The 72089-nt window shown below is 43.3% G+C and overlaps 1 protein-coding gene and 1 long non-coding RNA gene across 2 annotated transcripts; both read left to right on the top strand.

Annotated features, from left to right (window-relative positions):
* Positions 1 to 19507: 19507 nt before the first annotated feature.
* On the top strand, positions 19508 to 60750 carry LOC141076462 (uncharacterized). Its single transcript, XR_012227492.1, has 6 exons — positions 19508 to 19568; positions 57884 to 57985; positions 58437 to 58530; positions 58962 to 59029; positions 59386 to 59471; positions 60463 to 60750. It is a non-coding gene; the product is annotated as an uncharacterized lncRNA (long non-coding RNA).
* Positions 60751 to 60984: 234 nt separating this feature from the next.
* LOC141076463 (microtubule-associated serine/threonine-protein kinase 1-like) lies at positions 60985 to 67949 on the top strand. Its single transcript, XM_073563930.1, has 16 exons — positions 60985 to 61590; positions 61683 to 61815; positions 61963 to 62128; positions 62288 to 62389; positions 62627 to 62746; positions 62895 to 62992; positions 63108 to 63199; positions 63552 to 63640; positions 64913 to 64990; positions 65090 to 65170; positions 65323 to 65409; positions 65556 to 65633; positions 66081 to 66161; positions 66506 to 66598; positions 66745 to 66825; positions 67056 to 67949. Exons 1-16 carry the CDS (start codon positions 61364 to 61366, stop codon positions 67148 to 67150), a joined length of 1701 nt encoding a protein of 566 aa, XP_073420031.1. The 5' UTR covers positions 60985 to 61363; the 3' UTR covers positions 67151 to 67949.
* The last annotated feature ends 4140 nt before the right edge of the window (positions 67950 to 72089 follow it).

Here is a 72089-nt window from a genome sequence, read left to right as displayed (position 1 = left end):
CAGAAGGATGATAACACCATAGAAATGATAAGAATAATAGGCCTCAGTTACCACAACTGTTTACAAAGAAAACTGTTGCTGATAGCAACCAATCACAGCTCATTTTTCATCTTTTAAACAGCTCTGGGACAGCGTGGCGAGTTTTGAGTGGCGACTTTTGTGTTTGGACTTTTAGGTGGCGAGGTTGGTGTATGTGTGGTGAAATGTGTGCTGATGGTGGTATATGTGTTGAAGCACGTAGTGTGTGGCGCATTTTGTGTGTGTGTTCATATCCCCGTGTGGAGGAACACACACGGACCCGTTCCTCCCACGTCACCACTGTGACGTAACTACACAGGCACAGCTCTCCGGCGCCCCCTTTGGGGGTGATAAAGGGGGGGTTTATTTACTTTTTTTATTTTGATCACTGTGAGAGTTTATCACAGTGATCAAAATAAATGAACGGAATCTGCCGGCCGGCGGGCGCACTGCGCATGCGCCCGCCATTTTGCAGGATGGCAGCGCCCATGAAGGATCTGGGAGGGACACCGGGACGGACACAGGGACATCGGAGATACTAGGACAGGTGAGGGGGATCAGAAGGCGGGGGAAGTGGAGGGAAGGGGGAGGGGAGCAGATGGTTACGGCAGCGGCAGATCGACGCCGTTAGTCAGTGGTGGGGGCTGATCGCCCCCATCATTTGGTGTGGGGGGGTCGGATCTCGGTTTCCAGCCATGACAGAAGCTATTGCAGCATCAGCCATGGCTGGATTGTAATATTTCACCAAATTTCATTGATGAAATATTACAAATCGCTCTGATTGGCTGTTTCACTTTTAACAGCCAATCAGAGCGATCGTAGCCACGGGGGGGCTAACGCACCCCCCGAGGTGAAGTACAAAGGGTCTTGTGCCTTCAGGTGAGGTGACCTTTCAGTGACCCCAGTCACCCGACCCGCAGGAACGCGATCCTTCCATGACACAGCATATGCGTCACAGGTCAGATTGGCACTGACTTTCAGGATGCATACGCTGTGTCAAAGGTCAGGAAGCGGTTAATCGCATATGGAATCCATGGGATGACTATGTAACTAAGCTAACCAATTGATGTTACGTGCTTCTTTTCTTTCTTTTTTTTTCCCCCCTCCCTGACTTTTTCCCTATGTCTTCCCTGTACCACACCTACTCTTAGATGATGTATTAGATGTTTGACCTAATGTTAGTAGGAGCAGAAGTTCTGAGTACTGTACCACTGGATGAAACTTCTAAAATGTTTTGCATTGTTTTGCATAATATTGCTACAAGTCTACTTGTGTTTATGATGTTATTTGTACAAGAAAATAGAAAATATTTAAAAAATAAACAGTTTAACCCCTTAACGACCACCAATACGCCTTTTAATTGCGGTAGTTAAGGGTACCTAAACCACATCGCCGTTAATTAACAGCGCTGTGGAGAAAGTGTATAGCAACCCCCAGAGTCGGATTTTCTCCGGGGTCTCAGCTGCCGGAGGTAGCCGAGACTCCAAAGAACATGATTCGGGTTGATTTTTACTGACCCCGCTTTTGCCATCGCCGTTATTAACCGTATAACGGCGACCGAAAAAAAAGTCCAATGTGCCATTCAATTTCTCTCTCCTATGATGTGATCGCACATGAGAGGAGAGAGAAATAGGATCCCCAACCCCCCCGGTAGCTCCCGGTGGTCCTCGGCCCTCGTGCTTACCCTCCATGGGTGCCGCCATCTTCTTCTGGGAAGAAAATGGTGGGCGCATGCGCAGTGCGCCCGCCGAGATCTGCCGGCCGGTACCCGGCAACAATAGGGAGATTTTTCCTATTGATTCATTTTGGTCACTGTGATAGACCCTATCACAGTGATCAAAATAAAAAAATAGTAAATAAACCCCCACTTTATCACCCCATAGGTGGGGAAAAATAATGAAATAAAGAAAATATTTTTATTTTCATTTTTCCATTAGGGTTAGTGTTAGCATTAGGGTGGGAATTAGGGTTAGGGTTGGGATTGGCATTAGGATAAGGGTTAGGTTTGGCATTAGGGTTAGGGTTGGGACTAGGGTTAAGAATTAGGGCTAGGGGTGTGTTGGTGTTAGGTTTGTGGTTAGGGTTGTGGTTAGGGTTAGGGTTGTGTTGGGGTTAGGGTTATGGTTAGGGTTGGGATTAGAGTTAGGGGTGTGTTGGGGTTAGGTTTGTGGTTAGAGTTATGATTAGGGTTGGGATTAAGGTTACGGGTGTGTTGGGGTTAGGGTTGTTGTTAGAATTGAGGGGTTTCCACTACTTAGGCACATCACAGGGTCTCTAAACGCGACATGGTGCCACCATTGATTCCAACCAATTTTGCGTTGAAAAAGTCAAATGATGCTCCCTCCCTTCCAAGCCCCGACGTGTGCCCAAACAGTGGTTTACCCCAACATATGGGGAATCAGCGTACTCAAGACAAATTGCACAATAACTTTGGGGGTCTAATTTCTACAGTTACCCTTGGGAAAATTAAAAAATTGGTGGCTAAAAAATCATTTTTGCGGAAAAAAAAATGATTTTTTATTTTCACGGCTGCGTTATAAACTTCTGTGAAGCACTAGGGGGTTCAAAGTGCTCACCACACACCTAGATAAACTCCTTGGGGGGTCTAGTTTCCAAAATGGTGTCACTTGTAGGGGGTTTCCACTGTTTAGGCACATCAAGGGGTCTCCAAACGTGACATGGCGTTTGACCTCAATTCCAGCCAATTCTGCATTGAAAAAGTCAAATGACGTTCCTTCACTTCTGAGCTCTACCGTGCCCCCTAACAGTCATTTACCCCCACATAAGGGGTATCGGCGCACTCAGGACAAATTGCACAACTTTGGGGGTCTAATTTCTCCTGTTACCCTTGTGAAAATAAAAATTCAGGGACAAAAAGATAATTTTTGTAAAAAAATATGATTTTTTATTTTCACGGCTCTGCGTTATAAACTTCTGTGAAGCACTTGGAGGTTCAAAGTGCTCACCACACATCTAGTTAAGTTCCTTAAGGGGTCTAGTTTCCAAAATGGTGTCAATTGTTGGGGGTTTCCACTGTTTAGGCACATCAGGGACTCTACAAACGCGGCATGGCATCCGATTTCAATTCCAGCCAATTCTGCATTGAAAAAGTCAAACGGCGCTCCTTCCATTCCAAGCCCTGCCGTGCGCCCAAACAGTGGTTTACCCCCACATATGGGGTATCACCATATTCAGGAAAAATTGCACAGCAAATTTTGTGTTTTATTTTCTCTTTTTACGCTTGTGAAAATAAAAAAATTGGTTCTGAAATAAAATGTTTGTAAAAAAAAGTTAAATGTTAAATTTTTTCTTCCACGTTGTTCAGTTCCTGTGAAGCACGTAAAGGGTTAATAATCTTCTTGAATGTGGTTTTGAGCACCTTGAGGGGTGCAGTTGTTAGAATGGTGTCACTTTTGTGTATTTTCTGTCATATTGACCTCTCAAAGTGACTTCAAATGTGAGGTGGTCCCTAAAAAAATGGTTTTGCAAATTTTGTTGTAAAAATGTGAAATCGTTGGTCAACTTTTAACCCTTGTAACTTCCTAACAACAAAAATTATGCTACTGTAAAGCAGGAATGTGGGAAATGTTATTTATTAAGTATTTTGTGTAACATATCTCTCTGATTTAAGGGCATAAAAATTCAAAATTTGAAAATTGCAAAATTTTAAAATTTTTTGCCATATTTCCGTTTTTTTCATAAATAAACACAAGTCATTTCGAAGAACATTTACCACTAACGTGAAGTAAAATATGTCATGAAAAACAGTCTCAGAATCGGCGGGATCTGTTAGTGTTCCAAAGTTATAACCTCAAAGTGACAGTCGTCAGAATTGTAAAAATTGGCCTGGTCAGTAAGCTGCAAATTGGCTCAGTCACTAAGGAGTTAAAAAAAGATTACTGTACTTGTCTTTTATTATGTACACTCCTCCTCACATGTAAAGCGCCATGGAATAAATGTCGCTATAATAATAATAATAATACATAATAATAAGACTTTTGGTTTGGCGTTCCAGTGATTTCTACTTATGCTCCTGCTCAGGGGCATTACTATCAGGAGGCAGACTGCAAAATCAGTATCATTACAGGGAGAGAACAGGAGACATATTATTATAAGCTATCACGGGGGTAAGAAGGTACGGCGTCAATATTATTACTATAAAGGGTGAAGGAGAATTATTATAAGGAGGCATGGGGGCATTATTTCTATATGCTGCTGTACTTAGATATAAAGAAATATATGAAAGACATTAGAATGTCTGGGGTAACAATGGACCAAAAGGAATATATGAATGGATAATATCCAAATGTATATATTATATATAAATCTCACAAAATCATATAAATATGACTGGCCATAGATCCCCAAACAATGCATAGGACTGGTAAGAACAGATTGCCAATAATCATACAAAGGAGGGAAGGAAACCAACAAAAATTGCAATCACAAGAGTCCATGTAATGCAAAAAATATATAATTTTTATTAGTCAAGATGAGCAGACAAAGATAGAAGGAGTTAAAAACATCAGTGGACATAACACCCTGCACTGCAGCCCTGATTCATATTGCACAGTGCCCAGCTATATCAGCCATAGAGATAAAGCAGTCACTGCATACATGTATACCCATCACTCTCACTTCTATACACAGAAGTATATGGGCTCAAACATCAGAATGTATACATGAACAAATGTCCAACATACTGTATGTATAATAAAGTGCATAAAGTCTTACAATAAATACCTGTTGGTGATAAGTGGTGATGGATGGCAGCAGCGTCTACAAGAGGCCAGCCCGCCCTCCCCTACGCACGTTTCGGATTACTCCTTTATCAGGGGGCGTGGTAAAGGTTGACCTAAGTGATGTTATAAAGGGAGGAGCCCGGAAATAATGTAATACCTAATAAGGGAAGAGGTGGTGCATCACCATGGTGTCCAAGATGCCAGCATCCGACACAGGAACTCCCAGCACTGGAAACACATTATCATGTGACCAGACGCCGGAGGCACCACGTGTCGGGGACCGACGTGATGAACCAAGAAGGCGTCGCATGTGCAGAGGAGGGGGAGCGGGAACAAGTGACGCGCTACCAGGGAGGTGAAATAGTGTATATGTACAAGGCATGGCAGCCCGCACCCAGACCACGGTGTCCCTGAGGTCTGGCGTGGGATGCACCGCCGACACAAGATATGCAGAAGGGCAACATAATACAATAGAAAGCAGAGTAATACAGAATAGTACAAATACATAAGAAGCAGCACCACCGCACATGCAGCAGTGCCAACAATCAAAAAACATCCTATATGTATCCCACAAGTTTTTATAATAGAAATAGAAACATACCCTTCACTGCATAATATTTAAAGGGGAATGCCATATATATTTTTTGATAGATAATATAAAAAAGATAAGAATTCATATTATATTCACAATTTTCAAGCAATATCAAAATTGATATACAATCATATCACAAAGAAAGATATAATAATATTATATTTAATTATTGCCCACAAAATATATAGAACAGCATTACCAAGATATGATTATATAAGAGACATTATCATACAGTCCTAATTATATATCATTGAAAAAAATAGAAAAATAAATAAAATAAAATAAACAAAATAAAGATATCCAAAAGACATCCCCCCGACTCATCTTCAACCTCGTCAAAGGATCTTCTTCAAACATAGGTATAGGATGGACATAGAAAACAGTAGAAATTAGTCCATCTGTACAAGGGACCGCCACTATCCTGGACTCCGTCCAATGATCTTCATAGATCCACAAAATATCATAAAAATACCTAATACATGAAAAACACAATTAAAAATATAATAAAAACAATAAAAAATAGCAAGGATTAGATCCACCCAATGTCCACCTGGAACAGTAAGGTGGTCACAGGAATGGATCGAAACTCAAATTCTCGTTTAGTCCTTGTGGATATACCGTATTAAGCGTCCAGATCCAGCGAGTCTCAAGTTTACCCAATCTTTGAAACAGATTGCCACCACGAATCCCAATATTTAAGGCATCGATACCCCTCACCTGTAGCACCGTACTGTCACAGTCATGAAAGTTTTTAAAGTGTCGGGGTAACATTTTAAGAGTGAATGCATCCATGTGGCCAGCCGCCACCTGAATCGGAAAAAGAATCACACTTTTCAATGTTGGGACAGGCAACTCAATGTCCACACGGAACACACCCACTCCTATGTGTGAAATTATCCAAAAATGTACCCTTTCTCTCACTTGTATAATGACTACGGGTGAGGTGATTGCACAGATTCTTAGCACGCCTAAATGTAATGACTGGTATATCCAGAATAAATTTGCCAATTATTGGGTCAATTTTCAATATAGGACATGCTTTAGACAAAGCCTGCCTGACCTGCCTAGAATGGGAATGATAATTTGCAATGAAGCATAGCTTCCAGGTCCCTCCATCTTCCTAGCTGATTCCCTATTGTACAGTAGGCCATTTTGGGAAGAATAAATAGCCCTGTTATAGGCTCTTTTGAGTAGATGCCGACTATAGCCACGTTCCAAGAATCTCATTTTTAGCTCCTCTGCTCTTCTCTCAAAATCCTCATTAATAGAGCAAATCCGACAAAGTTGGAGGAACTGACCAATGGGAACAGACCTGACCATGTGATCAGGATGACATAGCGAAGCGTGTAACAACATATTAGTAGAAGTCATCTTCCTAAAAATATCGGTCTGCCCCAGACCATCAGTATCCTGTTAAACAATGACAGAGAGGAACTCAATCTTATCAGCATCGCATGTGAATGTTTAACGTATATTTTGGTTGTTGCTATTCAGGCGACCAATAAACTCCTGTAGTTCCAGAGTAGTACAGAGTAGTACCCTACCAGACCAAAAATATAGGGCAAAATGGAGGAAATATACACTCCCTGATCGCCTCCCTCCACATGACCAGGGGGACGCGGCTTCTTAGATGGTACAGAAGATTTGGCGTTCGCTGGGCAGACCCTGAAAACATGACCAGTCTGCCCATAGCTAAAACATGCCCCCACACCACGACGAACTGGAGGAAACACCGCTGGAGAACCACCTCTTCCCACCTGCCTGGGCTCGTCTTCCTGCACCAGTGTGTCCTCCTCCCTAGCAAGGACTACATTGGGCATATTCGCCAAAGCCACAAAAAACTCGTCTACCGACCGTAGAGATGGTGAATCGGCCGGCAAGGAGAAGGCCCAGGATTGGGGATCACCCTCAAGGAGGGCTATAGTGAATCCCTCCTGCTGTTCCTCACTCCCTAATGAGCGATTGTGGAGCCTGAAGTGTAGCTTGTAGGCCTCCTTAAAAACAAAAAATTCTCTCCCTCCAGAAAACCTGTCTGGGAGAGATAACTTGGGCTGTGGTTGAGCCTGCATCTGAGCTGAAGCCCCGTACCCCACCAACTGCTGTAGCTGCTGCTCCACCACACCACGCAGCACCCCACGCTCCTCAGTGAGGGTCTGGAGCAATTGGAGACAGGTATGCATTATGGCCATGGCTCACCAGAAAAAATGGGATTGTTGGTAATAATGTCACAGGACAGTAGGGAAAAGGCAGGAGACATGGAACCTGGGCCCCTGAACTGTCCCTCAGGTTTAGGGGGTGCCCTGACTTTCCTTAACTTGGGGGTACACTTAATGGTAGTGAGGCCCAATTCTCTGACCTGTCCCTATCCCCTGTTTAGCCATGAGCTCAACCCCAACCCCCTCCCCAAGAGGTGAGACAGGGAATAAAGTAAACTGCACCAAATAACACAAGGGAAAATAAAACAGACACCACGGGGTTAAAGCAACTATAAACCCAAACTTAGCTTTATCTGCTGCCAATGCTCCAAGCAGCAGAGAAAGGCACCCAATCAGCATCCAGCAGCAACTCCACTGCTCCAGATAAGCTGAACCCCTTCTCCACCAGGTAGGTCCAGACTTCACCAAGGTTCATTAGCAAATGACCAGTATTACCAACAGGGAGCTGCATCAGCTGATGATCTTTTATAGGATGGAGGGGGGAGGTCACCACCTGCTGGCTAATTGAACATGTAGTAACACCAGCGGCCACCAGGAGAAAACCAGCAGCAGAGCAACTACAGTTGTAGTAACACCAGCAGCCACCGGGGAAAAACCCCATATTAACCCCCAGGGCCTGAAAGGAAAAAGGTTTATATAAGAGAGTCCAGACTCTGACACAGATCCAAAAATGGATTGTGACAAGTAAGCTCGGTTCTGCTCCCATACCGCTGTAGTAAGCTCGGTTCTGCTCCCATATCTCTGGAGTAAGCTCTTTTCTGAGCCAATATCTCTGTAGTAAGCTCCATTCTGCTCCCATATCCCTCTAGTATTCTCCGTTCTGATCCATATCCATATCTGTGTAGTAAGCTCAGTTCTTCTTCCATATGTCTGTAGTAAGCTTCTCCCTCCTGCCCAGCCTGGTTCCAGCACGCCTGCTGTTTCCGGGTAGTGTCAACGTCACTTTGCCACCGATACGTTGTCCTGTCGTGTTGCGGTCGGGTTAGCCGAGTCTATGGTGCCTGCAGTTTCGGTGCTTCCTATGTGGGCTGCGGGTTCTGGTAATAAAGGCTGGTTCCGTAGTGCCAATAGGGCAAGCACCCCCTGTAGAACTGTGGGTTTCGGCATCTGTGGCCGGCTCACTGCCTTGCAGCTTTGTTTTTTTCCTGGGTACCTTCTGCTACCCATCCGGGTTCCAGCACCGTCAGCTGGTTCTCGGCAGAGCCTTTGGCCTAGGTGCCTCCTTCTTGGTATCCGAGTTCCAGCAACGTCTGCTGGTCCTTGGTAGTGCTTTGGAGCACAGGTACCTCCTGCTTAGTAACCGTGTTCCAGCACCGTCAGCTGGTCCACGGTTGTGCCATTGGCTGTTGTTCCTTCTGCTACCCCTCCGGGTTCCAGCACCGTCAGCTGGTTCTCGGTAGTTCCATTGACTCTTGTAGCTAATGCTACCCATCCGGGTTCCAGCACCGTCAGCTGGTTCTCGGCAGTGCCTTTGGCCTAGGTGCCTCCTTCTTGGTATCCGAGTTCCAGCAACGTCTGCTGGTCCTTGGTAATGCTTTGTAGCACAGGTACCTCCTGCTTAGTAACCGTGTTCCAGCAACGTCAGCTGGTCCACGGTTGTGCCATTGGCTCTTGTTCATTCTGCTGCCCTCCGGGTTCCAGTACCATCAGCTGGTTCTCGGCAGTTCCTCAGCCTTCTTGTACCTTCTGCTACTTTTCCAAGTTCAAGCTTGTGGAAATGGTTTTTAGTTCTCACTCTGGATCTCCCTGACAATGACCCTGAAGACGACGACCCTGAAGACCACACAGAAGAATACTTAAAAGATGACCCTGAAGAAGATGACCAAGAGGACAAAGAACAGGAAGACAACCAGCAAGATGCAGAACAACAAGAGACAGAAGACCAAGAAGCATAAAAACCAAAAGCAGAAGAACATGAAGCATAAGACTAACAATCAGAGCAAATGATATTATTTAATTTATAAGCAGAAGAAGACTAAGTGTATGGGGGTGAGTCCGTTCCTCCTCGTGGTGCCCCTGGAAAAGGCCTGCTGCTGCAGGCCAAACTGAACGCGGACAAATCCTGTTGTTAATCTTTTGTGACAGGCTGAACGGAAGGTGTAATCTTCAAACTTTTAACAACTAACAACTTTTTAACAACTACAGGAATGCCTGACACAAATAAGAATATGATGAAGAAGAATAGGAAGAAGATGAAGAAGTAGAATATGAAGAAGAATAAAAGAAGAAGAATAAAAGAAGAATAAAAGAAGAAGATACTGCTGCTGCTGAAGATGATGAAGGAGAAAGTGTGGGAGAAGTAAAAAAGAAGGTGAAAGAGCATGGAAGTAGTGAAACATACATATCTGACAAAAAAATTAAAGACTTTAACATAGTCAATATCTTTGTAACTACGAACGTCTTTAAAAAAAAAAAAAATACTGCGATTCCATTTGATTGGGCTAAAGCTCTATGGCTTTAATGTCTCCTACACCTCCCACAATACATTCTACATTATTATTAGTTGTTTTTCTCCATGTAGAATTAACCAACAGGGAAAGAAAGGTTTTTTTTAATTCCGATATTTCTGTTCCATTGACTTGACTGGGACTTCCGGGATCGGAATCGGCGATACCCGATACTTTTTTTAGATCGGCCGATCCATTCCGATACGATATTTTTCAGTATCGGGTGGTATCGCTCAACACTAATCACCACACATAAAGGGAAACGGGAAAAACCAGCAGCAGCAATCACACGGTGATATATGCAGACCCAGTGGTATCTACAGCTGATAACCCCACAGACTATATAATTTTAATTGTTAGGACAGTCAAATCACTGAACACAGCACAACACACAAGAACACACTGACCATAAGTCCTGAATGTAAAAATATATATACTTTATTATTTTATAAATAAAGGTACTTGAGGCATTTTAAAAGTAGCAAAGCATCAGTGTTTTATAATATAAAAATATACATAAGAGGGCAGTACTATCCATTTCATAAGGGCATATTATTGCAGTAAATGGTGCTAACAAATATATATATCTCAACAGTGGAAAAAAAAAATTTTTTAAACCAAAATGATAATATATATTCATAAGTAAGGTGCATACAAATTAGTAAACATTTTATATCAATTCCTTATAGGTTTACATCATAGTTATACAAATAAGAAAACGTATATAAAGTGCAAAAAATATATAGGTATTAAAGTGCAATATTAGTGCAAAAATAGTGAACACCATATGTGTCACTGCATAGATATACCACATGAATAATGGGAATAATACCCAATAGGACCAGCAGGTATCAGTATAAGCATAGTTTATGTCATGGACCAGAAAAATTTCTGAAAACAGCATTAGACATCAAAGAGTATGGTAAGTATAAGGTATGACTTACAAGCTACACTGCACCTGGTCTCGACAGCCGCCCTCCCCAACACGTGTTTCGGCCCTTATCCTTTGTCAGGGGGTGGCGCCTATAGGAGACAGGTAAGTATATATACCCAAACTCAACCAATCGTACATCGGATATGGCAAAACTGGCCAATCAAAGTGGAAGGGTGTGTTTAACAATCACCATGATGAACTTCCCATCCTATTCTACCTCATACATCATTTAACCCCTTACCTACAATGGACGAAATATTCTGTCCATGTGACCCTGGACCTAATTTCCATGGACGGAATATTACGTCATAGCGATCAGCGGCGCCCACGTGGTGAGCGCCGCTGATCGCGGCCGGGTGTCAGCTGACTATCACAGCTGACACCCAGCACAATGTGTCAGGGGCGGTCACGGACCATCCCTGACACATTAACCCCTTGCACACCGCGATCAAACACGATCGCGGTGTACCGGGGCTAAAGGGAAGCGTCGGCAGGGAGGGGGCTCCCTCCGTGCTTCCCTGAGCCCCCCACAGCAGCGTAATGTGCAGTGCTGCTGTGGGGGGCTCTTTCCCTGCAGGCCCCCGAATCCAAGATGGCGACGGGGATCTTCGGGGGCCTGCAGGGAGCTGGCTTCCTCATTGCCTGCAAAGCGCAGGCATGAGGAAAGCCTGTGCAGTGCCTGTGACAGATCGCTGATCTGTCACAGTGATCTGTGATGTGACAGATCAGCGATCTGTCACAGGACAGTGATGTCCCACCTGGGACAATGTAATAAAGTTAAAAAAAAAGTGTAAAAATAATTTTTAAAAAATCGCTAAATAAATAATTAAAAAAAAATATTCCTAAATAAATACATTTTTTGGAAATAAAAAAAAAACAATAAAAGTGCACATATTTGGTATCGCCGCGTCCATAACGACCCGCCCTATAAAACTGTCCCATTACTTAACCCCTTTAGCGAACACCTTAAAAAATAATAAAAAACGAAGCAAAAAATAATGATTTATTATCATACTGCCGAACAAAAAGTGCAATAACGCGCGATCAAAAAGACGCATATAAATATCCATGGTACCGATGAAAACGTCATCTTGTCCCGCAAAAAACGAGCCACATACAGCATCATCAGCAAAAAAATAAAAAAGTTATAGCTCGCAGAATAAAGCGATGCAAAAATAATTATGTTTTATGTAAAATTGTTTTCATTGCATAAAACCGACAAAGCATAAAAAACGACCTAAATGAGGTATTGCTGTAACCGTACTGACCCGAAGAATAAAACCACCTTATCAATTTTACCGCAGGCGGAACGGTGTAAACGCACCCCCCCAAAAGAAATTCATGAAATGCTGATTTTTGTTCAATCTGTGTCCCAAAAATCGGAATAAAAAGCGATCAAAAGATGTCATGTGCCCGAAAATGGTACCAATAAAAACGTCAACTCGTCCCGCAAAAAATAAGACCTAACATGACTCGGTGGGTCAAAATATACAAAAATTATAGCTCTCAATATGTTGTGATGCAAAAACTATTTTTACAATAAAAAGCGTCTTTTAGTGTGCGAAAGCTGCCAAACATAAAAACCGCCATAAATAGTAAATGAACCCCCCGTTATCACCCCCTTAGTTAGGGAAAAATAATAAAATTAAAAGAAAATGTATTTATTTCCATTTTCCCATTAGGGTTAGGGTTAGGGCTAGTGTTAGGGCTAGGGTTAGGGCTAGGGCTAGAGTTAGGGCTGAGATTACGGTTAGAGGTGTGTTGGGGTTAGGGTTGGAGTTATAATTGGGTGGTTTCCACTGTTTGGGCACATCAGGTGCTCTCCAAATGCAGCATGGCGTCTGATCTCAATTCCAGCCAATTCTGCGTTGAAAAAGTCAAATGGTGCTCCTTCCGTTCCAAGCTCTGCCATGTGCCCAGTGTTTTACCCCCACATATGGGGTATCAGCCTACTCAGGACAAATTGCAAAACAACTTTTGGGGTCCAATTTCTCCTGTTACCCTTAGGAAAATAAAAAATTGGGGGCAAAAATATAATTTTTGTGGAAAAAAATGATTTTTTTATTTTCACGCCCGGGCGTTATAAACTTCTGTGAAGCACTTGGGGGTTCAAAGTGCTCACCACACATCTAGATAAGTCATCTAGATAAGTTCTCTGGGGGGTCTAGTTTCCAAAATGGGGTCACTTGTGGGGAGTTTCAATAGTTTAAGTACATCAGGGGTTCTCCAAATGCACATGACACCCGCAGACCATTCCATCAAAGTCTGCATTCCAAAACGTCACTACTTCCCTCCTGAGCCCCGACGTGTGCCCATATAGTCGTTTTCTCCCACATATGAGGTATCAGCGTACTCAGGACAACTTGGATAACAACTTTTGGCGTCCAATTTCTCCTGTTACCCTTGGGAAAATGAAAAAATTGGGGACTAAATGATCTTGTTTGTTGAAAAAATACGATTTTTTTATTTTCACACCCAGTCGTTATAAACTTCTGTGAAGCCCTTGGGGGTTCAAAGTGCCCACCAGACATCTAGATAAGTTCCTTAGGGGGTCTAGTTTCCAAAATGGGGTCACTTGTGGGGGGTTTCCACTGTTTAGGTACATCAGGGGTTTTCCAAATGCGACATGGTGTCCAATCTCAATTCCAGCCAAAAACGTCAAATGGCGCTGCTTCCCTTCCGAGCTCTGCCATGCGCCCAAATAGTGGTTTACCCCCACATGTGGGGTATCAGCGTACTCAGGACAAATTGCACAATAACTTTTAGGGTCCTGTTACCCTTGGAGAAATAAGAATTGAGGGTGAAAAGATCATTTTTGTGGAAAAAATATGATTTTTTAATTGTACGGCTGTACGTTATAAACTTCTGTGAAGCCCTTGGGGGTTCAAAGTTCCCACCACACATCTAGATAAGTTCCTTGGGGGGTCTAGATTCCAAAATGGTGTCATTTGTGGGGGGTTTCACTGTTTTGGTACATCAGGGGTTTTCCAATCGCGACATGGTGTCCCATCTCAATTCCAGCCAAAAAAGTCAAATGGCGCTGCTTCCCTTCTGAGCTCTGCCATGCGCCCAAATAGCCATTTACACCCACATACGGGGTATCAGCGTACTCAGGACAAATTGTAGAATAACTTTTAGGGTCCTGTTACCCTTGGGAAAATAAAAATTGGGGGTGAAAAGATCATTTTTGTGGAAAAATATGATTTTTTAATTGTACCGCTGTACGTTATAAACTTCTGTGAAGCCCTTGTGGGTTCAAAGTTCTCACCACACATCTAGATAAGTTCCTTGGGGGGTCTAGTTTCCAAAATGGGGTCACTTGTTGGGGGTTTCCACTGTTTAGGTACATAAGGGGCTCTCCAAACGTGACATGGCGTCCGATCTGAATTCCAGCCAAATTTGCATTGGAAAAGTCAAATGGCGCTCCTTCCCTTCTGAGCTTTGCCATGCGCCGAAAAAGTGGTTCCCCCCACATATCAGGTATCAGCGTACTCAGGACAAACTGCAGAATAACTTTTGCAGTCCAATTTCTCCTGTTACCCTTTGTAAAATAAAAAAAATTGAACCTGAAGTATTTTTTTTGTGAAAAAAAGTTAAATGTTCATTTTTTTTTTTAAATATTCAAAAAAATTCCTGTGACGCACCTGAAGGGTTAATAAACTTCTTGAATGTGGTTTTGAGCACCTTAAGGGGTGAAGTATTTAGAATGGTGTCACTTTTGGGTATTTTCTATCATATAGATCCCTCAAAGTGGCTTCAAATGTGATGTGGTCTGTAAAAATAAAATGGTGTTGTAAAAATGAGAAATCGCTGGTCAACTTTTAACCCTTATAACTTCCTAACAAAAATAAAATTTTGGTTCCAAAATTGTGCTGATGTAAAGTAAACATGTGGGAAATGTTATTTATTAAGTTTTTTGTGTGCCGTATCTCTGTGATTTAAGGGCATAAAAATTAAAAGGTGGAAAATTGCAAAATTTTAAACATTTTCGCCAAATTTCCATTTTTTTCACAAATAAACGCAAGTTATTTGAATGAAATTTTACCACTAACATGAAGTACAATATGTCACGAGAAGACAATGACAGAATCACCGGGATCCGTGGAAGCGTTTCAGAGTTATTACCTCATAAAGGGACAGTGGTCAGAATTGTAAAAATTGGCCCGGTCATGAACGTGCAAACCACCCTTGGGGGTGAAGGGGTTAATCAAAACCATATCATTATAAGCTGTGAATCGCTGCAATATGTGTGAAAACAGGAGACCGGGCCCTAATAGCGCGTGACAATCAAGAAGTAATCGTCACCGCTCATAAATACAAAGCGTCCCTGGTAACATAATGACACGCATACTGCGCATGACAGTTAAAACATGGCCGCCGCTACTCGTAGATATACAGCGCCCATAGTAACATAACGAATCACACTGTGCATGACCGGAAGAAAATGGCCACCGCTACTCATATATACACAGCGTTCCTAGTAACAACATGTCGTACTGCGCATGACAGGAAAAAGATGGCAGCCGCTACTCATGATTACAAAGCGTCCATGGTAACTTAGATACTTAAATTGCGCATGACAGGAAAAAATGACCGCCGCTAGTCCTAATTGCATAGCGTACGTTATTACTTGTAGATGATACAAAAGCGTCCATGTTGATATCAATATTCATACTGCCCCTAAGCAGGGGAAAAAAAAATGACCGCCGCTGTAAATTTATAGCATCCATTAGAAATCACTCTGCGCATAACATAAAAATGGTAACCATTATTCTTAAATATCTAGCGCAGTAATATATGAAACAAACCACTGTGCATAGGCAGAAAAAGAACAAGAACATGGACGCCAACATCTAAGGAGAAACAATATCCATAATGACCAAATGTCACATAGAATTAAGAGCCATCCTTGTATAATACCGGACGATCATGACAACCAAAATTAAGGCGCAAAAAGGATGGTACATGATAACATTAGGCATATATAATATAATAGGCGCATAATAGATGGGACATGATATCATTAGGCATATGTTAATATCAATAATAGCTATGGTAAGATGAAATAACATTGGCATAGACAAGAACACCACTCCTTACACTTTTAGGAGGAGAAAGGCGTACTACTGCAAGATACACTAGATCTAAAAGGATTACAGATAACCATTTAATATCTCACCACACATGTCAGACGGAATATCTTGTGTATCTTGTACTAGTACACCTTCCTCCTCGTAAAAGTGTAAGGAGTGGTGTTCTTGTCTATGCCAATGTTATTTCATCTTACCTTAGCTATTATTGATATTAACATATGCCTAATGATATCATGTCCCATCTATTATGCGCCTATTATGTTATATATGCCTAATGATATCATGTACCATCCTTTAGGCGCCTTAATTTTGGTTGTCATGATCATCCGGTATTATAAAAGGATGGCTCTTAATTATATGTGACATTTGGTCATTATGGATATTGTTACTCCTTGGATATTGGCGTCCATGTTCTTGTTCTTTTTCTGCCTATGCACAGTGGTTTGTTTCATATATTACTGTGCTAGATATTTAAGAATAATGGTTACCAATTTTATATTATGCGCAGTGATTTCTAATGGATGCTATATATTTACAGCGGCGGTCATTTTTTTTTTCTCTGCTTAGGGGCAGTATGAATATTGATATCAACATGGACACTTTTGTATCATCTACAAGTAATAACGTACGCTATGCAATTAGGACTAGCGGCGGTCATTTTTTCCTGTCATGCGCAATTTAAGTATCTAAGTTACCATGGACGCTTTGTAATCATGAGTAGCGGCGGCCATCTTTTTCCTGTCATGCGCAGTACGACTTGTTGTTACTAGGAACACTGTGTATCTATGAATAGCGGCGGCCATTTTCTTCCGGTCATGTGCAGTGTGATTCGTTATGTACTATTAGTGTTGAGCATTCCGATACTGCAAATATTGGGTATCGGCCGATATTCGCTGTATCGGAATTCCGATACCGAGTACCGATATTTTTTCAATATCGGATACCGGAATCGGAAGTCCCCATAATGTAATAAGCCACTGTTGTGGCTGTGATTGGCTGCTGAAATGATGTCATCATGATGTGCGGTCTGTGCCGACTGCGGGGGGTCTGTGCCGACTGTCGGGGGTCTGTGTCGGCTGCCGGTGGTCTGTACGGGCCTCTCGGGGGTCTGTACAGGCCTGTCAGGGGCCTGTGCCGGTGGTCTGTATGGGCCTCTTGGGGGCCTGCGCTGGCTGTCGGTGGTCTGTACGGGCCTCTCGGGGGCCTGTGCCAGCTGCCGGTGGTCTGTACGGGCTTCTCGGGGGTCTGTACAGGCCTGTCGGGGGCCAGTGCCGGCTGCCGGTGGTCTGTACGGGCCTCTCGGGGGCCTGTGCCGGCTGTCGGTGGTCTGTGCCGGCTGCCGGAGGCCTGTGCCAGCTGCCGGTGGTCTGTACGGGCCTCTCAGGGGCCTGTGCCGGCTGTCGGTGGTCTGTGCTGGCTGCCGGTGGTTTGTGCGGGCCTGCCGGGGGTCTTGTATGTGTGCAGGCATCGTCCGATGGGACTACAAGTCCCATCGGGCGATGCCTGCTACAATGACAGTGATTGACACATTAGCCAATGATGGGACAGTAGTAGTCCCATCATCCGGCTAATGTGTTGAATGTAAAAAAAAAAACAACATACTACATACATACTACATATATACTACATTCATACAACATACATACATACTACATACATACTTCATATATACTACATTCATACAACATACATATATACTACATACTACATACATGCTACATATATACTACATTCATACAACATACATACATACTACATACATGCTACATATATACTACATTCATACAACATACATACATACTACATACATGCTACATATATACTACATTCATACAATACATACATATAGACATACAGTACATATAACATAGAGTACATACTCACCACCACTTGTCACTTTGATCCCCGAAGCCAGTGTCATCTATGAAAAAATATGAAAATAACAAACAAGCCATATACTCCCTGATCCGCAGAAATCCACGAGGGTCACACGCAGATCTCCCGTGGAGAACAGCAGCATCAGCTGATGCGACCGCTCTCTAGGGGCTTCAATAATCCAATGACGGGTGGTAGGTATCCTTCCACACTGTATTCCTCCGCCACCGTAAAAAAATAGTCCCTAGTCTCACTTTTGGCATTGCTGTGTGAGAAAGTTCCCATGCACCTTTTGCCATAAAGTGAGACCAGGGACTATTTTTTTACAGTGGCGGAGGAATACAGTGCGGAAGGATACCTACCTCCCATCACTGGATTCCTGGAGCCCCGTAGAGAGCAGTCGCATCAGCTGATGCTGCTGTTCTCCACGGGAGATCGGCGTGGGACACGCGGGATTTCTGCGGATCAGGGAGTATATTGTTTGTTTGTTATTTTCAAATTTTCCACAGATGACACTGGCTTCGGGGATCAAAGTGACAAGTGATGGTGAGTATGTACTCTATGTTATATGTACTGTATGTCTATATGTATGTATTGTATGAATGTATTGCATGCAGTATGTATGTAATATGTATGCTGCATGTAGTATGTATATATGTAGTATGTATGTACTATGTATGTATGTTGTATGAATGTAGTATATATGAAGCATATATGTAGTATGTATGTATGTTGTATGAATGTAGTATATATGTAGCATGTATGTAGTATGTATGTATGTATGTTGCATGAATGTAGTATACATGTAGAATGTATGTAGTATGTATGTATGTTGTATGAATGTAGTATATATGTAGCATGTTTGTAGTATGTAGTATGTATGCTGTATGAATGTAGTATATATGTAGCATGTATGTAGTATGTATGTATGTTGTATGAATGTAGTATATATGTAGCATGTATGTAGTATGTATGTATGTTGTATGAATGTAGTATATATGTAGCATGTATGTAGTATGTATGCTGTATGAATGTAGTATGTATGTAGTATGTATGTATGCTGTATGAATGTAGTATATATGTAGCATGTATGTAGTATGTATGTATGTTGTATGAATGTAGTATATATGTAGCATGTATGTAGTATGTATGTATGTTGTATGAATGTAGTATATATGTAGCATGTATGTAGTATGTATGCTGTATGAATGTAGTATATACAGTGGGGAAAAAAAGTATTTAGTCAGTCAGCAATAGTGCAAGTTCCACCACTTAAAAAGATGAGAGGCGTCTGTAATTTACATCATAGGTAGACCTCAACTATGGGAGACAAACTGAGAAAAAAAAATCCAGAAAATCACATTGTCTGTTTTTTTTTCATTTTATTTGCATATTATGGTGGTTCACAGCTTATAATGATATGGCTTTGATTAAATGACGTATGAGGTAGAATAGGATGGGAGGTTCATCATGGTGATTGTTAAACACACCCTGCCGCTTTGATTGGCCAGTTTTGCTATATCCGATGTGCGATTGGTTGAGTTTGGGTATATACTTACCTGTCTCCTATAGGCGCCACCCCCTGAAGAAGGCTAAGGGTTGAAAAACGTGTTGGGGAGGACGGCTGTCCAGATCAGGTGCAGTGCAGCTTGTAAGTTATACCTTATACTTACCATACTCTTTGATGTCTCACGCTGTTTTCAGAAATTTTCCTGGTCCATGACATAAACTATGCATATACTGACACCTATTGGTGCTATTGGGTATTATTCCCATTATTCACATGGTATATCTATGCAGTGACACATATGGTGTTCACTATTTTTGCACTAATATTGCATTTTAATACCTATCTATTTTTTGCACTTTATATACGTTTTCTTATTTGTATAATTATGATGTACACCTATAGGGAATTGATATAAAATTTTTAACAATATGTTTGCACCTTACTTATGAATATATATTATCATTTTGGTTTTTAAAAAATGTTTTTTCACTGTTGAGATATACAGTATATATATATATATTTGTTAGCACCATTTACTGCAATAATATGTCCTTATGAAATGGATAGTACTGCCCTCTTATGTATATTTTTATATTATAAAACACTGATGCTTTGCTACTTTTAAAATACCTCAAGTACCTTTATTTATAAAATAATAAAGTATGTATATATTTACATTCAGGACTTATGGTCAGTGTGTTCTTGTGTGTTGTGCTGGCTCAAACCTTGAACCTGGTGGTGCAGTGCTTCCTAAACAATTATCCAGAGTTAATCCCTGCTCCATAAGATGCGAAGACTGTGCTCGCATATCCGTCGCTCGCCCGTAGACTCCAGTCGTATGCAGAGGCTGCAGCGATCGCTCCACCTCCCCAAGCACCGCCTAATCAGATGTTGCAACAAGGTGGAACTCCACCATGCACATGGTTGAGAGGCTGTGCGAACAGAGGCAGGCTGTAATGCATTTGTGGGAGGATACATGGGCAGGCAGTTTGAGGGCAGACATGGAGTTGTCGGGTTTGCAGTGGTCCAAGCTGAAAGACCTCTGTAAAGTCCTTCAGTGTTTTGTGGAATGCACACGGCTGGTAAGCGCGGACGACGCCATCATAAGCATGAGCATACCACTTATGCATCTGCTCATGCAAACTTTGACTCACATTAAGGATCAGGCGTCTGCAGAGGAGGAGGAACAGGAGGAGGAGGAGGGAAGCCTTGATGACAGATAGCCATTGTCTGCTCAGGGAACTGTCCTGGATGAGGTGGAGGAAGAAGAGGAAGAGGAGGAGGATGAGGGGCATGATTATTTTGGGGAGGAGGATGCTTCTCGGTGGGCAAGAGAAAATGTTGGCTTGCCCAGGTCATGTACAGGGTTTGTGCGTGACTGGAGGGATGTGGATTTGGCAGAAAGTGCTTCTCCACCCACCACTGACACCTGGAACATTGGCCCACATGTGTGATTATCTCTTGCGGATCCTAAAAAGGGACCCCCGCATTGTCAAAATTATGAAGGATGACGACAATTGGTTGGCCAGCATCCTCAATCCATGCTATAAAGGCAAATTACAGAACATCATGCCACAGGAGAACCTAGAGCTAATATTGGCGAACAAACAAGCAACTCTGGTAAACCATTTGTAAGAGGCATTCCCAGCACACAGCAGCGGTGCAGGTTCTACCACGAGCCGTACTGGGCCAAATGGAAGAGGTATTCGTGGTGCACACAGCCGAACTGGTGTTGGAGACAGGTGTTTCATGACCATGTTGTGGACTGATTTCTCGAGGACCGCTCACATGACTGTTAATACTGAATCGATTGCAACAGACAGGAGACAGCAGTTGTCAACTATGGTTCAAAATTACCTCTCCTCCCCTATCGATGTTCTCCCTCACAGTTCATTCCCCTTTGACTACTGGCCCTCTAAACTGGACACCTGGCCTGAATTGGCACAATATGCCTTACAGGAGCTCGCTTGCCCTGCTGGTAGTGTGCTATCAGAAAGAGTCTTCAGTGCTGCTGGATCAATCCTGACAGAAAGAAGGACCCGGCTGTTGACCCAAAATGTTGGTGATCTCACCTTCATTAAAACGAACCATGCCTGGGTTTCAAAGCATTTTGTACCACCTTCCCCTGATGACACATAGGTTGCCAGCAAAATGGCTCACTTCGTACTCCTCTTCCTTCGACTTATGCAATTCCTCCATTTGCAGCTGCTGAACGTCCAGCCTACACCTCAACATATGCCAGTTTTTCCACCTCCCTAACTGGCCTGTACCCCCCCAGGGCCGACATCAGTACCTGGCGCACCCGGGCAAGTGCCGGGGCCCTGAGCAGGTGGGGTGGGCCCACTTGTGGGCGACGGCACTGGCTTAGGGCCCCTCACAGTACGCAAAAGTCTTTGAGGGTGGGGGCTCACTCGCCGTCACAGACACCGTCGTACTATGAGGGGCCCTGTGCCACTGCCGTTGCCCACGAGTGGGCCCCCCTGCTTGCTCAGGGCACCAGCACTTGCAATACTTACCTCTCCCTGCTCCACCGCTGTGACCTCTTCCGCGTTTCCTGACAGTGACATTCAGATCAGAGAGCGCGATGACTTCACGTCTGTACACCCTCTGCCTGAACAGTCCAAGTGCAGAGAGCTGGAAGATAGTGATGCTGAGGAGTCTAGAGTAGAGCAGTGCCCAGCGATGAGAGGTATTTCATTTTTTTAATGTTTGGAGCAATATATGGGGAGAGCATTATACACTGGAGAATTATATATGGGGCCCATCATACACTTGAGCATCATATATATGGCCCATTATACACTGGAGCATCATATGGGGCCCATTATATATGGAGCATTATATGGGCCCATCATACACTGGAGCATTATAAATGGGGCCCATCATACACTTGAGCATCATAGATAGGGTCCATTATACACTGGAGCATCATATGGGCCCATCATACACTGGAGCATTATAAATGGGGCCCATCATACACTGGAGCATCATCCATGGGGCCCATCATACACCTGCGCATTATAAATGGGGCCCATTATATATGGAGCATTATACACTGTTTGCATAATTATTTTTTTATATCAGGTAATTTTTTATTAAACATTTTCAAAAATTGAAAAAAAACAGGTAGTCATATACAGGATATTTCCCAAATAGTGTATTACATAAACACAATAGAACTTCACAAAAATCCCTCCCAACTCACCCCCCACCCTCACCCGAAAAAACACCTCTCGTCTCTCCCGATGCATTTGATCTCTCACAGCTACAATTTTTGGGTTATATTCTCCTCAACGCTCTCATCCATGTTAATCTAGGAGGTGCCACCCCGGGTGTGTCCAACCAAGGTGCCCACATATCTTCCCATTTCTTAGTTGTTCTTCTCTTTTGATACACATATTTTTCCATATCTATATTATTATTAACTGCATCAGTAACTTCCATGATTGTGGGTACGGAAGATCTCTTCCAGTGAGCCACCACCCTTTTACGAGCTTGATATAATATTCGTGAGACTGCCTGCTGGTGCTCCTCCGAAAGCGGCAAAGTCTCCACCTGCCCCAGAAGAGCCATTTTGGGGTCTAGTACCATTTGACATTGATAGACAGTAATAAGTAATAGACACCTCCCCAAAACCTACGTAACCGAGGCCAGTTCCAGGTCATGTGTATCAGATCCGCATTGGGTGTTCCACATTTCCAACAATCTGCCTCTCTAGCATAGCCCATTTTCAACAGCCATACAGGGGTTCGATAAACTCGATGAAACAAATAAAGATGCGACACTCTGCGCCTCGGTGACCGAGACTTTCGTGACTTCTTGCAATGCATTCTCCCATTCATCATCTGTTAAATCACCTACATCAACTTGCCACTTATTCTTCAGTGTCTCCAAACTTGCCACTCTCTTTTCCAACATGGTTGCATATATCATGGATATAATACCTCTTGATCCTCCTCCCATCACTACTCTATCCAACAGCGGAGTTTTAACTAGATTACCTAGTGGAGCGAGTCACTGTTGTGCTTCACAAGCATGTCTCAGCTGGAGATATTGAAAAAATCTTTTATTAGGGATGGAAAATGTCTGTTTGAGATCCTCAAAAGAGCCAAACTCCCCTTCCAAATAAAGCTGTGATACTAGTTTAAGCCATCTCCTCTCCCATAGCTCAAACCCTCTAATTTATTTAGCTCTGTACATGTCAAGTTTCTCCAGATGAGGGAATGCGCCGTGACTCCCTGTATACCTAATATTTCTTTGGCCATGTTCCATACCTTATCCATGCACTTCATTATCGGAGTATTGATAGCTTGAACCTGACGGAACTGCACTGAGTCTAGTGCCTGCACCAGTAAGTCCCTTCCCACTACGCATGTAAGCATACATCACGAGGAACTTCACATGAAGGAATTTTCCTCCCCCCATCCTCTGAAATGTTGCAACTGCGCTGCAAGATAATGCAGAAACGGGTCAGGAACCGCTAACCCCCCCAGTTCTTTAGATGTACGCAAAACCTCCAACCGAATTCTAGGAACTCTCCTCTTCCAGATAAGCTCTCTAAATATTCTGTTTATCTGATAAAAGATTCGACCAGGAATCCAAATGGGCGCATTGTGGAGGGCATACAAAGCTTGTGGCATGAGAACCATTTTTACCAGGTTTGCCCTTCCCACCATACTCAGCGTTAACTTGCACCAGTCATTTATTTTTTTTTTAAATTTAGCAAGTAGCGGGGTAATATTTAAATGCTCAAAATCTTGTATATTATATCCAATATGAATATTGGAGAATTGGGCTGAAAAATGGCAAATGAGGTTTAACACGGATAAGTGTAAGGTTATGCACATGAGAAGGAGAAACAGATGCTACAATTACTTACTAAATGGGAAACTGCTTGGGAAATCAGACATGGAAAAAGACTTAGGCATCTTAGTCATTAAGAAGCTAAATTGGAGTGCCCAGTAGAGTTGAGTGAAACGGGTCGAAAAATTTCAAAAGTTGCCGACTTTTGGCAAAGTCGGGTTTCATGAAACGAAACCCGACCCTAGGATGAGGTCGGCCACGAGGTCGGCGACTTAAGCGCCAAAGTCACGTTTCAAAAGTTTGTTTTGCACTCTTTTTCAGCCAATCAGGATCCACGGACACTGTGGGCAATGTGATGACATAGCCAGGGGTCACCACCATCTTTCAGAAGGGCATGCAAGTGATTGGCTTGCTTTGGTGGGCGTCACAGGGGGTATAAAAGGGCGTGCACACCGACCGCCATGTTACTCATTCTGATCTCAGAATAGGGAGAGCTGCTGCTGCTGATGATTTTGTAGGGAGAGTGTTAGGCAGGGAAGAAACCAAAAACTGCTTCTGCTGCTAGCGATTTTGCCTGTACAACACACCAGTCACTGTGTGTGCAGTGCAAGTGGAGGCTATATTTTGCTGGATCAGCGGTGTTGGTTGTTAGGCTGCCTTCTAAGGCTTCCTGACGGCTGCATTGCTGTTTACCCACTGCTCTGCAAACTGCTTTTTTAAAAGCCATCCCAATTTTTTTGTCCTGGTGAGGTACTGAGCGTGCATTTTTTCACACCATACAGCGGTGCACACTCCTCACACAGTACCGTGTAATGGCTGTTATCACAGCCACAGTGAAGCTATCTGTGTGTCACTCTGTAAGGATAAGTCGAGGACATGTTCCGTTCTTACAGACCTGCACCTTCTAGTTTTGTCTAGCTTTCAAACAGTTAAATATATTTGCTGTTTGATCACATTCAAAACTATAGAGAGACAGCATGTGTCAGTCCGTATACTTAAAAAAACACGGAGCTTGACAATTTTACGTACACCGGACAGCCGTGTACGTGCACGCTCCTCTCTCAGTACAGTGTAACGGCTGTTATCACGGCCACAGTGAAGCTATCTGTGTGTCGCTCAGTAAGGATAAGTCGAGGACTTGTTCCGTTCTTACAGACCTACACTCTAGGGAGATTCCTATTCTGCCCAATTCTATATACACCTTGTAGTTTGTCATACACTAGCCAATTTCTGCCTGTGACATAGCGCTGTGATATTCAGTGGGCCTCACACAATCCAAAAGTGTCCAGTGTCCACAAGTGTGTGCTGAAATTCAAAATCTCTGTTATCTTCTAGTGACATTTTTCACACCTGTGACATCAAGCCTGTGACATAGCACTGTGATATTCAGTGGGCCTCACACAATCCAAAAGTGTCCATTGTCCACAAGTGTGTGCAGAAATTCAAAATCTCCGTTATCCTCTAGTGACATTTTTCACACCTGCGACATCGAGCCTGTTACATAGCGCTGTGATATTCAGTGGGCCTCATACAATCCAAAAGTGTCCAGTGTCCACAAGTGTGTGCAGAAATTCAAAATCTCCGTTATCCTCTAGTGACATTTTTCACACCTGCGACATCGAGCCTGTGACATAGCGCTGTGATATTCAGTGGGCCTCACACAATCCAAAAGTGTCCAGTGTCCACAAGTGTGTGCAGAAATTCAAAATCTCCGTTATCCTCTAGTGACATTTTTCACACCTGCGACATCGAGCCTGTGACATAGCGCTGTGATATTCAGTGGGCCTCACACAATCCAAAAGTGTCCAGTGTCCACAAGTGTGTGCAGAAATTCAAAATCTCCCCTGTCCTATAGACACCTTGTACCTTGGTTTACATTACTATATAGTTTGTTGGATTTTTCTACATTTCTACCAAAAATGAGGAAGGCTGGTGGAAGAGGCCGTGGAATTGGACGGGGGTTGGCAGCTGGTAATGATGGTGTTGGTGGTGGATCTGATGGTAGTGGCAAAAAAGCAAAATAGGACAGAATGCAGGAAGTGTTGAGCCTGCGTCATCGTCTGTCTCCACAAGGCCTCGAAGGCTTAGTTTTCTAGGAGTTGGCAAACCGCTTTTAAAGCCAGAGCTTCAGGAAAAAGTTTTGTCTTACATTGCTGACTCAGCCTCCAGCTCTATCGCCTCCTCTTCTGAAGTTGTAAAAAATAAAAGCACTGAGTCGTCATTGGAGGCTCATGTTCATGAACCACACCTTTCCTTGTGTCCTTCACCCCAACCAAGATTGAAGGATGACGCAGGCCATACTACTGATTACTCCATGGAGCTGTTTTCACATACCATGCCTGGATTATCAAGTGAAATGGTGAATTACCCAGGCCAAGATGAATCTGACATGGAGTGCACTGATGCACAGCCACTGATAATTGATTCTGCTGGTACATTCAGTCAGAGCACTACATTGTCCTCGCAGTGTACAGAGCCAGATTCTGACCCTGATGAGACTCAGGTGCCCCTTCCCGCACACTATACCACCATACACGGTGACACAGAGGAAGGTGCACATGACATTGAAGAGGAGGTGATGGATGACCCAGTTGTTGACCCAGATTGGCATCCATTGGGGGAAGAGGGTGCTGCTTCCAATAGCTCAGATGAGGAGGAGCATCCACAGCAGACATCGACATTGCAACAGCTGTTATCTGGCAGGCCCGGAGCACTCCAAAGACAGGTTCCAAAAATCAAAAGAGTTGCTGGACAGCTTGTCCAGAGGGTCAAAATATCACAGTGTGCTAGGCCGCAAAATGTCTGCCAAAGTAGGAAGAGTGCAGTGTGGCACTTTTTTGAACAAAATCCTCATGATCAGGCCAAGGTTATCTGTAAGAAGTGCGCAAAGACCTTTAGCCGAGGGAAAAATCTGAAAAATGTGAATACCAGTTGCATGCTTAGACATTTAACCAGCATGCACTTGCAAGCGTGGACACAACACCAAACCTCAAGTACCACATGTGCAACTGATCACAAAGAAGGTAGTCAGCAGCGCTACATTGTTTCCCCCACTGTAAGCCCACCAGTTAGCACAGCAGCAAATGTTGAGGTGTCGTTGCAAGGCCACAGCAGTCAGGGAATCCCACTGTTATATCAACGAAAGACTGAATCTAGGCCATCAGAAAGAACACCAACTCCATCACCATCATCAACCCTCTCTCAGTCCACCCTGTCCACCGCTACTTCCACCATATGCAGCTCTCAAGTCCAGCTCATCCTCCCAGACCCTATGAGTAGGTCAAGAAAGTACTCAGTCTCTCATCCGCGTACACTGGGTTTGAACGCCCACATTGCCAAACTAATCTCGTTAGAGATGATGCCATATCGGTTGGTGGAAAGCGCAGCTTTCCGCGAACTCATGGCCTATGCAGTACCACGCTATGACCTACCTAGTCGCCACTTCTTCTCTCGCAAAGCCATCCCATCCCTCCACCATCATGTGAAAGACCGCATTGTCCATGCACTCAAGCAGTCAGTGAGTGGAAAGGTGCACCTCACAACTGATGCATGGTCCAGTCGGCATGGCCAGGGCCGTTACGTGTCCATCACTGCGCACTGGGTTAATGTGGTGGATGCAGGGTCCACAGGGGACAGCGGTGGTGGGACAGTGCTGCCTAGCCCACGGTATAGGAAACAGTTGGCTGTAGGTGTTCGACCCTCCTCCAGAAGCGAAAGCTCGTCCACAGAGCGCAGTCGTACGAGCACTCCATCGGCAGCTGCCACTGTTGCACACGAGGTGTCCCCCTATCGAGCAGCTAGTGGAAAGCGTCAGCAGGCTGTGTTGCAGATGATGTGTTTGGGCGACAGACACACTGCCGAGGTGCTGGCCGAGTACTTTCAGCGACAAACTGAGTCATGGCTGGGCAGTGTACATCTTGAGGCAGGCAAGGTAGATAGTGATAACGGCCGTAATTTTGTGGCAGCCATAGCCCTTTCAAAACTCAGCCACATACCTTGCTTGGCTCACACCTTGAACCTGGTGGTGCAGTGCTTCCTCAATAATTATCCGGAGCTAACAGCCCTGCTCCAGAAGGTGCGAAGACTGTGCGCGCACATCCGCCGGTTGCCTGTACACTCCATTCGTATGCAGAAGCTGCAGCGATTACTCCACCTTCCCAACCACTGCCTCATTATCATGGCAACAAGGTGGAACACCCTGCACATGGTTGAGCGGCTGTGCGAGCAGAGGCAGGCCATAATGCATTTGTGGGAGGATACACGGCCAGGCACTTTGAGAGCAGACATGGAGTTGGCAGGTGTGCAGTGGTCGAAGCTGAAAGACCTCTGTAAAGTCCTTCAGTGTTTTGAGGAATGCACACGGCTGGTAAGCGCAGACGACGCCATCCTAAGCATGAGCATCCCACTTATGCATCTGCTCATGCAAACTTTGACGCACCTTAAGGAGCAGGCGTCTGCAGCCAATGTTGACGAGGAGGAAGAGGTGGAGGGAATCCTTGATGACATTCAGCCATTGTCTGCTCAGGGACCGCTCCTGGACGAGGTGGAGGAAGAAGCGGAGGAGGAGGATGATGATGGGGATGATTACTTAGGGGAGGAGGATGCATCTCGTGGGGCAAGTGAAAATGTTGGCTTGGCGTGGCAAGGTCTGTTACAGGGTTTGTGCGTGACTGGAGGGATGTGGATTTTCCAGAAAGTGCTCCTCCACCCAGCACTCGCAGTGCATCATTGACACCGGGAACATTGGCCCACATGTCAGATTATGCCTTGCAGATCCTAAAAAGGGGCCCACGCATTGCCAAAATGATGAACGATGACGACTACTGGTTGGCCAGCATCCTGGATCCACGCTATAAAGGCAAATTACAAAACATCATGCCACAGGAGAACCTTGACCTAATATTGGCTACTAAACAAGCAACTCTGGTTAACCGGTTGGTTGAGGCATTCCCAGCACACAGCAGCGGTGATGGTTCTCACACGAGCCGTACGGGCTGGGGGCAGCTTGGCAGAAGTGTTCGTGGTGCACACAGCAGAAGTGGCGTTGGAGACAGGGGTTTCATGACAATGTTGTGGACTGATTTTTCACGGACCGCTCACACAACTGGTAATACTGCATCGATGGAAAGTGACAGGAGACAGCAGTTGTCAACTATGGTTAACAACTACTTTTCCTCCCATATCGATGTTCTCCCGCACAGGTCATTCCCCTTTGACTATTGGGCCGCTAAACTGGACACCTGGCCTGAATTGGCACAATATGCCTTACAGGAGCTCGCTTGCCCAGATGCAAGTGTGCTATCGGAAAGAGTCTTCAGTGCAGCTGGATCAATCCTGACAGAAAAAAGGACCCGTCTGTCAACCCAAAATGTGGATGATCTAACCTTCATTGAAATGAACCATGCATGGGTTTCCAAGGATTTTGTCCCACCTTCCCTTGATGACACATAGGTTGCCAGAAAAATGGCTTGCTTTGGTCCTCCTCCTATTCCGCGAACTTGACCTATTTCGCCTTTTGCAGCAGCGGAATGACCCACATCTACATATGCCACTTTGTAAACCTCCCTAAGTGGGCGCCCCCCGCCATGGCCGGGGTCACCACCTAGAGCACAAAACTGTGCGAGTGCCGTTGCCCTGGACAGGTGGGTAGGCCGACTCTTGGGCGCAGGCACTGGCATAGGGTCCCTCATAGTGCAATCAAGTGTCTCTGACAGTGGTGGTGCACACCCGCCGTCAGACACACTGCCGTACTATAAGGGGCCCAGTGCCAGTACCGACGCCCACGAGGGTGCCCCCCTTGCTTGGGCAGGGCCCCAGCATTTGCAATGTTTACCTCTCCCTGCTCCTCCGCTGTGTAGTCTGGGCTGTCAAATCCTTCACTGGGACTGCCACTACAAATTTATTGAACTAAAAGATGATGGTTAAGATGTAGCTATGCCCTGTCCTGCTGGCCGGGCTCTAGCTCCAGATGATCAGCGGCTTCCATTTCTTATGGACGTCGACTCACAATTACATGCAGTGGTGATTTATCATCAGCTTTCACAGTTTTCCTACTCACAAACGTGTGACATTCCGGCGCACATTTCAAAATGTGCCCTCTCATGCCAATCAAATAGAATCGCCTACGACCTGTGGCTTCTGTCTTTTGCACTCCAAAGTTACGTGACAGATCATGATAGCCAGTGAGCACCATGTTTACATCGCTTCCTGTGATAAAAATTGGATTGAGATGAGTAACAGTGATGGAATCAACGGAAGTGCGATACAGCAAGACTTTATTCACAAAAAAATGTTTTCACTGTCTCAACACACAAATTAATTGAGGGTCAGCATCGCCTATGAGAATTGTGATGGAAGTTTTTCCCGTGAATAATAATTCCTAGATTTCTGCAATCAATAGCCCTTATGTCACTAATTGTATGCATCTCATTTCCTATTGCGGAGAGGCTGGACTGTATTATTGAGACAGAAATATATATGAAGATTTAAAAATAACACCAAAAGTATATAGTTGTGTACGCCTCAAATGCATTTCCTTTTTTCCACTTTTTAGATTGCTGTGTAATCCATACTGAGAACACTGAGATTTTACATGTTTAAACTATGCTATATATACCTGCTATCCAGTGATAAAGTACCCTTTCTCAACTTTGTACAAACTGGTCAAATCCATACTGGGCCTGAGAACATCTGAGTCTGCCTCCTGATCTATAGACATTTTTTTTTAATGTGTAAACTAGGCTACATATATACGTGTTATTCGGTGAAACTGTACCCTTTATCAACTTTCTACAATGTTGTTGAATCCATACTGGGCCTGAGAATGGCTGCCGAGCTGTTAAGCAAGCTACAGCACCTGTGGTTTGGACACGTAATTTTTTCAGGAATGACGGTTAGACCTAACACCGGAATTGCGGTTGACCTGAACTTACTGGGAAATCATCGTTCGCGGGGAATAATCTGAATCCCAGATCCCCATCACTAACGGAGTTCAGCAGGTTATCTGCACCTGTAAGCTACAAAAGCTGGTCCTTTCAGTGTAGCATGCATGCAGCCCCGGACATGTACTGGAATGCTAGACCTGTTATTGCTCGATCTCACGTGCCACAGCCTCGCGTATCCCTCTAGTAAGCTTGACGTGTACCGCGGGGCCATGCCGGAGTCTCGGTCGTTAACGGAATAAAGCTGAGAAATCGCTAGCACAACTACAAACTGACATACCACACCACACACAGAATCGACAAAGCTTGCAATCTGTCCATCTTTTCTGTAGCTTGTATGGTAGTGGTTTCCCGGGTGCAGTCCAATTAAGCCACAGGCTCCACTCCTGGTGGTGCTCTTTTGGACATTCCATTAAGGTTCAGCTTTGCAATCATACTGCCCCCGGAAACCAAAAACTTTGCCTTCAGGGACGCTGTTTGGAGGTTCGTGGGAATAACGCCGCCCGATCAGCAGTCGGCATATGGGTCGCCCTCCCAGGGCTGTGGGGTACTCGGTACCGGGCCGGTGTCAGTGGGATGTGTCACAGCAGCGGTGGCCCTGGGCACCCATGTAAATGGCGTGGTATAATGGTAAAGAGTTTATATAGATAGTTTGACGCCACCTGTGGTGTTCGGCAACATAGATGTTAGGCCGACGCTGCATGCAGATCCTCTGGGACTGATGGTGTTGTGCAGCAAAGATGGTGAAGCTCCCCACAGGTGGATCTGGAGTCCCAGGGAAGTGTAGATGTAGTGATGGGGGAAAGGCACAGGCGGTGTAGGTGCTGGTACCCAGATGTAGCGGTGCTGGAATAACTGTAGGACACCAGAGCGTGCAGTTCCAAAGCTTTACTCACAGTCTGCAGTTTACACAGATGCCTGCCTCCATGCTGTGTCCTCCGGGTCAGGACCTCTGCCAACCTCCGGGACCAGAATGGAAAGCTCCCTTCCAACACTCCGCCAACATGTACCTTCCTGAACGTCTCCTTTCTAGCGCTTGTGGGGGAAGCACTCACAGGACCGTGGTTCACTGAAACGCCTCCTGTCTAACAGATGTTCCTCAGACTTTACTTGTATGGCAGACAGCTGTAGCCTTTTCCTTCTTCCTCGCACACGTCGATGCTGGGGCCTCCGAGCCTTAGTTGGGTACAGAGCATTTATAGCTGCTACTTCCCCCGGTTTCTGCTGCAGGAACGTCAGTGTCCCTACAAACTCGGAGACCGGAATCGGGACCATGCGCTCCAGCTAGGAGTGAGCCTTAACTCTGCTCATCCTCCAGCTCCCCTTCTCATGTCCACACACTTCCCTGCACAGAGTGCCCTAACTTACCTCCTCCCGACCACAGAGAGCAGCTCCTCAGCAGTCAGGTTCAGAGGTCTCCCTGCTGGCCTGGAGTGGGAAATGTGTTGTGTGTTGGTTTCACTGCTAGAGAGATCCTTCGTTGCTCCCAAGCTTGACAACACACTCCCTAGGAGGAAGGCAATGCCACAGTGGCGACCGTACTCTTGGGGACGCCACAAGAGCACTGAGGCCCAGCCACTGCTGGATGATGCTGCTGGTACATTGACCCAGACCAATACATTCCCCTCACACTCTACACAGCCAGAATCTGACCCAGAGGAAACTCAGGTTCCCCTTCCTGCATACTATACCACCTTACACGGTGACAAAGAGGAAGGTGCAGATGAAAGTGCAGGTTCCTTGAGCAGGTGGGGGGGCATACTCATGGGCGATGGCACTGGCACAGGGCACCGCATAGTACGCAAAAGTGTCTCTGCCGGTGGGAGGGCCTAAACAGCCAAGTGCAGTGAGATGGAAGATGGGGACGACAAGGAGTTCAGAGTAGTGCAGGGATTCCCTAGCAAGGAGACTTATGTCATTGTTTTCTATGTTGGGACAGCAATTTTTGGAGAGCACTATACTCTGGTGAATGATATATGGGGCCCACCATACACTGGAGCATTCCAAAGGTGGACATCAGACACTGGAGCAGCATTTACAGGGCCCATTATACACTAGAGCAATAGAAATGAGGCCCATTATATATGGAGCATTATTTGGGCCCATAAGACAGTGGAGCTTCATCCATTGGGACCAACATATACTATAGCATTATGTGGAGCTCATCATATACGGTTTGAAACATTATATGGGAATAATGATTCCGTATGGAGAAAAATATGGGCCTCATTACTCTGTATAGCGCACTAAGCGCTGGCCATAATACTGTATGGAGTTATATACTGTCCGTTTTTGGAGGTATTGGAGAATTTAAAATGGATATCAGTCATGAGATGTAAGAAGTGAAGTATTTTTCATTGTACTATACTGCTATTTCTCTGCCGTATCGGAGCATCATGAGTTGTGGTATGTGTTAAAGGGGCGCTCTTTGGCCCTGGGCCCACGAAAACCTGGAGCCAGCCCTCCCCCCCCCACAACTGTAGCCAAATAACCCCCATTTTTCAGTGCATAACTAGTATTATGAAGTTAATTAAGGTTGACAAGCTTCAGTAACAAGAATTTATGCTTTTGGCATTCAAATGGGCACTGTTGGTGTGTTTCCTGTCCTCCTCTCACTGTCGACTTTAATTCTCCATTGACTTACATTGGGTTTCGTGTTTCGGGATGACCCCGACTTTTCCCTAAAGTCGGCCGATTTTGCTCGACCCGACTTTTGGAAAAGTTGGGTTTCATGAAACGAAACTCGACCCTAAAAAACCAAAAGTCACTCAACACTAGTGCCCAGTGTCAGGCAGCTGCCACCAAAGCAAATAGGGTCATGGGATGCATTAGAAGAGGTCTGGGGACACGAGATAAAAACATAATTCTCCCTCTGTACAAATCACTCGTCAGACCACCCTTGGAGTATTGTGTGTAATTTTGGACGCCGGTGCTCAAGAAAGACATTACTGAACTTGAAAGGGTTCAAAGGCGGGCTACTAAATTGATAAATGGAGTTGGTTCACTACAAAACCGAGAAAGGTTATCAAAATTAGGCCTATTTACTCTAGAAAAGAGAAGACTTACTGGAGACCTAATATATATGTGCAAGTATATCAGAGGGCAATACAGAGATCTCTCCAATGAACTGTTTGTACCAAGGACTGTGACAAGAACAAGGGGGCATTCTCTTCGTTTGGAGGAAAGACAATTTCTACACCAGCATAGAAGAGCGTTCTTCACGGTAAGAGCAGTGAGGCTCTGGAATTCTCTTCCTGAGGAAGTGGTGATGGCCAACTCACTGAATGAATTTAAGAAAGGAATGGATGTTTTTCTTGTGATTAACAGTATAGAAGGTTACGAATAACATAATATTATAGGTAGATGGTTGACCCAACTTAGGGGAAGGAATTTTTTTCCCTATGGAGAAAATTTGCTTCTACTCTGTGGGTTTTTTGCCTTCCCCTGGATCAACAATGCAGAACAGCTGCACTAAAAATAGGCTTAACTAGATGGACATAAGGTCTTCCTTCAGCCTTCAAAACTATGTTACTATGTTACTATGAATTCCCAATTATTTAAACTCTTTGACTACATTTAATCGTCCGGCCAATTCCAAGGAGTTCTCGGGAGCATCTCCCACCGGCATAATTGAAGATTTCTCCCAGTTAATACATAAACCAGAGATCACTGCGAAGGATCCAAAGACTTACATTGCCACCCTCAGAGAAGATGGCCACTCTCCCAAAAACAAGAGCATGTCATCAGCATACAACACTATTTTTTCTTGCAAAGACTCATACCCAAACCCCTTAATTTCAGGTGTCGCCCGAATTACTACTGCCAAGGGCTCAATGCCAGATCAAACAGTAGGGGAGACAGGGGGCACCCCTGTCTGGTCCCTATGTATAAGTTAATTGTATTTGAGATCTCCCCATTAATTCTAATTTTGGCCTCTGGACTCGAATTCAGCAGCTGTATCCAGGAAATAAAATTTTTACAGAAACCCATCTTGGCTAATATAGCCCAGAGATATGGGTATTCGACGCAGTCAAATGCTTTAGCAGCATCCAAAAATGCAACAGCCCTAGGTTCCTATCCCTTAGATGGGATCTGTAAATTTAGATACAACCCCCTGATATTAATCGCAGTTGATTTCTCTGGCATAAAACCAGTTTGATCTGGATGAATAATACTAGATATTACTCCAGACAGCCGCATCGCCAGAATCTTTGCAAAAATCTTGACATCAATGTTTAAAAGGGAGATAGGCCTGTATGACTCTGGAAGACAAGGATCCTTATCAGCCTTGGGGATCACCACTATGATTGCTTCATTCAAGGACCGGGGCAAGTGCCCATCTTCCCTAGCTGCCTCAAACACCTTCAACAGCTGTGGAAGCATTATATTTGAGTACTGCTTATATACCTCCACAGGCAGCCCATCAGACCCCGGTGTCTTATTCCCTGCCATAGAATCTAGAGCAGTGATGGTGAACCTTGGCACTCCAGCTGTTGGAGAACTACAACTCCCAGCATGCCTCAACTGCTGCAGGTTGCAAGGGCATGCTGGGAGTTGTAGTTTTACAACAGCTGGAGTGCCAAGGTTAGCCATCACTGATCTAGAGCCTCCTCTAATTCCTCCAGACTAATTGGTGCCTCCAGCCCAACAGCTTCCGATTCTGACAGAGTAGGCAGACCAGCAGTCCCCAAAAAGCTACTGAGCAACTCGTCAGAGAACCCGCCCTGCGAATTATATAATGTCTCAAAAACTCGCTAAAAGTTGCTAGAATTGCCCCAGAAGATCTTTCTAGTTCCCCATTTTTGTTTTTTTTATCTCCGCTACCATTGCAGGGCCAGATTGAGTCTCGATCAGGGTAGCTAGTAGATGTCCAGTTCCCTCCCCCTCCCCGAAATAGACCTGCCGCCGGAAGTATCGTTTATCTGCAGCTTTTGAAAGCTTATGTTGGGTTGATTGTTTTTCCCCATCTTTTAATGCGTTAAAATGTACACTCACTGGCCACTTTATTAGGTACACCATGCTAGTAACGGGTTGGACCCCCTTTTGCCTTCAGAACTGCCTCAATTCTTCGTGGCAGAGATTCAACAAGGTGCTGGAAGCATTCCTCAGAGATTTTGGACCATATTGACATGATGGCATCACACAGTTGGCGCAGATTTGTCGGCTGCACATCCCTGATGCGAATCTCCCGTTCCACCACATCCCAAAGATGCTCTATTGGATTGAGATCTGGTGACTGAGGAGGCCATTTGAGCACAGTGAACTCATTGTCATGTTCAAGAAACCAATCTGAGATGATTCGAGCTTTATGACATGGCGCATTATCCTGCTGAAAGTAGCCATCAGATGTTGGGTACATTGTGGTCATAAAGGGATGGACATGGTCAGCAACAATACTCAGGTAGGCTGTGGCGTTGCAACGATGCTCAATTGGTACCAAGGGGCCCAAAGAGTGCCAAGAAAAAATTCCCCACACCATGACACCACCACCACCAGCCTGAACCGTTGATACAAGGCAGGATGGATCCATGCTTTCATGTTGTTTACGCCAAATTCTGACCCTACCATCCGAATGTCGCAGCAGAAATCGAGACTCATCAGACCAGGCAACGTTTTTCCAATCTTCTACTGTCCAATTTCGATGAGCTTGTGCAAATTGTAGCCTCAGTTTCCTGTTCTTAGCTGAGAGGAGTGGTACCCAGTGTGGTCTTCTGCTGCTGTAGCCCATCTGCCTCAAAGTTCGACGCACTGTGCGTTCAGAGATGCTCTTCTGCCTACCTTGGTTGTAACGGGTGGCAATTTGAGTCACTGTTGCCTTTCTATCAGCTCGAACCAGTCTGCCCATTCTCCTCTGACCTCTGGCATCAACAAGGCATTTCCGGCCACAGAACTGCCGCTCACTGGATTTTTTTTCTTTTTCGGACCATTCTCTGTAAACCCTAGAGATGGTTGTGCGTGAAAATCCCAGTAGATCAGCAGTTTCTGAAATACTCAGACCAGCCCTTCTGGCACCAACAATCATGCCACGTTCAAAGGCACTCAAATCACCTTTCTTCCCCATACTGATGCTCGGTTTGAACTGCAGGAGATTGTCTTGACCATGTCTACATGCCTAAATGCACTGAGTTGCCGCCATGTGATTGGCTGATTAGAAATTAAGTCTTAACACACAGTTGGACAGGTGTACCTAATAAAGTGGCCAGTGAGTGTATATCCGATGGAGTTTTCAAATATTGCAATTCTGCAGAGATAGCTTCCTTCTGTAAAAGTTCCTCATATTCTCTAGACTTAGTTCTAACTCTATTCACTTCCGAGATCGACAGTCCTCTCAGATAAGCTTTAGACGCATCCCATATTATTTCCCTGGGGGCTGTACCCTCATTAATAGCAAAAAATTATTTTAGCAATCAGGGATCCTAGCATCTGCTTGAATAATAGGTAACCAGAATGCGTTAAACGACCATGGTGCCCGTTCCCCTCTCCCACCATTTTCCCAATTAAATGTCGCCATAACAGGGGAGTGATCTGACAAGGCCCTAGGTTGATATTTGTTTGCAAAATTATTACTGGGCAAGTTGTATTTGAGAGGATTCTTTTTATTATTGAACAACAACTATGTTCTCAATCAACCGAAAAGACTCATAAATATCAAAGCTTAATATTTTTGGAAGTTGGAGTGGGTTTTTTTTAGATTTGGCTATCTTAGGAGGATATCTGTTTGTGCAGGTAACTATTACTGTGCAGTATATACCCATCTCACTTGTTTATTTTCACCAGGTAAACCAATATAACAACACAAAATGTAGAAATAAACATTTCTGACATTCAAAACAAAAAAAAAGGGACCAAAATAGCCACCTTTCTTTACGATGACACTCAAAAGCCTTCCATCCATACATTCTGTCAGTTGCTTGATCTGTTTACGATCAACATTGCGTGCAGCAGCCACCACAGCCTCCCTGACACTGTTCCCAGAGGTGTAATGTTTTGACTCCCTGTAGATCTCACATTTTATGAGGGACCACAGGTTCTCTATGGGGTTCAGATTAGGTGAACAAGGGGGCCATGTCATTATTTTTTCTTCTTTTAGACCTTTACTGGGCAGCCACGCTGTGGAGTATTTGGATGCATGTGATGGAGCATTGGCCTGCATGAAAATCATGATTTTCTTGAACAATACTGACTTCTTCCTGTACCACTGGTTGAAGAAGGTGTCTTCCAGAAACTAGCAGTAGGTCTGGGAGTTGAGCTTCACTCCATCCTCAACCCGAATAGGTCCCACAAGTTTATCTTTGATGATACCAGCCCATACCAGTACCCCACCTCCACCTTGCTGGCGTCTGAGTCAGAGTGGAGCTCTACAGCATTTACTGATCCAGCCTCGGGCCCATCCATCTGGCCCATCAAGAGTCACTCTCATTTCATCAGTCCATAAAACCTTACAAAAAACTGTCTTAACATATGTCTTGGCCCAGTCTTCACATTTCATCTTATGTTTCTTGTTCAAAGGTGGTCGTTTTCCTGCCTTCCTTACCTTGGTCATGTCCCAGAGTATGGCACACCTTGTGCTTTTTGATACTCCAGTAACGTTGCAGTTCTGAAATATGGCAAAACTGGTGGCAAATGGCATCTTGGCAGCTTCACGCTTGATTTTCCTCAATTCATGGACAGTTATTTTGAGCCTTTTTTTATCAACACGCTTCTTGTGACCCTGTTGGCTATTTGCCATGAAATGCCTGATTGTTCAGTGATCACGCTTCAAAAGTTTGGCAATTTCAAGACTACTGCATCCCTCTGCAAGACATCTCACAATTTTTGACTTTTCAGAGTCCGTCAAATCTCTCTTCTGACCCATTTTGCCAAAGGAAAGGAAGTTACCTAATAATTAAGCACACCTTATATAGGGTGTTTATGTCATTAGACTACACCCCTCCTCATTACAGAGATGCAAATCACCTGATTTACATAATTGACAGTTGGCTTTCAAGCCTATATAGCTTGGAGTAGGACAATATGTATGAAAAGGATGATGTGATCAAAATACTCATTTGCCTTATAATTCTGCACACAGTATATAGGCCCATCATACACTGGAGCATCATCCATGGGGCCCTTCATACACTGGAGCATCATATGGGGCCCATCATATGCTAGAGCATCATATGGGGCCCATTATATATGGAGCATAATATAGGCCCATCATACAATGGAGCATCATCCATGGGGCCCATCATATACTGGAGCATCATATGGGGCCCATTATATATGGAGCATAATATAGGCCCATCATGCAATGGGGGATCATCCATGGGGCCCATCATATACTAGAGCATCATATGGGGCCCATTATATATGGAGCAATATATAGGCCCATCATACAATGGAGAATCATCCATGGTGCCCATCATATACTGGAGCATCATATGGGGTTCATTATTTATGGGGCTGGAGCCCATTCTGTATGGAGCAATATATGGGGCCCATCATATACTGTATGGAGCTTTATATGCGACTCATTATACTGTATGGAGCAATATGTGGGGCGCATTCTATTCTATGGGGACCGTCCTATACTGTATGGCACATTATATGGGGACCATCATAAACTGTAGCATTATGTGGAGCTCATCATATACTGTATGGTACATTATATGGGACTAATTATTCTGTATGGAGCATTATATGGGGCTCATTATTCTGTATGGTGCACTATGTGGTGGACATAATACTGTATGGAGGAATATACTTTTTGCGCTATTGTAGAATTTAAAATAGATATCAGTCATGTAATGTAAGAAGTGAAGTATTTCTCATTGCACTATACCAATATTTCTCTGCTGTATCGGAGCATCATGAATTGTGGTATGTGTCAAAGGGGCCCACTGACACTCTTTCACCCGGGGCACACGAAAACCTGGCGCCAGCCCTACCCCCCCACAACTTTAGCCAAATAACCCCCAGTTTTCAATGCGTAACTATTATTATAAAGTAAATTAAGCTTGACAAGCTTAAGTAATAAGAATTGATGTCGTTGGCATTGAAATGGGCACTGTAGGTGTGTTTACTGTCCTCCTCTCCCTGACGTCTTTGCTTCCCCATTGACTTGCATTGGGTTTCGTGTTTCAGTCAGACCTCCGACTTTTCCGGATAGTCGGCCCATTTCGTTCGACTCGACTTTTGAGAAAGTCGGGCTTCATGAAACCCGACTTGACCCTAAACAAGGCAAAGTCACTCATCTCTACTCAAAAATATTTCTCGGATCCGTACATTCCTCAACCAAGAATCTGCAAAAACCCTAATCCATGCCCTCTTCATCTCCCACCTTGACTACTGCAACCTCCTGCTCTATGGCCTCCCCGCTAACACTCTCGCACCCCTCCAATCTATTCTAAACTCCGCTGCCTGACTAATCCACCTGTCTCCCTGCTATTCTCCAGCCTCCCTCCTCTGTCAATCCCTGCACTGGCTCCGTATTACCCAAAGGCTCCAGCTCAAAACACTAACCATGATATACAAAGCCATCCACAACCTGTGCCCTCCATACATCTGTGACCTCGTCTCCCGGTACTTACTTGCACGCAACATCCGATCCTCACAAGATCTTCTCGACTCCCCTCTTATCTCCTCTTCCCACAAACGCATACAAGATTTCTCCGGTGGATCCGCCCTACTCTGGAACTCTATCACAACATATCAGACTCTCACCTACCGTGGAAACCTTCAAAAGGAACCTGAAGACCTACCTCTTCCAACACGCCTACAACCTGCAGTAACCACCGATCCACCAAACCACTGCATGACCAGCTCGGCCCTCACCTATTGTATCCTCACCCAGCCCTTGTAGATTGTGAGCCCTCATGGGCAGGGTCCTCTCTCCTCCTGTACCAGTTGTGACCTGTGTTGTTTAAGATTACTGTACTGCTACATCGAATAACTTAATCAGTCCTCACCTCTCCAAAAACGCAGGGGGGTATTACCTTTCCAGACGTCTGGAGATATAACTTGGCCGTGCACCTTAGAAGGATACCAGCTTGGGCCTCCTTGCGGGCTTATAGCAAATGGGTAGAAATCGATAAACTTTGGATGGCTCCAGCGCATCCCAATTCATTGTTATGGAGAGATGGGAGTACATGCCCCTCAGTTCCTCTGCTGGGCTCTATGGCATTTACAATGAAAATTTGGAGGATAAGCAACAGGGCCTTTCCATTGATCTCCCCCAGGTCCCCATATTATCTCCTTCTTTTTTACACTCTCCATACTTTATAGTATTCCTGCAGCTATGACAGAACCATGGCTTCAAGCACAATTATTTTATTACGCAGATATTTTAGACCCCTTTAACATAAATATTCTTCCTTTCCAGACTCTTAGAGAGCGGTTTAATCTCCCACTTAGGACCTACTTCTCATACTTACAAATTCGCCACCTGGCCTTATCTTTATATAAAAACACAATGTTCTCTACCCCCACTTGCTTTGAACGACTCTGTAAAGGGAACCCCTCTACAAAGGGTTTGATCACAGACTTTTATAATATACTGCTCACTCTGCCATTAGACCCCCTCCTAAACATACTTACATGATTAAGTGGGAGAGATACCTGGGGAGGGAACTTCTGCTTCCTATATGGCAGGTCATATGGTCAAAGGCAGCTAAATCATCACCATGCACAATACAGAAGGAAAATCAGTACAAGATACTGATGTATTGATATCATACGCAGGAGGTTTTACATAATATTTACCCTGCCATGTCAGATAGATGCTGGAGATGCCTGGGGGCAGAGGGCTCATTGCCACATATATTCTGGGATTGCCAGACTATACCCCCCTTCTGGAAGAGAGTACAGGGGTTGATTTCTTAGGTGTTGGCTGTAGAGATACCTCTGGATCCTGTGGCTTATTTACTTAATGATCCACCCGTATCTATGAGCAAGGGTCCAGCCAGGCTGCTCCTCCATATCCTAACATCGTCAAAGTGTCTAATAGCCTCATACTGGAAGAAAAGATCAGCTCCTTCCATGAAAAAACTCAGCTTGAAGATTAAAGAAATGAAGACATATGGAGATTCTTACGGCCTGCATTAATAATGAACTTGATTTGTTCAACCCCTTCATGACCCAGTCTATTTTGACCTTAATGACCAGGCCATTTTTTGCAATTCTGACCAGTGTCCCTTTATGAGGTAATAACTCAGGAACGCTTCAACGGATCCTTGCGATTCTGAGATTGTATTTTGTGACATATTGGGCTTCATGATAGTGGTAAATTTAGGTTGATAATTTTTGCGTTTATTTGTGAAAAAACGGAAATTTGGTGAAAATTTTGAAAATTTCGCAGTTTTCATATTTTGAATTTTTATTCTGTTAAACCAGAGAGTTATGTGACACGAAATAGTTAATAAATAACATTTCCCACATGTTTACTTTACATCAGCACAATTTTTTTGGAAACAAAATTTTGTTTTGTTAGGAAGTTATAAGGGTTAAAAGTTGACCAGCGATTTCTCATTTTTACAACAAAATATACAAAACCATTTTTTTAGGGGCCACCTCACATTTGAAGTCACTTTGAGGGGTCTATATGGCAGAAAATACCCAAAAGTGACATAATTCTAAAAACTGCACCCCTCAAGCTACTCAAAACTACATTCAAGAAGATTATTAACACTTCAGGTGCCTCACAGGAACTAAAGCAATATGGAAGGAAAAAATGGACATTTTAATTTTTCTGACAAAAAATTTATTTTAGCATCAATTTTTTCATTTTCACATGGGTAACAGGATAAATTGGATCCTAAATTTGTTAGGCAATTTCTCCTGAGTACAACGATACCTCATGTGTGGTCATAAACCACTGTTTGAGTGCACGGCAGGGCTCAGAAGGGAAGGAGTGCCATTTGACTTTTTGAATGGAAAATATGCTAGAATATTTAGCGGTTGCCATGTCGCATATGGAGAGTCTCTCTGTGCCTAAACATTGGAGCTCCCCCACAAGTGACCCCATTTTGGAAACTAGACCACCCAAGGAACTTATCTAGATGCATAGTGAGCACTTTGAACCCCCAGGTGCTTCACAAATTGATCTGTAAAAAAAAGAAAGTACATTTTTTCACAAAAATTATCTTCTAGCCTCAGTTTTTTATTTTCACATGGACAACAGGATAAAGTGGATCCTAAAATTTGCTGTTCACTTTCTCCTGAGTACATCGATACCTCAAATGTGGTTATAAACCACTGTTTGGGCGCACGGCAGGGCCCAGAAGGAAAGGAGTGCCATTTGACTTTTCAAATACAAAAATTAGCTTCAATCGTTAGCGGACACCATGACGCACTTGGAGAGCCCCTGTGTGCCTAAACAGTGTAAAAAACCACAAGTGACACCATTTTGAAAAGTAGACCCTTTAAGGAACTTATCTAGATGTGATGTGAGCACTCTGAACCCCCCAAGTGCTTCACAGAAGTTTATAACGCAGAGCGGTGAAAATAAAAAATCTTTTTTTTTCCTCAAAAATGATATTTTAGCCCACAATTTTTTATTTTGACAAGGGTAACAGGAGAAATTGGACCACAAAAGTTGTTGTGCAATTTGTCTTGAGTATGCTGGTATCCCATATATGGGGGGGAACCACTGTTTGGGCACACGTCGGGGCTCGGAAGGGAAATAGTGAAGTTTTGAAATGCCAACTTGATGGAATGGTCTGCGGGCGTCATGTTAGGTTTGCAGAGCCCATGATGTGCCTAAACAGTAGGAACCCCCCACAAGTGACCCTATTTTGGAAACTAGATCCCCCAAGGAACTCATCTAGATGTGTGGTGAGCACTTTGAATCCCCAAGTTCTTCACAGAAGTTTATAACGCAGAGAATAAAATAATAATTTTTTTAGTACCCAATTTTTTATTTTCCCAAGGGTAACAGGAGAAATTAGACCCCCAAAGATGTTGTGCAATTTTTCCTGAGTACGCTGAAACCCCATATGTTGGGTAAACCACTGTTTGGGCACACGTCGGGGCTCAGAATGGAGGGAGCACTGTTTGACTTTTTGAACGCAAAATTGGCTGGAATCAATGGTGGCACCATGCCGCGTTTGGAGACCCCCTGATGTGCCTAAATAGTGGAAACCCCCATTCTAACTCCAACCCAAACCCCAACACACTCCTATCCCTAATCCCAACCCTATCCATAACCACAACCTTAACCTCAACACACCCCTAACCCTAATCCCAACTCTAACCCTAAACACAAGCCTAACCCTAATCTTAACCCTAATTCCAACCGTAGCCCTAATCCCAACCCTAATTCCAACCCTAACCCTAATTCCAACCCTAACCGTAATTCTAACCCTGACCCTAATTCCAACCCTAACCCTAATTCCAACCCTAAACCTAATTCCATCCCTAACCCTAATTTCAACCCTAACCCTAATTCCAACCCTAACCCTAATTCTAACCCTAATGGAAAAATAAAAAATATTTTCTTTATTTTATTATTTGCCCCTACCTATGGGGGTGATAAAAGGGGGGGGTTTATTTACTTTTTTTATTTTGATCACTGTGAGAGTTGGGACTAGGGTTAAGAATTAGGGCTAGGGGTGTGTTGATGTTAGGTTTGTGGTTAGGGTTGTGGTTAGGGTTAGGGTTGTGTTGGGGTTAGGGTTATGGTTAGGGTTGGGATTAGAGTTAGGGGTGTGTTGGGGTTAGGGTTGTTGTTAGAATTGAGGGGTTTCCACTACGTAGGCACATCACAGGGTCTCCAAACGCGACATGGTGCCACCATTGATTCCAACCAATTTTGAGTTGAAAAAGTCAAATGATGCTCCCTCCCTTCCAAGCCCCGACGTGTGCCCAAACAGTGGTTTACCCCAACATATGGGGAATCAGCGTACTCAAGACAAATTGCACAACAACTTTGGGGATCTAATTTCTACAGTTACCCTTGGGAAAATTGAAAAATTGGTGGCTAAAAAATCATTTTTGTGGAAAAAAAATGATTTTTTATTTTCACGACTCTGCGTTATAAACTTTTGTGAAGCACTTAGGGGTTCAAAGTGCTCACCACACACCTAGATAAACTCCTTGGGGGGTCTAGTTTCCAAAATGGTGTCACTTGTAGGGGGTTTCTACTGTTTAGGCACATCAAAGGGTCTCCAAACGCGACATGGCATTTGACCTCAATTCCAGCCAATTCTGCATTGAAAAAGTCAAATGACGTTCCTTCACTTCTGAGCTCTGCCGTGCCCCCTAACAGTCGTTTACCACCATATAAGGGGTATCGGCGCACTCAGGACAAATTGCACAACTTTGGGGGTCTAATTTCTCCTGTTACCCTTGTGAAAATAAAAATTCGGGGACAAAAAGATAATTTTCGTGAAAAAAATATGATTTTTTATTTTCACGGCTCTGCGTTATAAACTTCTGTGAAGCACTTGAAGGTTCAAAGTGCTCACCACACATCTAGTTAAGTTCCTTAATTGGTCTAGTTTCCAAAATGGTGTCAATTGTTGGGGGTTTCCACTGTTTAGGCACATCAGGGACTCTATAAACGCGGCATGGCATCCGATTTCAATTCCAGCCAATTCTGCATTGAAAAAGTCAAACGGCGCTCCTTCCATTCCAAGCCCTGCCGTGCGCCCAAACAGTGGTTTACCCCCACATATGGGGTATCACCGTATTCAGGAAAAATTGCACAACAAATTTTGTGTTTTATTTTCTCTTTTTACGCTTGTGAAAATAAAAAAATTGGTTCTGAAATAAAATGTTTGTAAAAAAAAAGTTAAATGTTAAATTTTTTTCTTCCACATTGTTCAGTTCCTGTGAAGCACGTAAAGGGTTAATAAACTTCTTGAATGGTTTTGAGCACCTTGAGGGGTGCAGTTGTTAGAATGGTGTCACTTTTGTGTATTTTCTGTCATATTGACCTCTCAAAGTGACTTCAAATGTGAGGTGGTCATTAAAAAAAATGGTTTTGCAAATTTGTTGTAAAAATGTGAAATCGCTGGTCAACTTTTAACCCTTATAACTTCCTAACAAAAAAAATGATGCTACTGTAAAGCAGGCATGTGGGAAATGTTATTTATTAAGTATTTTGTGTAACATACAGTGGGTAAAAAAAGTATTTAGTCAGTCAGCAATAGTGCAAGTTCCACCACTTAAAAAGATGAGAGGCGTCTGTAATTTACATCATAGGTAGACCTCAACTATGGGAGACAAACTGAGAAAAAAAAATCCAGAAAATCACATTGTCTGTTTTTTTTCATTTTATTTGCATATTATGGTGGAAAATAAGTATTTGGTCAGAAACAAAATTTCATCTCAATACTTTGTGATATATCCTTTGTTGGCAATGACAGAGGTCAAACGTTTTCTGTAAGTCTTCACAAGGTTGCCACACACTGTTGTTGGTATGTTGGCCCATTCCTCCATGCATATCTCCTCTAGAGCAGTGATGTTTTTGGCTTTTCGCTTGGCAACACGGACTTTCAACTCCCTCCAAAGGTTTTCTATAGGGTTGAGATCTGGAGACTGGCTAGGCCACTCCAGGACCTTGAAATGCTTCTTACGAAGCCACTCCTTCGTTGCCCTGGCGGTGTGCTTTGGATCATTGTCATGTTGAAAGACCCAGCCACGTTTCATCTTCAATGCCCTTGCTGATGGAAGGAGGTTTGCACTCAAAATCTCACGATACATGGCCCCATTCATTCTTTCATGTACCCGGATCAGTCGTCCTGGCCCCTTTGCAGAGAAACAGCCCCAAAGCATGATGTTTCCACCACCATGCTTTACAGTAGGTATGGTGTTTGATGGATGCAACTCAGTATTCTTTTTCCTCCAAACACGACAAGTTGTGTTTCTACCAAACAGTTCCAGTTTGGTTTCATCAGACCATAGGACATTCTCCCAAAACTCCTCTGGATCATCCAAATGCTCTCTAGCAAACTTCAGACGGGCCCGGACATGTACAGGCTTAAGCAGTGGGACACGTCTGGCACTGCAGGATCTGGGTCCATGGTGGCGTAGTGTGTTACTTATGGTAGGCCTTGTTACATTGGTCCCAGCTCTCTGCAGTTCATTCACTAGGTCCCCCCGCGTGGTTCTGGGATTTTTGCTCACCGTTCTTGTGATCATTCTGACCCCACGGGGTGGGATTTTGCATGGAGCACCAGATCGAGGGAGATTATCAGTGGTCTTGTATGTCTTCCATTTTCTAATTATTGCTCCCACAGTTGATTTCTTCACTCCAAGCTGGTTGGCTATTGCAGGTTCAGTCTTCCCAGCCTGGTGCAGGGCTACAATTTTGTTTCTGGTGTCCTTTGACAGCTCTTTGGTCTTCACCATAGTGGAGTTTGGAGTCAGACTGTTTGAGGGTGTGCACAGGTGTCTTTTTATACTGATAACAAGTTTAAACAGGTGCCATTACTACAGGTAATGAGTGGAGGAAAGAGGAGACTCTTAAAGAAGAAGTTACAGGTCTGTGAGAGCCAGAAATCTTGATTGCTTGTTTCTGACCAAATACTTATTTTCCACCATAATATGCAAATAAAATGAAAAAATAACAGACAATGTGATTTTCTGGATTTTTTTTTCTCAGTTTGTCTCCCATAGTTGAGGTCTACCTATGATGTAAATTACAGACGCCTCTCATCTTTTTAAGTGGTGGAACTTGCACTATTGCTGACTGACTAAATAGTTTTTTTTCCCCACTGTATCTCTCTGATTTAAGGGCAGAATCGTCGGGATCTTTTAAAGTGTTCCAAAGTTATAACCTCAAAGTGACAGTCGTCAGAATTGTAAAAATTGGCCTGGTCAGTAAGCTGCAAATTGGCTCAGTCACTAAGGAGTTAAAAAAAGATTACTGCACTTGTCTTTTATTATGTACACCCCTCCTCACATGTAAAGCGCCATGGATTAAATGTCGCTATAATAATAATAATAATAATAATAATAATAATAAATAATAATAAGACTTTTGGTTTGGCGTTCCAGTGATTTCTACGTATGCTCCTGCTCAGGGGCATTACTATCAGGAGGCAGACTGCAAAATCAGTATCATTACAGGGAGAGAACAGGAGACATATTATTATAAGCAATCACGTGGGTAAGAAGGTACGGGGTCAATATCATTACTATAAAGGGTGAAGGAGAATTATTATAAGGAGGCATGGGGGCATTATTTCTATATGCTGCTGTACTTAGATATAAGGAAATATATGAAAGACATTAGAATGTCTGGGGTAACAATGGACCAAAAGGAATATATGAATGGATAATATCCAAATGTATATATTATATATAAATCTCACAAAATCATATAAATATGACTGGCCATAGATCCCCAAACAATGCATAGGACTGGTAAGAACAGATTGCCAATAATCATACAAAGGAGGGAAGGAAACCAACAAAAGTTGCAATCACAAGAGTCCATGTAATGCAAAAAATATATAATTTTTATTAGTCAAGATGAGCAGACAAAGATAGAAGGAGTTAAAAACATCAGTGGATATAACACCCTGCACTGCAGCCCTGATTCATATTGCACAGTGCCCAGCTATATCAGCCATAGAGATAAAGCAGTCACTGTATACATGTATACCCATCACTCTCACTTCTATACACAGAAGTATATGGGCTCAAACATCAGAATGTATACATGAACAAATGTCCAACATACTGTATGTATAATAAAGTGCATAAAGTCTTACAATAATTACCTGTTGGTGATAAGTGGTGATGGATGGCAGCAGCGTCTACAACAGGCCAGCCCGCCCTCCCCTACGCACGTTTCGGATTACTCCTTTATCAGGGGGCGTGGTAAATGTTGACCTAAGTGATGTTATAAAGGGAGGAGGCCGGAAATAATGTAATACCTAATAAGGGAAGAGGTGGTGCATCGCCATGGTGTCCAAGATGCCAGCATCCGACACAGGAACTCCCAGCGCCGGAAACACATTATCATGTGACCAGACGCCGGAGGCACCACGTGCCGGGGACCGACGCGATGAACCAAGAAGGCGTTGCATGTGCAGAGGAGGGGGAGCGGGAACAAGTGACGCGCTACCAGGGAGGTGAAATAGTGTATATGTACAAGGCATGGCAGCCCGCACCCAATCCACGGTGTCCCTGAGGTCTGGCGTGGGATGCATCGCCGACACAAGATATGCAGAAGGGCAACATAATACAATAGAAAGCAGAGTAATACAGAATAGTACAAATACATAAGAAGCAGTACCACCGCACATGCAGCAGTGCCAACAATCAAAAAACACCCTATATGTATCCCACAAGTTTTTATAATAGAAATAGAAACATACCCTTCACTGCATAATATTTAAAGGGGAATGCCATATATATTTTTTGATAGATAATATAAAAATAGATAAGAATTCATATTATATTCACAATTTTCAAGCAATATCAAAATTGATATACAATCATATCACAAAGAAAGATATAATAATATTATATTTAATTATTGCCCACAAAATATATAGAACAGCATTACCAAGATATGATTATATAAGAGACATTATCATACAGTCCTAATTATATATCATTGAAAAAAATAGAAAAATAAATAAAATAAACAAAATAAAGATATTCACAAAACATCCCCCCGACTCATCTTCAACCTCGTCAAAGGATCAAAGGATCTTTTTCAAACATAGGTATAGGATGGACATAGAAAACAGTAGAAATTAGTCCATCTGTACAAGGGACCGCCACTATCCTGGACTCCGTCCAATGATCTTCATAGATCCACAAAATATCATAAAAATACCTAATACATGAAAAACACAATTAAAAATATAATAAAAACAATAAAAAATAGCAAGGATTAGATCCACCCAATGTCCACCTGGAACAGTAAGGTGGTCACAGGAACGGATCGAAACTCAAATTCTCGTTTAGTCCTTGTGGATATACCGTATTAAGCGTCCAGATCCAGCGAGTCTCAAGTTTACCCAATCTTTGAAACAGATTGCCACCACGAATCCCAATATTTAAGGCATCGATACCCCTCACCTGTAGCACCGTACTGTCACAGTCATGAAAGTTTTTAAAGTGTCGGGGTAACGTTTTAAGAGTGAATGCATCCATGTGGCCAGCCGCCGCCTGAATATCCAACACATACTCGCGCACGCGAACCTTGAATTGTCTAGTTGTTATACCGACATAAATTAATCCACATGGACAGGTGGCGTAATAAATAACATATCTCGTAGCACAAGTAATGTATTTATTGATCTTAAAATTTTTAACGCCACCTGAATCGGAAAAAGAATCACACTTTTCAATGTTGGGACAGGCAACTCAATGTCCACACGGAACACACCCACTCCTATGTGTGAAATTATCCAAAAATGTACCCTTTCTCTCACTTGTATAATGACTATGTGTGAGGTGATTGCGCAGATTCTTAGGACGCCAAAATGTAATGACTGGTATGTCCAGAATAAATTTGCCAATTATTGGGTCAATTTTCAATATAGGACATGCTTTAGACAAAGCCTGCCTGACCTGCCTAGAATGGGAATGATAATTTGCAATGAAGCGTAACTTCCAGGTCCCTCCATCTTCCTAGCTGATTCCCTATTGTACAGTAGGCCATTTTGGGAAGAATAATTAGCCCTGTTATAGGCTCTTTTGAGTAGACGCCGACTATAGCCACGTTCCAAGAATCTCATTTTTAGCTCCTCTGCTCTTCTCTCAAAATCCTCATTAATAGAGCAAATCTGACAAAGTTGGAGGAACTGACCAATGGGAACAGACCTTACCATGTGATCAGGATGACATAGCGAAGCGTGTAACAACAGATTAGTAGAAGTCATCTTCCTAAAAATATCTGTCTGCCACAGACCATCAGTATCCTGTTAAACAATGACATAGAGGAACTCAATCTTATCAGCATCGCATGTGAATGTTTAACGTATATTTTGGTCGTTGCTATTCAGGCGACCAATAAACTCCTGTAGTTCCAGAGTAATACAGCGTAGTACCCTACCAGACCAAAAATATAGGGCAAAATGGAGGAAATATACACTCCCTGATCGCCTACCTCCACACGACCAGGGGGATGCGGCTTCTTAGATGGTACAGAAGATTTGGCGCGCGCTGGGCAGACCCTGAAAACATGACCAGTCTGCCCATAGCTAAAACATGCCCCCACACCACGACGAACTGGAGGAAACACCGCTGGAGAACCACCTCTTCCCACCTGCCTGGGCTCGTCTTCCTGCACCAGTGTGTCCTCCTCCCTAGCAAGGACTACACTGGGCATATTCGCCAAAGCCACAAAAAACTCGTCTACCGACCGTAGAGATGGTGAATCGGCCGGCAAGGAGAAGGCCCAGGATTGGGGATCACCCTCAAGGAGGGCTATAGTGAATCCCACCTGCTGTTCCTCACTCCCTCATGAGCGATTGTGGAGCCTGAAGTGTAGCTTGTAGGCCTCCTTAAAAAACAAAAAATTCTCTCTCCCTCCAGAAAACCTGTCTGGGAGAGGTAACTTGGGCTGTGGTTGAGCCTGCATCTGAGCTGAAGCCCCGTACCCCACCAACTGCTGTAGCTGCTGCTCCACCACACCACGCAGCACCCCACGCTCCTCAGTGAGGGTCTGCAGCAATTGGAAACAGGTCTGCATTAGGGCCATGGCTCACCAGAAAAAATGGGACTGTTGGTAATAATGTCACAGGACAGTAGGGAAAAGGCAGGAGACATGGAACCTGGGCCCCTGAACTGTCCCTCAGGCTTAGGGGGTGCCCTGACTTTCCTTAACTTGGGGGTACACTTAATGGTAGTGAGGCCCAATTCTCTGACCTGTCCCTATCCCCTGTTTAGTCATGAGCTCAACCCCAACCCCCTCCCCAGGAGGTGAGACAGGGAATAAAGTAAATTGCACCAAATAACACAAGGGAAAATAAAACAGACACCACGGGGTTAAAGCAACTATAAACCCAAACTTAGCTTTATCTGCTGCCAATGCTCCAAGCAGCAGAGAAAGGCACCCGATCAGCATCTAGCAGCAACTCCACTGCTCCAGATAAGCTGAACCCCTTCTCCATCAGGTAGATCCAGACTTCACCAAGGTTTGTTAGAAAATGACCAGTATTACCAACAGGGAGCTGCAGCAGCTGATGATCTTTTATAGGAAGGAGGGGGAGGTCACCACCTGCTGGCTAATTGAACATGTAGTAACACCAGCGGCCACCGAGAGAAAACCAGCAGCAGAGCAACTACAGTTGTAGTAACACCAGCAGCCACCGGGGAAAAAACCCATATAATCCCCAGGGCCTGAAAGGAAAAAGGTTTATATAAGAGAGTCCAGACTCTGACACAGATCCTAAAATGGATTGTGACAAGTAAGCTCGGTTCTGCTCCCATACCGCTGTAGTAAGCTCGGTTCTGCTCCCATATCTCTGGAGTAAGCTCTTTTCTGAGCCAATATCTCTGTAGTAAGCTCCATTCTGCTCCCATATCTCTGGAGTATTCTCCGTTCTGATCCATATCCATATCTGTGTAGTAAGCTCAGTTCTTCTCCCATATGTCTGTAGTAAGCTCAGTTCTGCTCCCATATCTCTGGAGTATGCTCAGTTCTGCTCCCATATCTCTGTAGTAAGCTTGATTCTGCTCCCATATATCTGGAGTAAGCGCTGCTCTGCTTCCATATTTCTGTAGTAAGCTCTGTTCTGCTCCCATATCTCTGGAGTAAGCTCTGTTCTGCTCCCATATCTCTGGAGTAAGCTCTGTTCTGCTCCCATATCTCTGGAGTATGCTCAGTTCTGCTCCCATATCTCTGTAGTAAGCTTGATTCTGCTCCCATATATCTGGAGTAAGCTCAGTTCTGCTCCCATATCTCTGTAGTAGGTTGATTCTGCTCCCATATATCTGGAGTAAGCGCTGCTCTGCTTCCATATTTCTGTAGTAAGCTCTGTTCTGCTCTCTAGGGATGGGCGAATCTACTCCTTAGGACTCGTTACTCTGCGAGTAGTAGGGGACTCGCAGGAGTCGGTACTCTGCAAGTTTCCAAGAGATTACTCGCACAGTAACGAGTCCAATGCAAATCAATGGCAATCCTAGTTTTTACAGAGTTTAATACAAGCAATCCTAGTTTCTTAGCGATTTTGTGTCCCGCTGTCAGCAGCGAGTCTTAGCGAGTCTAGGACTCCTATATACTGTATTCGGGACTCGCAGAATACAGAATATGTTAATTTTCAGAGACAGCCTAGTTTGTTAGGTGAGAAAACTGTGAAGAGCACTACTATGATTGGCTGCTGTCCATCGTGATGCCTATGTCATGTATCACAGGCAAGGCTGTATATAAACCCTGCCCCCGCCATTTTGGGCACATTCCTGTGACGATCTGAGCTAGTGCAGGGCGAGTTGGAGACATAGAGCAGATCTAGGGACTGTTAGTCAGTGTAGGACCTCAAGATTCCTCACATATAACACAAAAGTTATTTTCAGAACTACCAGGACGGAGGAGTTCTGTAGAGGACTGTAGGCAGGGAGAAAGGCAGGAGCAGCCTTACAGTGCATACAGCACCATCCTCAGAGCTTAGCTTACTCACTCAGCTTCCATCAGAGCTGAAATCAGAAGCATAGCTGAGCAAATTTTCTTTTTTTTTCCACCAGATATTATTGGGGTCATATTTACCCCTGCAGCGTTATTGTTTCTGTGGCAGACCAGTGCGTTGCTGCTATCTATCCCACTAGCTAATAGCACGCACGCTGCCTGCTTGTGTGCACTAAACAATTTTTTCAGAAAGAGTGCGTTGCTTCTCTGCTAAGTTACAGCACGCACTTCACCCCAGAGCGGTGACGCAGACAGCACCACAGTCCACCTAGGTGACTGCCTTTGCGCACTAAACAATTTTTTCAGGGAGAGTGCAGGGCTTCTCTGCTACCAGCTAATAGCACGCACGTTACCTTCCTGCTGTGCCAATACGCATCACTAGCCTTGATTGTCCTCCTATTACAGTCCCCTGTAGTTATCCCCTTTGCACTGTGCATCCCCTGAGACTACAGCACGGGTCACATCACAGCCCCCAGTGAAGCAGACCCCGGCCCGGTGCTGGGTACCACGGTTTCAGTGCGTCACAGACGCCAATGGTGACACAAGAAATCTCACTCTCTCCTAATCCAAAAAAGGGTACAGTAAAAGAAAATAGAAGAAATGACATCACATAACTCTTACCCATGTTTGCCTGCCCATCTTCTCCAGCGTGATCAAATGACGGGAACATACTTCTGGCGATGGACCTCCAAGCCATATTTCGCTGTCTTTCATCACCATAGCCAGGGTGGGTGGGCTGCCACAGCTGGGGCCACTCTTCAACCAGGCCGATCAGCCTCTCTGTATCACGTCTGCTACACATCTTTGGTGGGCCTGTGTGTGCAGATCTGATCGCCCTGTGTGTGCAGAACAGATCGCCCTGTGTGTGCAGAATATCAGATCAGCCTGTGCAGTAAATCGGTTAGCACAGGCGACTTCCTGTTTAGCTTCTAGTGTGATGTAGAAACGATTTTCTGTGCTTTAGGGATGAATTCTAAATCGCTAAGCTAGGGGCCACTTGCGAGAGTAAAGAGTAAAAAAAATGGCAGCAGAGGAATCGCTGCAATACTCGCATCCCCATTCATTAACATTGGACTCGCTAGACTTGCAACGAATAGCGAGTTTCCGAGTCAGACTCGTTAGAGTCTAGCGATTCCGAGTATTTCAGGATTCGCCCATCCCTATTCTGCTCCCATATCTCTGGAGTAAGCTCCATTCTGCTCCCATATCTCTGGAGTAAGCTTGGTTCTGCTTCCATATCTCTGGAGTACGCTTGGTTCTGCTACCATATCTATGCAGCAAGCTACTTACTGTTCCCATATCTACATACCAGCCTATTTTTAAAGCCTGTTATCTCTGCTGCTTTAATACAATGGCCAGAGATAGGGAGGGAAAAGGAGGGCCACTGCAACTCGAGGGCCACTGCCTTGTGATTGCTCCCCAGGCTGAAAAGTGCCATCCAGCCCCTGTCTGTGTTAGAGTAGTTGGTGAGTTCTTGATGTCGCAGATTTTCTGCTGCATTTTTCCACCTATTTTTGTATCTTTTTAACTGCGTTTTTTTGTTTCTTTGCTATGTTATGTGTTGAATAAATTTGTTTTAATTTTGATACTTCCTGGTACTCGGCTTTAACAAAGCTTTATTGATAGAGTCATGTGTGGATTTTATGCATTTTGTGTTTTTTACCTGCGTATTTTCCTCATCTAATGCAATTCTATGGATAAAATCTGCATATAAATCTCAGCGTAAAAATCATAGTGGGCATGAGATTTCTATAAATCCCATCCACTTTGTGGGGACTGTAAGAAAATGCGTTTTCTATGCAGTGAAAATATTCAATGTGAGAACTTAGCTATATATTGCAATATTATTATTATGAAATCTGGTTCTTCCCTCCATGCCTGAGTTTGAAACTGATGCTAAGCCTATGGTGTTGCCACAATAATTATTGCTAGGCAACTTTCTTTTATGGTGAGATGTCTCTTTAAGATTCCATCACCAGATTCCATTATGACATCACTGATGTCAAGTTAACATTCCACCCCAAGATTCCATTATGACATCATAATGCACCGCCACTACTTAACCAAGTGCTTACTGCCCAGGTGTCATTATTGTCAGTGATTGGCTGCAAGGCTGGTGATATACTGACTGCGCTTGGATTTGCTTGAAATGTCTGACATTTCTTCAGATAAACTTGAGGAGTTGGCACTACTCCAGGGGATTCTTACCATCTATGCCCCTGACAATGTGCTACCAATACCCGATGGCGTCCTCAGCTTCACTTACCGGCTGGTTATGAAGCTAGTGAGAGACTGCCTGACCAAACACCAACAAGGTCGTATAAGCTCAGAATATCTTGAGCATTTACAGATGAACATCAGGACATCAGTACAACAGGTAACAGACAATCTGGGCAAAGCATATAAAACAACAATGGATAATATTCATAAAATACAAGCTGGGGAGGGGGGCGGTGATAGCGTGAGCCTGCGTGCTCTACAATGCCAGGGCTGAATTTTACTCCCAGTCCACCCTGGTCACAATATGAAGAAAAAGTAAATGTTTACACATGTAAAGAATATTTAGCATCCAAAACCTGGTTAAAATAATATTTTTGGGGAAAGACGGATATAAAAGCCTGATCAGAAGAGCAATGCCATGGTTTTCCCTCTTTCCCTGATTCTGGTTCTGATGCCCAACCCATAATCTTGCCACGTTAATTGTTACTAGAATGTTGCTAGGCAACTTCCATTTATGGTGAGATGCCCCTTTAACCCCTTCACCACCTTACGATTTTCCATTTTATGTGCTTTCATTTTTTTGCTCCCCTTCTCAGAGTCAGAACATTTTTTTTACCATCAATATAGCCTATGAGGGCTTGTTTATTGCAGGCTGAGTTGCAGTTTTAAATGACACCATAGATTACATATATTGTACTTGAAAACGGGGAAAAAATTTCTAGTGCTGTGAAATTGCAATTCCACAAATTTTTTTAATTTAAAATGTTTACTAAATGCTAAAACTGACCTGGTAATATGATTCTACAGGACAGTACGAGAATGCAGATACCAAACATGTATAGGTTCTTTTTTTAATTAAGTGGTAGGAAAAACATCTGAACGCCGGCCATGAGTCGGTGTTCATAAAAGAAGATCAATGGACAGGCACACTGGTCTTCTGCAGACCCCCGGCTTTTATGATAACCCATCGCAACCCCAGAATCATGTGACAAGGGCGCTGATGAGCGAGACTTGTGACACGGTTTCGGTCAGCATGTCTGATATGCAGTTGTCAGTGATTGACAGCAGCATATAAGTGGTTGACAGCCAAAATCCATCTGCATCTATTTGCAGGACATGACAGCTGATCACACCATCAACTGTCATGTGCGGGTAGAGATGCGGGCTCTGGTGCTGCCTAAAAAGACAGGGACACAACCTTGGATGTAACTATACTTTCAAAGTTGTAACTGGGTTAAGATTCCATCCCCGATTCCATGATGACATCACTGATGGCATGTTAACATTCCACCACAAGACTCCATTATGACATCATAATGCACCACCACTACCTACCCAATTGCTTAATGCCCAGGTGTCATTGTTGTCAGTGATTGGCTATGAAGCTGGTGATATACTGACTGCACTTGGATTTTTTTGAAATGTCTGGAATTTCTTCAGATAAACTTGAGGTGTTGGCACACTCCAGGGGATTCTTGCCATCTATGCCCCTGCCCATGTGCTACCACTACCCGATGGCGTCCTCAGCTTCACTTACCGGCTGGTTGTGAAGCTAGTGAGAGACTGCCTGACCAAACACCAACAAGGTCGTATTAGCTCAGAATATCTTGAGCATTTACAGATGAACCTCAGGACATTAGTACAACAGGTAACAGACAATCTGGGCAAAGCATATAACAATAATAATGAATAATATTCACAGCACATGAAACAATAATGAATAATATTTATAAAATACAAGTTTCTTTACATGAAATATATAGTTTGGCCAAGAGCAATATAATTTATAGCTTATAAGAAATATCCATATATGTATTAATTGTAGCTGTAGATTGCAGGAGTAAAATGGTGACATAAATAGCGTCCTATATTCTCTACTTTCTCTCATGATTTTCCTTTTTTGTTTATTTCCATTTTTATAGGCTGAAGAAAGATCCCAATGTGGAGATCTGGCCTTTTTTAAACAATTGGCCCAACATTTCCTGTATGTACTAGAGTTTATTGCCCGCCCACTGAAGCATTTGGTAAGAATCCGTCATCTTCTATATCTCATGTCTTTCTTGTCTGATCTTCTCCAGATTACTAGTCATATAGCAGATTGTCATATTTCTCATCATAGAAGCCCCCTGTCCGCTCCAGGCAGATACAGGATCTTTTATGGCAGCCTGTCTCTGCTCCATCCTCTGTGGTGACAGTCTGTACTGTGCTCAGTGGTGCGGACCTTTCATATCACATCGGTCTCGCTTTATCTTCACAATCTTCCTTCTTGTAAATGCTGCAGTTCTGGTAATAGATGTTATTGGAGAACTGTTGTATATACAAGTTCCTTATATATTAATGTGGATTTACTGGGCAGAGCGGCCGTGTATATTCCCCGCAATTATGTAAATCCAGGTTTAGTCCATTCTGTCTTTTGTGTACTGTAATTTAGTATTTGTGAGTTGTTATATTAATTGCACATATTATATCCATCAGGAAACACCGGCCGGTGACTCCAAAGAGGGGCAACACCGAAATATCGCTGACCCCAATACCAGTGAGCCAGGGCTAAAAAGTGATCTGATTGAAGGTAAGCTGATCATCTCGCATTCCTACAAACATTAATATTATGGAGACACCAGAGAATATATAAATTTACTCTTCATCCTCTGTATGAGGCCGGTGACGGCTCCTGAACCTCCTGTAGACTGTAATGGAGAGGGCTCATGCAATTCTGAAAACCCCTCCGGTTCTCTCTTCTGGGATCTTCTCAGCCCCAAAATGCACAGAGGACCTCACAGGGTCCTCATCCAAGTCACTGTCAGATCCCGAACAATCACACATTTATGGCAGAGTATATCTATCTATGGATGTGCCATAAGTATATACAGTATGTGCAGAATATCCATATAACTAGTATTATACCATTTACTTGTCTTTCCTTCCTTATATCGATGTGTTATATATTAAGTTCTGATATCGTCTAATACATGATGTCTCATTATTTTATCATTATATTAGAGACAACTGAGCCGGCAACTGCTGACGGTGGAATATCTGAGACACCAGAGATCCCCGAATCTGCCAGTGTAAGTATCAGAGAAAACATCTGTATATCATCAGATAACGGGGTATGAATTACACATCACATGTTACACCCCAGAGTACAGTGGGTTAACTCTATTCTTAATGTAGATTGGACCTATTATTATTATTCCTGTCTCCTCTGTGTGATGTCCCTTACCATCCCCTCCAGTACAATGATACATGTGTATGGAGGATATCCCTATAATATAATAGTGTCTGGGGAGCGTCCTGCTGGTATCATGTCCTCTACATCTGCTGCAGTGTAATCAGCGGGGACATAATGTAGAGAAGTTCCTGCATCTGCAGCTTTTATCTTCCTGCAACTTATATGTCTTATTGTCATTTCTTATTCTTCTAGGCCGTGATCAGATCATTGACCCCTATGAGAAAACCAAGTATGAGCGACTATACCCAGATCAAAGAGATTGGCAGAGGATCTTTAGGGTGAGCATTATGTATAATCTTCATTTTTCCAAAACTCCTTATGATGGTGCCTCAGTCTATATGTCCTGCCTTTTGGAAATTCCTGTATATGAGTCCACATCTAAATTTTACTGTATTCCAAGATGTGTAACATTTTTATTTTTTCATCCCATAGAGCTTTGTAAGGACTTGTTTTTGGTGTGTTGAGCTGTTGTTATCGGTACCACTTTGCACTAGATCTAATCTACATCTAGTCATCTACTCCACATCTATTTGTCATGATTCAGCTCAGTTATGATGTGATATGTATGAAAACCTCCCATAAGGGCTCATACTCACTTGCGAGAGACTCACACGATTCTCGATACTCGCACTGGGACCGGAGCGTGCGGCTACATGTATCTCTATGCAGCCGCACGCTCCAGTCCCAGTGCCGGCGGCAGTGCCGAGTTTTCATGTGAGAGACTAACACGAGAATCGTGCGAGTCTCTCGTAAGTGAGTATGAGCCCTAAGTGATCATTTATGCTGAGTAATTTTGTGTATTTCCAGACATTGGTTTCTAGTGACGGCCATACATCTAGTATTAACTATTAGTGATGAGTGAGTGTACTTGTTACTCGTGATTTCCGAGCATGCTCGGGTGTTCTCTGAGTATTTTGGCATGCTCGGAGATTTAGTTTGTGTCGCCATAGCGATAGCTGCATGATTTGCGGCTCCTAGACAGCCTGAATATATGTGGGTATTTCCTAACAAACAGGCATTCCTCCTCACGAGTATTCAGACTGTCTAGCAGTCGCAAATCATGCAACTGCGGTGACACAAACTAAATCTCCGAGCACGCCAAAATACTCAGAGAACACCCGAGCATGCTCGGAAAACTCAAGTAACGAGCATACTCGCTCATCACTATTAATCACTATTAACTATTAGGACAGAAGATCATTTGACATACAGTATAGACAGACTGTTAGTAAGAATTCTGTATAAATTATGGATTTTTCTCCTCTACAGGGCCGTCTACTTAGTGCGTCATAAAGACACAAACAAGGTATTCGCCATGAAGAAACAAGCAAGGGGTATCCTGGAGGATCCAGAGTATCTTGAAATGGCCTATCTGGAAAGGGACATCGCAATATTCGCTGATTGCCCCTTTGTTGTCTCCACGCTTTGTTCCTTCCCAGGTAAACAACATCTGTGTATGGTCATGGACTTTGAAGCAGGTAAGACATATCCATTGTATCTATAATCAGCCCATTTCTGCTTAAACATATAAAGCTACCAATGTATTTATATTTCATTATTCTACATGCTCATAAGAACAGATTAGGAGGGTTACATCTTTCTGACAGATAATAATTTTCATTGCTTCTTATTGCATTTTTTTCTGATGTTGGGGCAACAAAAACACTGCAATTCCATCTGAGTTTATTTTTTTTTTATTATTTATTTTGAATGGAGAAAAAGTGATTTTTATATTAAATTTTCTTTCCCCAAATATTTTGGTATTTTATTTTTTAGTCTCCATAAGGGACCTGAACTTGTGATTATATAATCGTAATTACTATGTACTGCAGTATGGGCATTGCAGAATATGGTGAAAATCTTGGTCCACTATGAAGCCAAGCTACACACTGACCTTCACAGAAGTACCATAGTGGCAAGGATAGTAGTCTTCCGCAGACACTCAGCAGCCATAGCAAACCACTGACATGGAATGGGAGCAATGAGTGCTTAGAGCAGCTCGCCTCCAGGTCACCTGCTGTAAATGCCGCTGTCAGAGATTGACAGTGCAATGTAAGAGTTTACCAGCAGGGGGCAGATCTCAGCTCTCTTTTTGTATAGGATTACTCTGCAGTATACAGTATACGCTCTACATCACACAGTGTATCTCTATGATTGACTCCCTGCCCCAATGTCTCAGCTTATTTCTCATTCACACTCATCATGTGTAATTTACATTGTAACAAACCCTCACCTGTCATATTTGCTTTCTGCTCTAGGAGGAGACTGTGGCAGTCTCTTAGAGTTATATGGTCATTTACCCCTCACCTTGGCCCGCAGGTACCTTGCAGAAACGGTTGTTGCTGTGGAATATCTGCACAGCTATGGTGTGGTTCATCGAGACCTGAAGCCTGAAAAGTAAGTGAGCGCTGCAGGATAATAAAGGGACACAGTTATAGTTATAGTCTATGGGTTATAACTTAGGGCTGACAATATCTTTTCTTTTACAGCCTCATGATATCATCAACTGGACATATCAAAGTCACCGATTTTGGGATTTCAAAACTCGGACTCATGAGACCAACATCAGACATTTACAAGGCTCAAACTATCGACATCACCAGAGAGTTTCCTGCTGATGGGGTTAGCTATACATAAAAAACTTATTCTTTACAGATCTGATCTATTACTGCTTCTCGGATATTTTCTCACATAGAAAACTTTTCCACTGATATTATTTGTCACAGTTATTTTCATTGATCATCTTCTCATTGTTCTGTTGGTTTTCAGATGACTGGCACCTTGCATTATATAGCCCCAGAAGTCATCTTAGGGGAGGGCTACGGAAGGCCTATTGACTGGTGGTCAATAGGGATCATCATGTATGAATTTCTTACCGGCGATGTGCCATTTAAAGGAAGATACAAAAGTGATATTTTCAACAGTATCACCACGGGTAAGTAAAATATTCTGAATGCTGTGTGATGCCACAGTAATTTGGTTCAGTTGTTATGTTCATTCTTTGATTTAGTTACTTGTTGCTTTTGATGAGTTTTTTAAATGATAGTAAATGTAGAGACCTTCTTTTCTGTAATATTTACTTTTTATATAACAGATGACATCACTTTGAAATTTCAAGAGTGTGCTCTTCATCCCAAAGCTCAAAGCATCATTACTCAGCTACTCATAAAAGATCCAACACATAGACTCGGGACAGGTAATATATATAGTAGTATTAATAATGACTTATAGCTCCTCTGTGACCTGACAAATAGATCATTTCCATGAGGATAAACACTGAGGTCTCTGCATTATCTTCTTGTCCATTCCCCATTCTTCATTCCATGACTTACAGTATATTTTGGATCTGCTATATCTTCAGTTTAGATTAACTTAAAATGTACAGTCTTCCTAACATTGTCTGGATCACTTTTTTCTTGTCTTCCATTTCCAGGAGGAGCAAATGAAATCAAGAGTCATCCATTCCTGAGTGAGTTAGACTTTGAGAACCTTCAAAATATGCCAACGTTAAGGCCAGATATTACGTCAGAGGAGGACACCCGCTACTTTCCCAGTAAGTAGAATGAGACGTCATCTGGTTAAAGTTGCAGTTTGTCTTGTCTTTCATTTTATGTGACAATATGTTCCCATCATTATTAGTAATAACATGGTGACTGTCTGTGATTATCTTAATAATCTCTGATAATACTTGTACTTTGTAGCTGGCATTGAGAGACCCAAATATATGGATTCAGATGAGGAGGTCAGTGATTGGCCAGAAAGTCTAAACTATGTATCATCTTCTCAAAGACTTTCTAAGGTAAGTATATGATCAGTAAATCCACAAAACTATAACTAAAATAGTATTATAATACTATATATACTGTATATATATATATATATATATATATTTAATTTTACTCTGTGTATTTTAGCTATATGACCCCAATACCAGGATGATGAGAGATGAAGATCATGAGCCATCTCCAGATTGCTCTCTAGAGACCAGCACAAAACACTCAGATATGTGAGTAAATTATTATAGGGTATAGTACTGACATATCTTCAGAATACCAAATACAATACGCATATGACACAATACTAAATACAGAATCCACCATCCCATGATTGATCATCACTGTTGGGTCTGGCTTGTGATAACGCTGGTGATAACAGTTGATCATTATGACCAGCCTTTCATTTCCATTTCATTAAAGCCCTTTATTACTAGTTATTATTCATTCATGCTGACAGAAGGCAGTCCTGTGCAAGGTATACCCTTCATTTTGGCCAAGTGTCCTAATTGCCCATAAAAACTGAGTCTTTTTAATTTTCATTGCTTTCACTTGTAATTTATTTATTTTTCTTCTACTAAACAGGCAGAAAGAATCTTCTCCAACTGGAAATGATGGTGATAATCAGTGCTTCACTACTGAAAACAACAAGTCACCCTCTCCCATATTGCCAGGTATGTGCAGGTCTATAGGACATCTTGTTGTCGCCACTGATCATAAGGTGTAATGTAAATGTCACATGAGGACTCAGAAAATCACTGCTTTTTTGTGCCTTTAAAATAAACAACAATCCAACACGTTAATGTATAAAATTCTCACTCTTATGTGCTGCGCATTAAAAGGTATAAGGGGCCATACAGTCTGGTGCCTGATACTGATCACGAATACTCTGCCCATGGCTCAATCAGGCCCCAAACTAACCTTATATATACCCTTAATGTGCCACAGATGTTTAAACCCCTTAACCCCCGAACCTTTGTTTAGATTTTGCGTTTTGGCGCTTTTGTTTTTCTTTCCACTTCTTTCCAGAGCCATAAGTTTTTTATTTTTAGGTCAATATGGCCATGTGAGGGCTTATTTTTTGTGGAACGAGTTGTACTTTTGAACAATACCTTTGTTTTTACCATGTCGTGTAACAGAAAACAGGAAAAAAATTCCAAGTACAGTAAAATTGCAAAATAAATGCAATCACATACTTAATTTTTGATTGACTTTTTTGCTAGGTTCACTAAATGCTAAAACTGACCTGTGACTTGGATTCTACAAGTCATTACGAGTTCATAGACACCAAACAGGTTCTTTTTATCTAAGTGGTGAAAAAATATTCCAAACTTTGCAAATAAAAAAATAAATTGCGCCCTTTTCTGAGACCCGTAGCGTCTCCACTTTTTGGGATCTCTGGTTGGGCGAGAATTTAGTTTTTGCACGCTGAGCTGACGTTTTTAATGATAACACTTTTAGGCAGATACGTTCTTTTGATCGCCTGTTATTTCATGTTAATGCAATATCGCGGCGACCAAAAAAACTTAATTATGGCGTTTCGATTTGTTTTCTCGCTCAGCCGTTTAGCGATAGGGTTAATCTTTTTGTTTATTGATAGATTGGGCGATTCTGAACACAGCAATACCAAATATGTGTAGGTTTGAATTTTTTTATTGTTTAATTTAAACTTTTGTTTTTTTACATTTTTTAATATTTTTAAAAACATTTTTTTTATTTTTGCATTGCTCCATAGGAGGCTAGAAACTGCCATAAATCGATCGCCTCTGCTACATAGAGGAGATGAATAGATCCCCTCTATGTAGCAGAATTATAGGTGTGCTATGAACCCGACCACAGGGTTGTGCTGATAGCAATCCGGCATCAGCAATCATAAAGATATGACTCTAATCTTATAGGAGGTTATCATTGACTTGTTTTTCTTAATATTTTGTATGATTTTCCAGTTGATACGAAAAATACATCTGCACTAAAACTGGAAGAGCAAAGACCAGAAATAGTAGTAAAGACAGAACCTAGCAGAGGTAAGTGTGACAATAAGGTCTATGTGGTCTGATGTCAGCGACTGAGAATAATTCACAAGGAGGATATATTATATGTTACTTTTTTACATGAATTTCCAGTTGAGACAATAAATACATCTGCATTAAAACTGGGAGAAGATCAAGACCCAAAAATAGTCCCAGAGACAGAACCGAGCAGAGGTAAGTGTGACAATAAGGTCTTTGTTGTCTGATGTCGGCGACAGAATAATTCACGAGCAGGATATATTATATGTCAATGGTGAGATTTTCACATCTATGACTGACAATGATCACTGACTTGTTTTTCTTACTTTTTTTGTATGAATTTCAAGATGAGACAAAAAATACCTCTGCATTAAAACTGGGAGAAGATCAAGACCCAGAAATAGTCGCAGAGACAGAGCCTAGCAGAGGTAAGTGTGACAATAAGGTCTATGTTGTCTAATGTCGGAGACTGAGAATAATTGAGGAGGAGGATATATTATATGTCAATGTGGGATTTTCACATCTATGACTGACAATGATCATTGACTTGTTTTTCTTACTTTTTTGTATAATTTTCCAGTTGAGGCAAAAAATACATCTGCATTAAAACTGGGAGAACAAGACCCAGAAATAGTTGCAGAGACAGAGCCTAGCAGAGGTAAGTGTGACAATAAGGTCTATGTGGTCTGATGTCGGCGATTGAGAATAATTCACAAGGAGGATATATTATATGTAGTGATAAGCGAATGTGCTCTTTACTCGAGTTTTCTGAACATGCTTGGGTGTTCTCTGAGTAGTTTCGGCGTGCTCGGAAATCAAGCTTTAGTCCCCACAGCTGCATGATTTGAGACTGCTAGACAGCCTGAATTCATGTGAGGATTTCCGAAATAACGGGCAATCCCCACATGTATTCAGGCTGTCTAAAAGCTGCAAATCATGCAGCTGCGGGGACTAAAACTTAATTCATGAGCACCCTCAAAATGCTCGGAAAACTCGAGTAATGAACACACTCGCTCATCACTATATGTCAATGGTGGGATTTTCACATCTATGACTGACAATAATCATTGACTTGTTTTTCTTACTTTTTTATATGAATTCCCAGTTGAGGCCAAAAATACATCTGCATTAAAACTGGGAGAAGAACAAGACCCAGAAATAGTTGCAGAGACAGAGCCTAGCAGAGGTAAGTGTGACTATAAGGTCTATGTTGTCTGATGTCGGCAACTGAGAATAATTCATGAGGAGGAGATATTATATGTAGTGATAAGTGAGTGTGCTCTTTACTCGAGTTTTCCGAACATGCTCGGGTGTTCTCTGAGTAGTTTGGGTGTGCTCGGAAATCAAGTTTTAGTCCTCGCAGCTGCATGATTTGAGACTGCTAGAGAACCTGAATACATGTGGAGAACACCCAAGCATGCTCGGAAAACTCCAGTAACGAGCACACTCGCTCATCGCTATATGTCAATGGTAGGATTTTCACATTTATGACTAACAATGATCATTGACTTTTTTTTCTTACTTTTTTAGATGAATTTCCAGTTGAGACAATAAATACATCTGCACTAAGACTGGGAGAAGAGCAAGACCCAGAAATAGTCCCAGAGACAGAACCTAGCAGAGGTAAGTGTGACAATAAGGTCTGATGTCGGCGATTGAGAATTAGTCACGAGGAGGAGATGTTAACTCCCAGTGGGTACGATTGTCACATGTATGATGACTGACAATGATCATTGACTTGTTTTTTCACTTTTTATATGAATTTCTAGTTGAGAAGAAAAATAACTCTGCAATAAAACTGGTAGAAGAGCAAAATGCCAAAATAGTAGAAGAGCGAGAACCTAGAAGACGTAAGTGTGATAATAAGGCCTATGTTGTTTGATGTTGGCCAGTGAGAATATTTCATGTGGAGAAGATGTTATCTGTCAGTGGTGGGATTGTCACATGTATGATGAGTGACAATGATCCTGTTCCTCTGCACGGATAAGATTTCTCTACTGTCCTGCCACAATGACACCAAAGCAGTATCCTCTAATATGGAGTACCATTACTTACATTAGTTTTATATCTCTTCTCCTAGGGTCCATCTTCCGCCGGATTATATCATCCTGTCGGCGTGGATTATCCAGGGCCGCTCGCAGCATCAGTAGATGCATTTGCCCAATCTATGATTAGGGCACCATATACATCTAGTACAGCAAGTCCATCATCAAAGCTGTACTTGGGCAGCACGGTGGCTCAGTGGTTATCACTGTTGCTTTGCAACACTGGGATCCTGGATTTAAATGTCACTAAGGAAAACATCTGCAAGGAGTTTGTATGTTCTCCCCGTGTTTGCGTGGGTTTCCTCCGGGTACTCCGGTTTCCTCCCACACTCCAAAGACATACTGATAGGGAATTCCTAATTTAAAAAAATTAAATAAAAATTCTGAATTAATTAATATTCCTTTGTAATAGAATATTTCTGAAATATATGGCATACCAATACTGTACATCGTACATATTTGAAGAATCCTCATGAAGTTTTGCTTTTTTCACTAAACGTGTATGTACTGTAGTGTGGTGGGGTAATATACTTCCCAACTGCCATCTTCTCTGAGATCAAGCTCTGTCCGGCTCCACTTTTATGTGATGTCATAGATACATAGCTACATACATAGGTTGAAAAAAGACTTGGGTCCATCAAGTTTAACCTTTCTCCACCAATTGTCCATTTTGTCACTAAATTAAATATAACCCACAATGTTATGTGTATTGAGGAAATCATCCAGCCCTTTTTAAAAGCTGTTGTAGTGTCTGCTATTACTATTTCTTGTGGTCGGCATTCCACAGTGTGACTGCTCTAACTGTAAATAACCCTTTCCTATTTAGCTGTCGGAATCGCCTTTCATTGCTCTCCAGACTCTTCGGCTCACTCTATGCTCTCGGTGAGAGCGAGAAGTCTCTTCTATAATGCTAGCCTATGGGGCCTTGTTCTGACGCTCCATAGGCTTACATTGATAAAGGCAACCTGTCACCTCGCTTTTCAGCTATAAGCTGCGGCCACTGCCTTTCAGGGCTTATCGACAGCATTCTAGAATGCTGTAGAAAGGCAGTGGCCGCAGCTTATAGCTGAAAAACGAGGTGACAGGTTTCCCTTTACTAGTCGACTACATACTTGCCGATGTGGGAGATGTTGTGACCTGGTCATCATCTAGCCGTGACAATTATTCCCTTATAAAAGGTTCTAGAGACATTCATTAACTAGTAGGACTTGGGCATCCTAAGACAGTCCTGCTTAGACTGCAGAGACCCGTATGACGTAAACGGTGCCTCCCCGCCTCCCACCAATCCCATAATAACGAAACAACAAAAAGGCCTGGATGGGTTGAACAGGTCGGTCACAGTTTACTGAATTCTAAACCGAGAGAGGCAAATACAAATTCTCAACGGACTCAGAGCCGAAAGCCCCCCGTAACTGACGGTGGGCAAGGAAGCTGATGAGAGGTTACGAACCTTTGCCCCCCATACTACCGCTGTGACATTGAATACAACAAAATCATGCAAGTAATGAAAACATTGTCCAAAATTTTTATTTTTTTTTTAAATAAACATTATATACAATAGCCGCACAGCACAATTGCGAATTTATAAGGGAGGGAGGGTGGTGACAAAACTTTGACTGGTCAGCCAGGGGAGGAAGAGGAATTCTCCGGCCCAGCACAAGAATTTAACCCCTGAGGGTGTGGCCGGACGCCCCTTCCCCTTTTTCCCATTGGTCAGTGGGTGTCCTAATATATGGCATCACCTGAGAAGTAGTGGGAGGGGGGAAGCACTGCCCAAAGTTCCTTTATAGCTTAACCTATCTATGGGGACTCTGCAGTCAGACACACATTCCCTATACGGTGCCGTGCCTCTCAGACTGTTCACATTGGACTATGATCAGTGGCCCTGTCGGTATTTGTGTCTGAAGCCCCATAGAATGGGATTCAGATGTTCGCACCAACAGGAACATTGAATATAATGATGCAGGCAGAGTCAGTGTTCTATATTAGCATTATTATATGCCTATTTGAGGCAGGCACCAAGACGCCATCTTGGTGTCTGCCTCAAAAAGGCATACGAGGACAAAAATTATGACCTATAGAGCACACAATGACTCCATCTACTTCATTATAATCAACAAGATGGTGGCCCGATTCTAACACATCTGGTATTCTAGAATATGCATGTAGTTTATTTAAAGGGAATAAGTCACCCCATTTTTGCCCCATAAGCAGGGGCCACCGCAATCAGGGGCTTATCTACAGCATTCTGTAATGCTGTAGATAAGCCCCCGATGAAACCTGAAAAATAAGAAAAACAAGTTAGATTATACTCACCGGAGGCGGGGGCGGTGGTTCGTCGCTGTCCGGCGCCTCCCATCTTCATACAATTATGTCCTCCTCCTTGCTTCCCCTTGGCTCCTGTGCACATGTACTTTATCTGCTCTGTTGAGGGCAGAGTAAAGTACTGCAGTGCGCAGGCGCCGGGAAAGATCAGAGAGGTCAGGCGCCTGCGCACTGCAGTACTCTGCTCTGCCCTCAACAGGGCCAATAAAGTACGCGTGCGCAGGAACTGAGGGAGAAGCAAGGAGGAGGGCGTCATCATATGAAGATGGGAGGTGTCGGATGGGACAGCAACACCCATCAGACCGGACCGAACGCCGGGGTGAGTATAAGCTAACTCTTTTTTCTTATCTTTCAGGTTTCATCGGGGGCTTATCCACAGCATTACAGAATGCTGTAAATAAGCCCCTGATGGCAGTGGCTGCAGCTGATAGGCCAAAAATGGGGTGACAGATCCCCTTTAAATTCCACGCCAATATCGCTGATTGTGGCAAATCCGTGTGGCAGGAGATGACCCGAGGCAACCGTCGCGAGATAAGAGGCTAACGCCGCAGATCTCCCGATGGTAGCAGTGGCGTGCGCCGTTCGAACTCCGCACCAATTTGCGGCCGGACTCTGCCTGTCGCTGATTGGTCGCGGCCGGCCGGGCGCGACCAATCAGCGATGCGGGATTTCCATTGCAAACAGACAGACAGATAGAATTATTATATAGTAGATGGCTCCATTAACACAAACATCGGAAAACGTTTTTCTAGGGCTTCAGCTGCAAGCCCCCAACCGTAGACAATGACACAATGTGAACTTTGATTAAGTAATTAAGTTATAGCCATCAAAAAGAAAGAAAAAAAATGGATTCAGCTCACTGCTTGTATTCCAAATGGAGATGCTAAAAAATAACTTTTAAATAGTCTGTGGTCTGGCGCATGGGTCGAGATACATACCAGGCTGGCTCCATAGTCAAATAGCTTCAAAAAGTAGTAGTAGTAGTATATGTAATTACTGCTATCTCCTGCCAAATTCCTTAGTGAGGAGTGCCGAACATTTATTCAGGTTATTTGTCAACCCAGAACGCTTAAGACAATGCATAGGTTAAAAAAACACACTATGCCTATAATAGTTATGACATGTTCTTGTATGGACCTTGAGAATATATCCATGTCAGAAGGAGCAGACATCAGAAGGAAGGGTCGGAGGTTGAACATAGAACTTTGCTTTACCTTATTCACTTAACGGAGTACAAAACATGAACCGATTGGCTTTATTAAAAAAATAAAGTTTTTTCCTGATCCCGAGGGACAATCAGAGTGGACCTACAGGCATTTAGGCTTCACGGCGGTCAGAGCCAGAACAAAAAACAATTAGTTCCAGTCAGAGCATAACAGTTCATTTTAATGGCTACATTTAATCAGCAACATTCCCTTTATAATCTACAGTAGATGATAAATGGATCTGGCAGATTTAAAGGGAACTAGCTGAAGAGCCCGGCACTGCCCGGGCATAGTAACTAACTGTGGTTAGTTATAACAAATAATTATCCTCCATCCCATAGGCCCGTGCCCATATACCCATCATACATATCCTCCATCCCATAGTCGAGTGCCCATATACCCATCACACATCCTCCATCCCATAGTCCCATGCCCATATACCCATCATACATATTCTCCATCCCATAGTCCCATGCCCATATACCCATCATACATATTCGCCATCCCATAGTCGAGTGCCCATATACCCATCACACTTCCTTCATCTCATAGTCCAATGCCCATATACCCATCATACATATCCTCCATCCCATAGTCCTGTGCCCATATACCCATCATACATATCCTCCATCCCATAGGCCCGTGCCCATATACCCATCACACATCCTCCATGCCATAGGCCCGTGCCCATATACCCACCATACATATCCTCCATCCTATAGTCCCATGCCCATATACCCATCACACATCCTTCATCTCATAGTCCAGTGCCCATATACCCATCACACATCCTCCATCCCATAGTCCCATGCCCATACACCCATCACACATCCTCCATCCCATAGTCCCATGCCCATATACCCATCATACATATTCGCCATCCCATAGTCGAGTGCCCATATACCCATCACACATCCTTCATCTCATAGTCCCATGCCCATATACCCATCATACACATCGTCCATCCCATAGTCCCATGCCCATATACCCATCATACATATTCGCCATCCCATAGTCGAGTGCCCATATACCCATCATACATATTCGCCATCCCATAGTCTTGTGCCCCTATACCCGTCGTACATATCCTCCATCCCATAGTCTAGTGCCCATATACCCATCACACATCCTCCATCCCATAGTCCCGTGCCCATATACCCGTCATACATATCGTCCATCCCATAGTCCCGTGCCCATATACCCGTCACACATCCTCCATCCCATAGTCCCGTGCCCATATACCCATCATACATATCCTCAATCCCATAGTCCCGTGCCCATATACCTATCATACATATCCTCCATTCCATAGGCCCATGCCCATATACCCGTCATACATATCGTCCATCCCATAGTCCCGTGCCCATATACCCGTCACACATCCTCCATCCCATAGTCCCGTGCCCATATACCCATCACACATCCTCAATCTCATAGTCCCGTGCCCATATACCCGTCATACATATCCTCCATCCCATAGTCCCGTGCCCATATACCCGTCATACATATCCACCATCCCATAGGCCCGTGCCCATATAC

The sequence above is a fragment of the Dendrobates tinctorius genome, unplaced genomic scaffold (assembly GCF_039654945.1).
Source record: "Dendrobates tinctorius isolate UK_male_01 unplaced genomic scaffold, ASM3965494v1 ptg000407l, whole genome shotgun sequence".
Lineage (NCBI taxonomy): Eukaryota > Metazoa > Chordata > Amphibia > Anura > Dendrobatidae > Dendrobates > Dendrobates tinctorius.
This window is presented reverse-complemented; position numbering and strand designations above follow the sequence as displayed.

What these genes read in the sequence shown, in the direction of transcription:
- LOC141076463 (XM_073563930.1), top strand. Translation starts at nt 61,364, where the DNA reads ATGTCTCAGCTTATTTCTCATTCACACTCATCATGTGTAATTTACATT. An exon ending in CTTCTCAAAGACTTTCTAAG is followed by an intron (nt 62,993 to 63,107) that starts GTAAGTATATGA and finishes TGTGTATTTTAG; the next exon opens with CTATATGACCCCAATACCAG. An exon ending in AGAGCGAGAACCTAGAAGAC is followed by an intron (nt 66,826 to 67,055) that starts GTAAGTGTGATA and finishes CTCTTCTCCTAG; the next exon opens with GGTCCATCTTCCGCCGGATT.